Source organism: Apium graveolens, chromosome 3 (assembly GCF_009905375.1).
Source record: "Apium graveolens cultivar Ventura chromosome 3, ASM990537v1, whole genome shotgun sequence".
Lineage (NCBI taxonomy): Eukaryota > Viridiplantae > Streptophyta > Magnoliopsida > Apiales > Apiaceae > Apium > Apium graveolens.
The window spans coordinates 153,215,673-153,287,761 of NC_133649.1; the positions used below are offsets into that span (position 1 = coordinate 153,215,673).

At 36.7% G+C, this 72,089-nt stretch overlaps 3 protein-coding genes and 2 non-coding genes across 5 annotated transcripts; 2 read left to right on the top strand and 3 right to left on the bottom strand.

Moving 5' to 3' along the window:
* Positions 1 to 22,365: 22,365 nt before the first annotated feature.
* On the bottom strand, positions 22,366 to 30,872 carry LOC141712853 (uncharacterized). The gene is made up of 7 exons (XM_074515953.1): positions 30,575 to 30,872; positions 29,832 to 29,858; positions 28,574 to 28,672; positions 27,186 to 27,318; positions 24,340 to 24,646; positions 24,120 to 24,174; positions 22,366 to 22,688 (listed from the first exon to the last, which is right to left on the bottom strand). The coding sequence occupies exons 1-7, from the start codon at positions 30,713 to 30,715 to the stop codon at positions 22,620 to 22,622; spliced, it is 831 nt and encodes a 276-aa protein (XP_074372054.1). The 5' UTR covers positions 30,716 to 30,872; the 3' UTR covers positions 22,366 to 22,619.
* A 3,870-nt stretch (positions 30,873 to 34,742) lies between these two features.
* On the top strand, positions 34,743 to 41,020 carry LOC141712854 (uncharacterized). Its single transcript, XM_074515954.1, has 3 exons — positions 34,743 to 35,207; positions 36,181 to 37,720; positions 39,417 to 41,020. Exons 1-3 carry the CDS (start codon positions 34,862 to 34,864, stop codon positions 40,600 to 40,602), a joined length of 3,072 nt encoding a protein of 1,023 aa, XP_074372055.1. The 5' UTR covers positions 34,743 to 34,861; the 3' UTR covers positions 40,603 to 41,020.
* Positions 41,021 to 41,871: 851 nt separating this feature from the next.
* On the top strand, positions 41,872 to 43,576 carry LOC141714653 (short-chain dehydrogenase ptmH-like). Its single transcript, XM_074518159.1, has one exon. It carries the CDS (start codon positions 41,872 to 41,874, stop codon positions 42,733 to 42,735), a length of 864 nt encoding a protein of 287 aa, XP_074374260.1. The 3' UTR covers positions 42,736 to 43,576.
* Positions 43,577 to 47,867: 4,291 nt separating this feature from the next.
* LOC141716024 (small nucleolar RNA R71) lies at positions 47,868 to 47,974 on the bottom strand. Its single transcript, XR_012572758.1, has one exon. It is a non-coding gene; the product is annotated as a small nucleolar RNA R71 (small nucleolar RNA).
* A 14,963-nt stretch (positions 47,975 to 62,937) lies between these two features.
* Positions 62,938 to 63,044, bottom strand: LOC141716026 (small nucleolar RNA R71). Its single transcript, XR_012572760.1, has one exon. It is a non-coding gene; the product is annotated as a small nucleolar RNA R71 (small nucleolar RNA).
* Between the last annotated feature and the right edge of the window lie 9,045 nt (positions 63,045 to 72,089).

Sequence of the window (72,089 nt, forward strand, 5' to 3'; positions counted from 1 at the left end):
TTGCTCTCTTTTACTTATACACAAAAAGTAACTGTTGTGGACACATGGCAGACATGCATTTAAAAGTAGTGGTAAATACCTTGACACCTGTTATACATAGAGAAGGCAAAAAGTAATGGGCACGGTAAATAAGGAATAGTTACCACCCACTTGCAGTTTTTCAAGGAAAAAACCGTTCCACTTACCTAGATTCCATTAATCAAGGTGAATCAGTTTAATGTAAAATTGAAACCGTTCCCACTAATTCAAATATTTTACTCTGCAATATCAATATTCTGAAAAAAAAACTGTGTGTGAGAATGAGTAATATCAATCAGTTAAGTAAGTACTGATAAAACATTATCAGAACTTAAAGTCAGACACAATTTATACGATCATCAGAATATTTATCAGGATTTATCAATGTGTATCAAAACTTCTCAGAGACAAGATCATAAGACAAAAACAAATTCCATTAATATATCAAAATAATACATTGATGAAATTGAAATTACATCAGAACTTTTACAATCTTGTCCTAAGCTTCTAAATCTAACATCAACAGCCTTAGTCCTAGCTAAGAAGCCTGACAAAGCTGAGGATGAAGAAGAACAGGAAGAAGACGAGATTAAGTCATCTTCCTCTTCCTATCTTCGACAAACAAGATAGCGAGTCGAATGATTCGCTCTTGCTGACGGATAGCTTCCCGCCTTTCCTCCTCCAATCGATCAAGATGAAGCTGGTAGTCCATCTCGAAGAACAGAAGTTGGTTCAGCACCGCCTGTGGGACAGAGCCCCATATCTCTTCAGGAATGGCAGTTACATGCCACTCCTGCTGCCAGTCGGCGTAGCTTAGCTCCATATGAAAATTTTGGTAATTCAAAAACATGTTGAATCGGACCATGATGTTTTTGAAAAAGAATATGAAGTTAAGATTGTGAGAAAAATGGATGGAAAGGGTAATGTGAAGTGGCTGTTTATATAGGCAAGAGAATGCCAGGAGACGCGAAGATATTTAATGCTGACAGATAGAGTTAAGTCTACCTCGTCTCCCTAGACTTGAAAAAGAATAACAGTCATTGGAAAAGGAATGTGCACATGTAACAAGAGTGAACTGTTCAAGGACGAGTGCCATTAGTCCTAACCATAGACTATTAATCTTCCACTTCATCATATTCTAAATTAATCTGAGACTGTTACCAAATTTTACTCACAGATAAGTCAAGTAAAGGGTTAGACTGAAAAATCAGAACTTAGACCTATACCAGAACTTAACAGTCATCAGAACATAATGTCTTAACTCGAACAAGGAATATCTATCTTAGTAAGTTTTCATACAAGTTCTGAGTTATAGTCTTCAGAACTTAATCATCAGAACATATAACTAGAACGTGTCCTCAGAATTTGTGCAAGGTGACACAGTGACTGTTTGTCTAAAAGAACATAGACCACCACAAAAATTTCATCATTCATATGGAGTGATTTGTGTGTGCATTAAGCTAAATAACTAATAAAGAGTAAAGTCTGATTTACTGCAGTACATCTTAAAAATAAGTCATAATTAAAATTTTGCTAAAGAGCTGTCATTATCCTGAAACCTACTGATAAATGAGTTCATGCATGAGTCCACCTCAACTGTTTTTGTGCTAATTTTATGCATCTTTTTAAATTCTATTTTACAGTGGCTTCTCAGTGTAAGTGAGTTACGACTGCTTATCAGAATTTATGCTATTTTCAGAGTATTTCTCCAGTAATCATAGAGTGTGAAAAGTCACCAAGAAAATATTTTGCTTTTCTAATGCATATTTACTTAATACCAGCTATGCACTTGGGTCGTCCCATTCACATTTTTTACTCTAGATCTCAAAGGAGTACCTGATATTATTCTTTGATCCTTTTTCTTCTTCTTTTGATAAGTGAGGTTTATCAGCACTTAGTACATTCAGCAGTTTTACTAGAATCAGAACTTAAACAGATGAGTAGCATTATTCTAATTTGGGACTTAGTAATAAGATGAATAAAGTAAACTAAACTAAGCTCAAGTATCAGAATTTGCTTGTGTCATTAGATTTCCACAGAAATAATTACTTCTTTCATGGGATCATTTGTTTATTGAAGACTAGTAGGTCAGTATCTAGCACAATTATCCTCATAGGATTGAATGATTACTTAAACAGATATATCACTTATTAGAGTTAAGAGATATATATCACACAACAGTCAGTACTTAAAAACATTTATCAATTAAGCACAGAATACACAAAAAGATTAATTCTGTAAATACTGATCATAAAGTCTGATAACATAGAACAAGTTTAAGCAGATTTAGAGAAAGAACCTGAAATCATTCCAAGTTCATTTACCAATCTTGTAAAGGTAGCTTCACACAGTGGTTTTGTGAAGATATCTGCTACTTGTTGATCTGTGGGAACAAAATGCAATTCCACTGTACCTTCATCCACATGTTCCCTGATGAAATGGTACCTGATGCTGATGTGCTTTGTCATAGAGTGTTGAACTGGATTACCTGTCATAGCAATAGCACTTTGATTATCACAGTAAATAGGGATTTTGAAATATGTTAACCCATAATCCAGTAACTGATTCTTCATCCAAAGAATCTGTGCACAGCAGCTTCCTGCAGCAATATACTCTGCTTCTGCAGTTGATGTGGAAATTGACTTTTGTTTCTTGCTATACCAAGAAACCAATCTGCCTCCAAGAAATTGGCAGCTTCCACTTGTGCTTTTCCTGTCAATTTTGCAACCTGCAAAATCTGCATCTGAGTAACCTATTAATTTAAAATCTGATTCTCTAGGATACCATAATCCTAGATCAGCTGTTCCTTTAAGATACTTAAAGATTTTTTTTACAGCTGTTAAGTGAGGTTCTCTTGGATCTGCTTGAAATCTTGCACAAAGACAGGTAGCAAACATGATATCTGGTCTACTAGCAGTTAGATAGAGAAGTGAGCCAATCATACCTCTGTAATCAGTAATATCTACTGAATTACCAGTATCCTTATCCAGTTTTGTTGCAGTGGCCATGGGAGTGGATGCACTTGAACAGTCTTGCATTCCAAATTTCTTCAGCAAGTTTCTGGTGTACTTAGATTGACAAATAAAAGTGCCTTCTTCACTCTGCTTGACTTGAAGACCCAGAAAATAACTAAGTTCTCCCATCATACTCATCTGATATCTTGACTGCATTAGTTTGGCAAACTTTTTGCAAAGTTTGTCATTTGGAGACCCAAAAATGATATCATCAACATAAATCTGGACCAAAATTAAGTCCTTGCCATGGTTGAGATAAAACAGTGTTTTGTCAATAGTTCCTCTGTTGAATCCACTTTCCAGAAGAAACTGAGCTAAAGTCTCATATCATGCTCTAGGAGCTTGCTTAAGTCCATAAAGTGCTTTATCAAGCCTGTAGACATAATCTGAATGTTTGGAATCTACAAAGCCTGGAGGTTGTTCAACATATACTTCCTCCTCCAATTCTCCATTGAGAAAAGCACTTTTCACATCCATTTGAAAGACAGTAAACTTTTTGTGAGCAGCATAAGCCATGAATATCCTTATGGCTTCTAACCTAGCAACTGGTGCAAATGTTTCATCATAGTCAATTCCTTCCTGTTGAGAATATCCTTTTGCAACCAGCCTTGCCTTGTTCCTTACAATTATGCCATCACTGTCAGTTTTGTTTCTGAATACCCATTTTGTACCAACAACAGATCTATTCTTTGGTCTTGGCACTAAGGTCCAGACTTTGTTTCTTTCAAATTCATTCAACTCTTCCTGCATTGCTTGCACCCAATCAGCATCTTGAAGAGCTTCTTCCACTTTCTTTGGCTCAGACTGAGAGAGAAAAGAATTGTAAAGACATTCATTAGAAGTACCTGTTCTAGTTCTGACACCTGCATCAGGATTTCCAATTATCAAATCAGGTGTATGTGATTTTGTCCACTTCCTTGCAGATGGAAGGTTTTCTCTAGAACTGGATGCTCCCCCATGATTCATGCTGTCTTCGTTTTCATTTTCTGATGCTCCCCCTGAAACAATGCTCTCTGAGTTGGATCCTTCAGCATTTAGATTTTCAGCACTGTCAGTACTTGGCTTATCAGAACTTGACGAATCAGAACTTGAAGAGCCAGTTGTGTGTTCTGATGCTTCTTGAGATGTGATAATATCTTGAGTATGCTCCCCCTGCATTGGTGCATCTTCCTTTGACGTAGTCACCACAGTTTCAATAACATCAGAGTTTAATCCATCAGAGTTTACAGTATCAGGACTTAGACTGTCAGGACTTAAGGTATCAGAATATGAATCTTCATTTTCAAATCTCAGCTGATCATGATCAATGCAATCTTCAAGTCCAGTGATCTTCTTGTCATCAAAAGAGATATTGATAGATTCCATGACCACTTTTGTTCTCAAATTATAGACTCTGAAGGCTTTTGTGGAAAGTGGATATCCAACAAAGATTCCCTCATCAGCTTTTAGATCAAGCTTGGATAGCTGTTCAGGATGAGTCTTGAGAACAAAACACTTACATCCAAATACATGAAAGTATTTCAGATTTGGCTTCTTGTTCTTCACCATCTCATATGGTGTTTTTCCATGCTTGTTAATGAGTGTTGCATTTTGAGTAAAACAAGCAGTCTGCACAGCTTCAGCCCAGAAATAGGTTGGAAGCTTTGCTTCTTCAAGCATTGTTCGTGCAGCTTCAATGAGAGTTCTATTCTTCCTTTCAACAACTCCATTTTGCTGTGGAGTTCCAGGAGCAGAAAATTCCTGCTTTATTCCATGATTTTTGCAGAACTCTTCCATTATCAGATTCTTGAATTCAGTGCCATTATCACTCCTCAAAATTTTCACAGAATCTTTGATCAATTTATCCAGATGTTTGACATGATCAATCAGGATAGATGCAGTTTCACTTTTTGTGTGCAAGAAATACACCCATGTGTATCTGGTGAACTCATCTACTATGACCAACGCATATTTCTTCTTTGCAATAGACATGACATTCACTGGACCAAATAGATCAACATGAAGTAGATAATAAGGCTCAAGAATTGATGATTCAGTCTTGCTCTTGAATGAAGATTTTCTTTGTTGGCCTTCTGACATGAGTCACAAAGACCATCAGGAGCAAACACTGATTTTGGCAGTCCTCTCACAAGATCTTTCTTGATCAGTTCATTTATCTTGTTGAAGTTTAAATGAGAGAGTTTCTTGTGCCAATTCCAGCTTTCTTCAATTGAGGCTCTACTCACTAAACAGATTGCAGAACCATTAGAACTTGTTGAAAGCTTAGCTTCATAAATGTTACCATGCCTGAATCCCTTTAGAACAACTTTTCCTTTAGATTTACTAACTATTTCACAATGTTCTGCAAAGAAATCAACATGATAACCTCTGTCACAGATTTGACTTATACTCAGTAAGTTGTGTTTAAGTCCTGAGACCGGAGCTACATCTTTAATGATGACATTCCCAAGATTGATATTGCCATATCCCAAAGTTTTTCCAATGTTGCCATCTCCATAAGAAACACTTGGGCCAGCTTTCTCCACAAAGTCTGATAGTAGGGCCTTATTTCCAGTCATATGTCCTGAACATCCACTGTCCAGAACTAAAATATTTTTCCTGTTGCCCTGCAATCAAAAAGACCACTAATTATTAGTTTTAAGGACCCAGACTTGCTTGGATCCTTTGGCCTTTTTAGGTTTGTTAACATTTGCAGCGGATTTAGCATCAGATTTTATGTTAACAGTTTTCTTATCAGAACTTATACTACCAGACTTTGAATCAGAACTTACACTAGAAGGAACAACAGAAACTTTCTTTAAAGAAGGTTTTATTTGATAATAATCATAGTACAAACTATGATATTCCTTACAAGTATAAATGGAATGCCATAAACTACCACAATGAAAACAAGGATTTTGTGGTTTGTATCTAACAGACTGACTCTTAACTCCTGATTTTGAAGATAAGGAGTTAATATTCTTATTCTTCCTGCAAAAAGAAGCCAGATGGTTAGAACTTCCACAGTTATGACATGCTTTCCTAGGAGCATCAGAAACAGATTTATAGTTATTGCTTTTATTCACACCTTCCTTTCCATTCCTGTTTTTCCTAGGTGATTTTACCTTATTTGCATTCTTAACATCTTTCAGCTTATGCTTAAGCTGCTTCTTTGTCATTAAGCCTATGTTAACTTCAGCTGTCTTTTCCTGTTTTAGTTTGTCAGAAGCTAATTCCTTTTTAACTTCTGATTTCTCATTTTCAGATTTTTCAGTTACAAACTTAACAGGTTTTAACTTCGGCTTTTGCTTATCAACAGGCTTAATTTCTACAGTTCCTTTTTCATTTTTATTTTCTCCATAACCTAAGCCCTCTTTCCAGTTTCCACTGCTTAGCAAATTTTGAGTTGTTTTGCCAGAGTTAGTCCAAGTCCTAATAATCTCTCTCTCCTTTTCTAACTCAGTTTTTAGAGATTCATTCATTTTTAGCACTTCATCCCTAACATAAAAAGCATCATCTCTATCCTTCTGAGTTTGATGGAACATGACTAACTCTTTTTCTAAGAAATCATTTCTTTTCCTAAAAGCAAGATTTTCAGAAGTTAATCTTTCACATGTTAAAGTTTGATCTCTATAACTAACAAACATGGTTTTAAGATATCTTCTCAACTCATTAATATCATCAGTATGAAAAGCATAAGTAGTCTGAGGTACCTTTGTTTCAGCAGCTTCAGAACTGCTCTCAGAACTTGATTTATCAGCATTTGCCATCAATGCATAGTTCTCCTCACTTTCAGAGTCTGAGGTGTCTGTCCAGCTTTTCTGCTTTGTGACAAGAGCTTTGCCTTTGTCACTCTTGGTCTTCTTGCAATCAGGAGATATGTGGCCTTTCTCACCACAATTATAACATTTAACATTGGTGTAATCTCCTCTGTCAGACTTTCCTCCTCTTCCTTCAGATCTTCTGAAATTCTTCTTATCAGAACTTATGCCTTTCCTGGAAAACTTCTTTCCCTTCCTGAACTTCCTGTATGCAATCTTTGTAATTCCTTTCACCATAAGAGCACACAGCTTCATCATCTCCTCATCAGCATCAGTCTCAGGCAAGCTTTCAGAATCTGAGTCATCATCACTCTCAGAACTTGATGACTCAGTATCAGACTTTATGAAAAGAGCTTTACCCTTGTCTTTCTTTGAGGAAGGTACTTTGGGGGATTCCTCTTCAGCCTTGAGAGCAACTGTCCTTGACTTTCCTCCTTTCCTCTTGCTTCTTTGTTCCATCTCAAGTTCATGAGTCTTGAGCATTCCATAGATTTCATCAAGAGTTGTTTCATCAAGATTGTAGTAGTCTCTTATTGTTGTTGCCTTCAAATCCCAGCATTCAGGAAGAGCTAACAGGAATTTTAGGTTGGTATCTTCAAGATCATACTCTTTATCAACCAATGACAAATCATTCAAAAGTTTGACAAATCTATCATATAAATCATTCAATGACTCATTAGATTTTGAGTCAAAATGTTCATACTCTTGAGTGAGTATTGTCTTCTTGTTCTTCTTAACTGTTTCAGTTCCTTGACACCTTGTCTCCAGTGCATCCCATATCTCCTTGGCAGTCTTGCAGTTGATTACCCTGTTTGACATTACATTATCAATGGCACTATGCAGTAAGTGTCGTACCTTGGCATCCTTAGCAATAGATGCTATATCTTCAGCAGTGTAATCACTCTTTTCCTTTGGTACAGTCATTGCTGCTTCACCTGCAACTACAACAGCGAGCTTGGTAGGTTTGTGAGGCCCTTCCTTGATTCTATCAAGATATTCTGGATCTGTTGCTTCCAGAAACATGGTCATCCTTACCTTCCATATGGGATATTCAGATGGTCTCAATATGGGAACTCTAATTGTCTCATATCGACTCTGAATTGATGTCTTTGATGATTCCTCAGTTTTGGTAGGCTTAGTTGGAGTTTCTGTGTCAGACATGATTGTGTTTGGATCTTTAACTGTATGTGTGTTTACAGAAAGCTCTGATACCACTTGTTAGGTCACAATTTCACTGTAGAGGGGGTGAATACAGTGTTTATTACAATCAAATCGAACTTCAAGAACTTAAGTAACAGAAAACAAACTTTATTGAAACAATAAACTCTGTTACAATCTGGAACTGTTATCTCTCAGTGATGAACAAAATATCACGAGAGCTGCTAGGGTTACAGTAAATAATATTCTCGATTATGATAACACTTATAGTGTAAACCCTATGTCTGTGTTTATATATTACACAGTTACAAGATAATCGCTAATTGATATGGAATATAATTCTGCTTCCTAATATATATCAATCAGATATCTTTTATTCCAAGTATTCCATTCTTTATGGAATTCCTTCTTCATGCATATCTCTTCTTATGTTTATCTTGATCTTCTTAACTTTAATCAGTTGCTGTCCTTATCTTATCGTCCTTCAGCACTTAAGTTCTGATATCTATCTCCTGATGTTTATCTCCTGATAACATAAGTACTGATATCCCTTAAGTCCTGATGTCCAGTATAAGTACTGATCAGTTAAGTACTGATTTGTCCTGTTCAAATAAGATCTGAGATCTAAACATAAAACATATTAGCCATGACATTATCAAATATATCTAACAAAAGTACTAATAAAATCTCAGAATATCCATATCAGAACCCCTACATAGTGTGGCATGAAAAGTTTTCTCATTCAGCAAAAACACTATTCATAAGGGTTTCAAAAATTTCCCAAAAATTGGGGTTATTACAGAGGTACTCACCCACCTCCTGTTCTTCTACATGGACTACCATCGCCATCTGGAGCGATTGGAGGAGGAAAGACTGGAAGCTCTCCTCCAGCAAGAGCGAATCATATGACTCGCTATTCTGTTTGTCGAGAGTAGGAAGAAGAAATGATTTATTTTCTTCTTCCTGTTTTTCTTCATCATCAGCCTTGCCCTGCTTCTTGAGCTAGGACAAAGGCTGTTGACGTTAGGTTTAGCAGCTTAGGGAAATCTTGTAAAAGTTCTGATGTAATTTAAATTTCATGAATGTATTCTCTTGATATATTAATGAAATTTGTTTTTTTTAAGATCTTGTCTCTGAGATATTTTGTAATGCATTGATAAATCCTGATAAATATTCATATTCTGCTGACCATATAAATTTTGTATTAAATTAAGTTCTGATTTTACTTTATCAGTACTTGCTCATCTGATTTATTTTGGTCATTTTCACTCAATTTTTTTTTCAGAATATTGGTGTTGCAGTAAAAAAAAATGAATAAGTGGGAACAGTTTCAATTCTGAATTAAAACTGATTTACCTTGTTTGATGGAATAACTGGGTAAGTGGAACGGTTTTTCCTTGAAAAACTGCAAGTGGGTAAGTAATGATTACTGTTTTCCCGTGCCCATTAACTATTCGTTATTACTGCATGTCTGACAGGTGTCCAACGGTTACATTTTTTTTTCAAAAGTATAAGTAAGACAGAGAGAGGATTTTCTAATCTTTTATTCACTTTTATACTTTTTCTCTCTATTTGCTTTTACTCTCTTTCTCCTTCTAACGTTGGTTTTTCATATAGACATTCTATCAAACACCTAACAGGCACTCATAAATCTCGATTAATTTCATGGCACCTAAGGATTTAATCATTGATGGAGCTAAATTTGTTCTAAACAACTATGCTGCAATTCTTGATAATGCTGAAGCTCCGTCTGAATTGCATTTTGTGCAAGATCTTCTTGCACACAGTGAAATCGGGTATGCATTGACCCAACCGTCAGTCTTCTCAAGCCAACAAGTTCTGACATTCTGGAGGACTGGAAACTTTGATAATGGTGGTCAAAATGGTACTCCTAGTATTGTTTTCGAAGTGGGTGATTCTCCATATGCAGTCACTCCTGGTACAATACGCAAGGCTCTACATCTACCAGAAGGATGTACTTTTTCAACTCCAGAGGAATCAGCTCTTCAGGAGTTAATGGCCAGTTTGGGGTATGAACAGAGTTTGGCCAAGCTTGGGCAGTTGAAACAGGCTCATATCAAGAGGGAATGGAGCTTCTTCTTCGACTGCATCACTAAAGCTTTTGGGAACAAGTGTTCAAATTTTGATGTCATCCCTATAATGAGTCAGCACATCGGGTATGCCATCATTAACCAAACTCATTTTGATTTTGCAACTGCTGAAATAGGTTTTATTGGGGATAGGATGACAGAAGATATGAATGTTGTCTACTTTGCTAGATTCTGTCAACTTATATATACTTTTTGTACTGATGAACCTCGACTACCCAGTACCTTAACTCCACCTTTCAAAGTTGCAAAATGTTACTTTAATGACCTGGTAAATGCTGACACTAAGAAACAAGTGGTTAGACCTTTACAGATTCCTCAGTCTGTAAAACAGATCTTAGTAAATGTTGATCCTGAATCCTATAGATCTGTTTATCCTGATGTTCAACTAACAATCACCTCCCAAACACCACAACAACCATCAGAACATACCACTCATACTACTCAACCAACCCTCAGGCAATATCTCAAATCATATCTCACCACTTCACAGAAAGTTCAATCTTCATCCTCAGAACCTAATGTGAAGCCTTCATCTTACAAGCCTAAGAGGACAAAGACTGTTCCTCAAACACCTCAGAAGAGAAGGAGGATTGCTTTGAGAGATGAGTCAGACAGTGAGGAACAGGTTTCTACATCAGAACCTCTTGTCAAAGAAGCTGAGAAAGTGACTTCTCAGAAGGATTCTGGAATTGGGGAATCTAAGCTTCTCAAAAGGCTTAGAAGAATGACTGTTGCTGAAACTCCCAAGGAATCCATATCTTCAAAGAGATACAAGAAACGGAGGGCAAAAAGGCCAATTTCAGATGATGAGGAAGCAACAGCTAAGGAAGGAGATCAGGAATCTCTGATCTCACAAGAACCAGAATCTGCTAAAGCCACTATTTCTCCATCAACTCCAACTCAGGAAGCTGTTACTGAAAATGCCAACACACCATCTGTGTCTCCTAAGACTGTATCTCCTGTTAATACAGGCACAAGTGCTGATATAGATATCCAGACCTTGGTTGTGCCTGAAGTAATTTTCTTAGAAGCTCCAATAGCAACTAATTCATCAACAACACCTGTTACTGATGCTGCTCAAACTCCAGAATTATCTACTATACCTTCTCTGCATCTAGATGTTGATGATCAGAATATAGGTGAGCATTAGGATATGGCTGTTGATCAAAACTTGGAATCAGATCAGCAATTAGAGGATATTGAAGCCTCCATTGCTACTCACACTGTTGTTTTATCAGAAGATACTGATTCTGTAAGTTCTGATGCTGCAAATGTTGGAGATACTGGTGATGCTGCTCCAAATGCAGATGCTGATGAAGCAGGTCCTTCAGAACATGCCCCTCAACAAACTGTTCTTAAATCTGAACTTGTTAAGAAGTTTGTTACAAGAGACGCACCAGTGCCTTGGAGTGAAACTCCTACAGGACAAGAATGGACTAAGGAATGGAACTCAATTACTTGTGTTCCATCTGTAAAGAATCTGGATGAGCACTTGACAAAAGCTGATGAGATGTTAAATACTGATGATTTCAAAACTCAGCTTAGAGTCACTGCATTGAGTACTAAACATCTACAAGGTCTTCATTCTACTACTCATGCAGAGCTACACAAGATTCAGGAAAAATTCATAAAACAGGAATAAATTCAAAAATTGATAAGAAAAAGTTCTTCCAACCTACCTTTGACAGGATTGCTTATATTGAGAAGACTCAAGATACTCAACAAGCTCAGATTGATGATATTCTGAAAAATCAAGCTTCTCAACAATCTCAACTTAATGAAATCCAAGCCTCAGTGGAATTGCTTGTCTCTCTTCTATTACCTACTGATGCCAAAAAGGGGGAGAAAGTAATTAAGTCCAAATACAAAACTGATAAGACACTGAAGGGGAAGGATGATGAAAGGGATGATCAAGGAAACTCTGGAATGGGCAGAGGTCATAGTCGAGGTAGAGGTTTCTCATCAAGAAAAGCTAAAATCACAAGTCACAGGACAAGTTCTGATACTGGAAAAAGAATTAGTTCTGCTACTGGTAAAAGGAAAAGTTCTGATGAACTTTTAGATCTTGATGAAGAAATGTCAAGACAGTTATTTCTTCAGGAAAATCCAGGAATGGACTTGGAGAGTTTAATGGAAGAAGAAGCCAGACTTAAATCAGAGAAAGTCACATCTAAATCTGAAGCTTCTGGGGAAAAGACACTTCCAAAACTCAAAGGCATTGTGATAAAAGAAAGGACAAATACTGAAGCAACATTGGCTAAATCACAACCGCAGATAGATCCAAGATCCAAGGGTAAATAAAAGGTTGGTGAACCTATCAAGGTTTATGTGCCTCCTGAGAATGAAGAAATAAATGATGAAAAGGATGATCTTGCTCTGACTTCAAGAAAAGTTCTTAAAACAACCTCTGACATGGCTCAAGTTGTTCAGAGTCAAGAGACTGTAAGTTATGATATTTTGAAGAAGCAAGTAACCTCTGACACAGCTCAAGTTAACTTGATATCAGAAGATAGATCAAAGAAACTCCTACCAGGATTCACTAAAGCAAAACAAACTCAACCTTTAAAGACTGCTGCAAGTGGTTTTGAAGCAAGAGTAGTTACTGGATAGGAAGCAAGAGATAAAACTGGATTGGGAAGTGCTGATGAAAGAAGAATACATAATACTACCAATGATCCAACTTCCTTGAGTGAACCAGGTATTGGAGCAACTCTTGAGAGATTGAATCAACTGGAATCTGTACAAATGGTTTACCATACCTACTTGAAAGAACACATCTTGTTGTACTTCATGACAGATGGTAGGGTTTATCATATAAGGCAAAATGTCATTTCATTGAAGTATTTTGAAGAATTGGAGCATGTACTATTCTTACTTCAAGTGGATGACAGATTGACAGGAAGTGTTGCAAACTATTTGAAGGATCAGATTCAGAGACAGAAAAGGCTTTATTCTGTTAAGTCTGACAGCACATATGTTCCAAAGTACATAGATCACAAGGGTGATATAGTTGAAATGAAGCTCAACATTGCTAAAATTATAACTACCTTTCTGGGTTACAGGGCTGTGAAATTCAATCTTGAGTCTGATAAGGCATATTTGATCAGACTGGATCAGGATATAAGAAAACCTAAGATTAATGATCTTAGGGCTGCAATCTTTCAAATTGGTGAAGATATTGTAGAGCTTAAAGATGCTAAAAGGAGGATGATTGATGAACTTAGATATGTTGAGAGATGTTTGTTGAAGAACTATCTCAGAACAACTCCTGACATCAGAGAGATCAGAAGATAAAGCCAAGTCAAGATCTACAACTGATTAAATTCTGATATTTGTACAGACTGAAGCTGTTATCAGAAGTTAAATATTGGTAAAGCTTTAAGGACTGTAAGTTGTAGTTATCTAGTCTAATTCTCATGCATTTGTACTTAATGTTTTTGACATCATCAAATATCTATTAAACTTGTATATTATGCTAATTTACAAGTTAGGGGAGATTGTTAGATATAATTGATAATGTCATGGCTAATATGATTTATGTTTAGATCTTACTTAAACAGGATAAATCAGTACTTACTGGAGGTCAGGACTTAAGGATATCAGTACTTATATTATCAGGAGATAATCATCAGAAGATGGATATCAAAACTTAAGTGCTGAAGGACGTTCAGATAAGGATAGTAGTTGATTAAAGGAAAGAAGATCGAGATAAACATAAGAAGAGATATGCATGAAGAAGGAATTCTATGAAGAATAGAATACTTGGAAGAAAAGATATCTGATTGATATATTTTAGGAAGCAGAATTATATTTCATATCAATTAGCGATTATCTTGTAACTGTGTAGTATATAAACACAGACATAGGGTTTATACTATAAGTGTTATCATATTCGAGAAGATTATTCATTGTAACCCTAGCAGCTCTCGTGATATTTATTCATCACTGAGAGGTAACAGTTCCATACTGTAACAGAGTTTATTGTTTCAATAAAGTTTGTTTTCTGTTACTTGAGTTTTTAGAGTTTGATTTGATTGTACTTTATACTGTATTCACCCCCTCTACAGTGTGTGTGACCTAACAAAGGAACCAACTACATCGCTTTCACTGATATTAACCAAGCCCCTGACAGTTTCAAGGGGTTTATGAAATTTTTATCTGAATCTTATGTTGCAGGTGCTTTAACTGCCAACCCAATCCTATACTTGGATGTTCTGCATGAATTCTGGACAGTAGCAGTGGTGAGAACTGTTATGCATGATAACTCTGTATCCTTGGTGATAACTTGCTCAATTGGGGGCCAACAACAGATAGAGTTCAATGAGCAATATGTGAATGCAGCTTTGGGTCTTCCAACTGCAAATCTAGTGGAGGTACCAACACAGGATGAACTAGTTGAGTTCATGGATTTCATCAACTATGGTGGAAGAATTAACATATCAAGCTTGAACAGAACAAACCTGAGGAAGGAATGGTCCTTTGTGTTTGATTCTATAGTAAGGGCCTTCACATGCAGGAAGACAGGATATGACAACATCTCAAGTGTAGTGCAAAAGCTGGTGTTCTCAATAGCCCACAACAGACAATTGAATGTTGGTCTATTGATCCTGGAAGAACTTGCAACGAGGCTCACCATTCCCCAATCTGCTAGAGGTAAGGAAATTTTCTTTCCCGGATTTATTATGTCTACTTTAAATCATAAAGTATCAGACATACATTTGTTGAATGGCATAGACAACACTAAAATAGGCAATTGTAAGCAAGTGTCCAAAATAATATTTAGTTCACTTACTACAAAGAATAAGGTAAATGTGAGTCTGAAAATCACCTTATTCATGATGGAGAGGTTTAAGACTTACCCTTACCCTACGCCTGGCATGAGATCAAATGCTCAATCTAGTACAACTATGATCCTTGAACCTGTGGAAATTCAAATACAAAAAAAAATCAACAGGGGCCTTCCCAAGCTGAGACCACTTCTTCAAAACAAATAGCAGCTAGGAAACCAACCACTTCATCCTCTCAAAAGGATGAAGTGAGTAAAAAGAAGAGAAAGGAGATAACCCTTACTGTAATGAATGAGAGTGGTGAGGAACAAATACCAACTGAGTCACCATTGGTCAGAAAAACAAAGAAGACTAAGAAAACTCAGTTGACCACTCAAGCCACCTCTGTATCCTCCCAAAAGGATGTAATTGTACAAATGGGGTCAAAACAGATTCTACAGACACCCTCTCAACAGGGTGTTTCTATTGAAAAGAGCATTCTCCCCGATGCATCTTGTAATGAGTCTGCACCTGCACTAGATCAAGTTCTAGTGTATGAAAGAATAAATAAGGAAGGCACACACAGTGAGAGCACATCTATTAAAGCTCCCTCATCCAGTCAAGGGGAGCTGCCAACACTCACTCATGATCAAACTCTACTTATCTCTCAAATTTCTTCTTCTCACAATGTGCTTGAATCTAATTCTCAAGTACAACCCCCATTCAAGTGACTCGGTTCAATAAACCTTGCTCACCATCCAGACACCAAATTCAGATGATGAGAGGCTACTAGCTGGGGTAGACCTTGATGACACCATCACAAACATGGTGGATTTATCATTTTTTACTGAAGACCCCATGGAGGTTAAAAATGCACCTTCATATGCAAATCAGTCTTCACAGACTGTTAGGTTTGGGGGTAGTACTCCTGAGGGGGAGCTATCTAAATCCTCTCTAATTCAATTGGAGGTTCCTGTTCCAGGAACAACCCCCTCAAAAATTTAGCAGATATTGCATTAGCAATTGATGCTAGGAGTACAATTTCCACTGATCCTATCATAAAGGAGGCAAGTATAACACATTTAAGTGACAATATGGTGCAAGACACATAAGAGTTTGAAGTTGTTGCAAATGACAGTAGCACAGTCAAATCCCCTCCAATTCAAATGGAGTTTCCCACAACTGGTGAGGAACAACACCCTGTCACAACCATAGTACAAACTGTGAGTTCAACTGTGACTCCTATCACAGGTGTTCCTAGCTCCTCATGAATCCAAAGAACTAAACCCTCAACTTCTCAACCAACTCATCTAGTCTCTAACTGGCTATAGGAAGCAGCACCCCAATCTACTCTTGAAGATTTCAGGATTGATCAGCTAGCAGGACTTGCACAGATCTCTCAACAACTCCTAACCTCAGATATGTCTAACCAGGATTACCAAGCCATAATGCTCTCATATCAAATAGATGTTCAAGAACAACAAGATAAAATTGTTAATGAAGCTGAACAGGATGGCAACTGTGACGCTTGGCTGAACAAGGTCTACAATCTGGAAATGGAGAGTGTTTTAGCTAAATTTAGGGAAGATTGTTTGACTATTTTAGGAAGCAATACTAAAGCCTTAACCCCTACTAAAATATATGATGCAATAAATGAAGTTTCCAAAGCCCACCTCAAAGCTTTCCATCTCTTTGGAAGAGCTCTAGAACTCAGGTTGATTGGTCATGAAGACAGGGTAAGGAAACTGTTAAATGAGAAGATGGATGAGATTATACCCTCTCAAGTCAAGATCACTTCAAGGTTTCAACATTTTGCTGACCAAATGACAAGGCTAGATTTTTCTACTATGGAAAAAGATGTCAAAAATCTATGATAGTCTTTCGTTGCTCTTCATGAAGTGGTTCAACAATAAATAACAAGTTCAAATGACACATAGCTTAAGTTGAACCAGCTTCACCAAAGCAGATATGAGCCTTCTGCACTGCTAATGGAGGGTATCAAACAAGTTGTGGAAGACACATTTGGACCTTCTACTTCATCCAGCTCTCATCAACCTGCCTCTACATCTATAAATCTTCAAATTCAGTCTCTTCAACAACAAGTCTCCAACTTGCAGTCTTCCAATGACTCACTCACAGCTCAAGTGCATGCTCTCACCTCATTGGTGCAGAGTCAACAGACAGATATTCAGACCTTGGTAGAATCCCACAAGCACTTATAAATGCAAAATAATATGGTTTTGGGAGCTATCATGGGCAAGCTTAACATACCTCTGCTTGCACTTCCAGAAGTTGTGAGGCCAGAAATTCCTACTCCCCTTCTCATGCCTGCCAACAAGACTAAGGGGAGATAGAGGCTAGGCTATTAAGATCATCTACTCAAACTGTTCAAGCTGCTGACAAGAGAAAATCTCAAGAAGTTGATATTGGAATGGAGAGGCTAATCAGAGCAGTTGAGGGCCCTAGTCTGAGCAGGGAATTTGATGAGTTGCTCAAGGCTCTCAGGGCTTCTCTAAATAACAATTTCTTCACTTACAAGAAGGCCTTGAACAGGACAATAAACTCTATGAGGGTGATCTTAGTGACAAAGGACAATATTCAGGAAAGAAGAATTGTGGTCAATATAAATGACTCAGGGGTAGACAGGTGTATGCAGGTGTCCCTTAACTATCTTATCTCTAGAAGGGCATCTGAACTGGACATTCTGATAAACAAGGTCAAAAGAGTGATTCATGAACACACTCCCTTGCTAACTAAATTACAGAATGCTCAAGTGGCTGCTTTTCAAGAAGCATATCTACAGCCAAGCAAGGGAGTGACATACATCTGTCCTACCACCAAACATTGCAAACACTTTCAGATCCCTAAGTAATGTGTCATGGCCAATAAAAAGCTAATCATGATTCTGGAGACTGAATTGAAAGTCAAGCAAAATAAGACTGTTGAAGATGAAGAAATGATTAAGCTATTGGGGAGATATTTGAGAAATCCTGAAGCTAAATTGCCTAAAACTCAAATAAATAAGGATAACTTGGATGATGATGAGCAGAAAAAAGATGATCAAAAAAGTTCTGGCTCAAATCCAAGTCAATCCTCTAAGGAAGCTGGATGCAAAGATAAGAAGAAGGAGGATAAAAAGAGAGGTGGGGAGAGAAGGAAAAAGAAAAATGAGGACAGTTCAGGACCACATCAACAAACCCTAAAAATCCAAATTAACCAAGCTCAACCCACTATGCCAACAAACTCAAACACCAAACCACCTCAAACCTCTAAGCTTAAGTATTTATACAAACAGACTGCTAACTCCTTTCTGAAAATACCAATCACCACAAGCCAAACATTTCTCAAGAAAATTACAAACCTACCTTCTGTCAAGCCATCACTCAAAGTTCATTACAAGTCTGTTGGGAGGAAACCAAAGAAAGTTCAAGTTATTGAGAGGGTTATCTGGAATTGTTTCAAGCAAAGTGATTTTCTACCTCTAAACTGGTGCAGCTCAGATGAAGACTACTTTCAACAACTAGCTGAGGAAATAGTCAGAGTTTGGGTTGTAACACTAAGGGAAATAAGAATCTACTATGAGGATGGGTCCTTCACATTTCTTGGAAGCACCTTAATGGACACCTTTTCACCCACATAAATCAAGAGAGTGATAAGCTTACTAAAGGACAAGGACACTGCAACCAGAGCACGAAGATCTGTTTTAGCTGAATGGTTGATTGTAAGGGAGGAAAGGAGAGCAAGAAACAAGTCTAAATATGTGAAGAGGGAGAGGAAGTATGATGAGGAGACAGAAATGTATATTAAAAGATCAGAAGAACTCGAGAAAAAAGGGATGAGCAGAATTTCCAAGAATGGAAGATTTCTAAATGTCAAAGCTGGTACATTCTCGAAGTTTAGGATTGATTTGCTAGATGGTTATCCAAAGCCTGACAGATTCAAACTTGTGGAAGCTCTAAGAGGGACACCAATCATAGAGGAACTTAAAATTCTTGTATATCTAAAAGACCTCATTAGAGAAGAAACAAAAGATACAGTATTTGTCTGATATATGTGTCTATTTAACTCATGAAATCACCTAATATATAAATTTTGTAATTGTGTCAATTTTTATGTATTAGTCTTATTTTCCATTGAAGCTTGGGGTTAGTCTTGTTAACATACATGAATTTGTAATAAGCAATCTTCTCACAAATTGGGGGAGATTGTTGTGCAAGACATGCCTGTACTATAACAAGACTAAGCCAGATTGACAACCCTAAGTAAGTTGTATGGTAATCTATGTTTGCATTGTGTATTGTAGCACTTAAGTCTATAAAAATGTAAATAGACTAGACTGGATATTTTTCTGTAAACAGTCTCAAGCCTATGAATAAGCTCTGGAAGAAGATCATGAAGATCATGCGTCAGGAAAAGTATGAAAAAGCTTGGAGTTGAATAAATCTGTTTTGTGAAAAATATTCTAAGTCAAGAAGTCTACAAGTCACCGATTTTGTGTTATAGAGAAGTCATTCTAAAACTCCAGAATGACTTATCGAGAAGTCAAGAAATGCTACTAGAGAACTCAGAGATATCGACAAGCCAAATTGAAGACATGAAGATTGGAGATATCGATAAGTCATTTCTTTATTAGAGATCTCTGAGATATCGATAAGTCAAAATATCGCTAGAGAACTCTGAGATATCGATAAGTCTATTTATCACTAGAGAACTCGGAGACATCGATAAGCAAAAGTGAAGAAATGAAGATGAGAGATCTTGACAAGCCAAACTCTCTTATAGAGAACTCAGAGACTTCGATAAGTCAAAACAACTATAGAGTGATGAGAGATCTCGATAAGCCAATATACTTATCGAGATGTCAAGTTCTCTATATTCCAAACTGGAGATCTTGAGGTAAAACTCAAAGTACAAAGTGCAGACCAGTTAAATATCCAAGATTATCAATCAACAAACAATCCAATCAATTGGATTGACAAGTCTACAAAAGCAGCTTGAAGAAGTACAAGATCAAAGGCCAAGGTTAACTAACAAAGCAAAGTCACAGACGTGCAAGATTAGCAAAGATACACTAAGCCAGAAATAGAAAGATTTGGTTATCCAAAAGTAGGGTTTAGTACATGTTGTTGCATGCTATGTAAAAACCAGTGTTTGGTGTTCTATAAAGTAAACACTGGATGCTTTGTTTAGTTGTAACAATTAAGATAAAAAATCTTGTATTCTCTCAAGAAAGAAGCTAAGCTCTTTATCAACAAAGAGCCTAGAAATTTTGTAGCAAAATATTCTTAATTTTAATATAAAATTAAGTGAGTTTTGAAAGATCTGTGTTCACTATTTTATCTGTTTAAATTCAGTACTAACACATTTCACTACAAGGTTTTAATTTTACTTTGTTCATCACCATAAACACTTCAAAAAAACAGAAAAACATAAAACACATTCACCCCCCTTTGTGTGTAATTCATTATCTAACAAATCTTTTACATATAACTAGGCATCTTCAAACCAGAGGTGGGTCGAGGCCATGGACAAAGAACTGCATGTTCTTGAAAGTAATAACACTTGGACTATAGTTCCTACACCTTCAAACAAAAAGGTATTTGGTTTGCAAATGGGTATATAAAGTAAAATACTTGGATGGCGGGTCTCTAGATAAGTTCAAAGCCCGTTTCGTTGCTAAGGGGTATACACAGATAGAAGGTTTGGATGATCACAACACATTTTCTCATGTGGCTAAAATGGCTACGGTTCACACAGTTTTAGCCTTAGCTTCAGCCAAACAGTGGGATATTCTTCAATTAGACGTTAATAACGCCTTTTTGGCACGGTGATTTACCAGAGGAAGTCTATATGAAATTGCCCAAAGGTCATCCTCTCTATGGGACTAGTGTTGTATGCCTTCTTAAAAAGTCCATATACTGCCTCAAACATGCCTCACTTCTTTGATTTGAAAAATTGGCTTCTGTTCTTCTTGAACTTGGTTTTACCTAAGTTGTTGCTGATTATTCTATGTTCGTGTATAAAGATCAAGACACCTTTATTGTTACTTTGGTCTACGTTGATGACATCCTTCTTACATGTACTAGCACTGATTTCTCACGTTAAATCAATTTTACATGACACATTCACTATCAAGGACCTAGGTTTAGCCAAGTATTATCTTGGGCTTGAAATACATCGTACAACTGAGGGATTGTATCTTCATCAACACAAGTGTATCCATGATTTGTTGCTTGAAGCTGGTTTAGAGGATGTTAAACCATAGTCTCTTTCTATTGATTCTAATATCAAATTGTCACCATCGGATGGGGTCCTTTTGGATTATCCAACCATTTATCGAAAGTTTGTGGGAAGGCTTGTGTATTTGACATTATCCAGGCCTGATATTTACTTATGCCATACATAGTCTTAGCCAATTTCTCCAATCACCTCGCGTGCCTCACATGATGGAAGTAAAACATGTCTTATGTTATTTAAAGTCTACTCATTTCCAAGGGTTGTTTTATCCTGCTTCATCTATATTACAACTTGAAGCATTCTGTGACAGTGATTGGGGCTCCTGCTTGATTCCTCCGGCATGCTTAAAAGCATCATTGAAATGTGCTTAATGCTCGGTCATTCTCTTATTGTCTGGCATTCTACTAAGCAGAAAGTTGTCTCCAGGTTCACAGCCGAGGCTGAATTACGTGCCATGCAGATACTGCTTGTGAGGTATCCTGGTTTAATCTGCTTTTGTCTGAGTTACAAGTTCCCCAACATTTGCCTGTCATGGTTTACAATAATAATCAGGCAGCACGACATTGATGCTGATCCTATTTTTCATCCAAAGACAAAGCATTTCGCTTTAGATTGTCATTTTGTCCGCGAACATGTGCAATCTCAGCTCATACAACCCCGTTATTTGCCTAGCATTTTGCAACTTGCGGATGTTTTTACTCATTACACAGATTGAATGTCAAACAACCTCTTCAATCTGAGGAGGGCTATTACAGATATGAGAGTCTACTTATATCATTCCATACACTCATCTCTACTTATCAAGTCAAGTCTTCATCTCTGCTTATCAAGTTTCCACATCTCTTATTATAACAGAATCAGTTACATCACTTTGTATATATTAGGTTTTTCATCTCTTTGGTAAAAAAAAGGTTTTCATCTTTATATAACAGATTTGATTCTATTTCATAATGTAGATATTTCATACTTTCGTGAACATTTTATTTAGTGAAATACACATGTTTTGATTGAATGTTTGATTATCAAGAGGGGTGTGGTGGAGATTTTCCCTTAAAGCACTAAACAAAAACAATGTTCAATTCAGTTCTCACCTGCGTCATAATAGCAGCAAGAAACCATAAACGTACAAAAAGAAGCCATGGTCTACCGACGACATATAACAACGGACATTACCCCGTATATATAGTTTCAGAAACGGATTCCTGCATTTGCATTTATTTAAGTTTTATTATTATGTGTTAAAAAGCTGTGAAACTGGCTGTGTCTAAAATTATATCAACCAGTCTATATTTACACAACCAAAATAATTTGAATTTGGAATTACAGTCAATTGTAATGATTATTAGTATGAATTTCTAAATACCAACTCAGTTCATGTTTTTTGGAATGAATTACAAGTTCTTTCTTAAACACATTTTTATACCGTAATAATATTATTTATGAAGAATACAGAAACTACTTTGGTAAGCCTAAAAAATAAAGAACTGTAAACAAGGCCCCCAATGTTTCTTAACGTTAGGCCAGCGCGTTGCACAGTGATTTATATGCATCAGCACAGTTTTTAAATTTCTCTTCTGCTATTGCCTGAAAAATTGCACTCTTCATGTTAGCACTTTAACGAAGAAAAGAGATAAGACAACTTAAGTTTGAAAACAGAACAAAAAGTCAGAAATGTGATCATCAAATCATCAAACGAAAAAGTGGCAGCTAGTCCCAAACACTAGAAAATCTCTAGTATCGCTGTATAGATATTCCTACTATATAGATCACATGTACATTTACACTTTTAAATATTGTTTAAATAAACTAAAGAGACTACATCAAATTTGTTCAGATAAAGTTCAGATAAAGTTCATCAATTTGGTAATATCTACGCATATTATATTTACTGTATCTTTGCAAGCCATTATTTCTCAGAGGCACCAACTTTCAGAAAAAAGAACGAACATGACAACTTAATAAACATTCATTTGTTATTTGTTTATTGTTAGTTACCACGTCTACATTAAGTTTAAGTTCACTGAAATGGCTAGGATATAGAGCTGAGCACCTAAACTACCAATCCTCGAACTAGACCAATCGAACCAGATCCATATCCTAACAATAAAGTTTGAAAAAGTTACAAAATTTAGAATCATCACAAAAGAATCATAAGAACAAATAATTGACAAGGCCCGCCAATTGTAGTAAGGTTAATAGGTACAAAAACTGAAAAAAGACAAAAAAAATTGGAATCTTTACAAACGAAAGGTACTGTTAGCGCCTAATTTTATTTTGGGTATATATAACTTAGATATCCATGACATTTCTACATTGCATATATAGTACGTTGAAACAACAATCTACGTTTCTTCGTGGAAAAACATATTTCGATTAAGACATACGAAACTACCAGGCAATCCAAATTCTAAATTGGCTTTATGCAACCTATTTGTAGGTTAATAACTTTTCCAGTTTCTTTTGGACAAAAAAAGCATCATATCACAAGTTAATTTGACCATTGTTACTTACAATTACTGTCGCCATCATCGCTTACCGGATTCATACAGTTGGAATTGGACTAACAACTCATCCTTCACCAACCAATCAAAACTACTCATTTGTCGCCTTGACTTTGGTTCTACATAGCTTTTCTTTGGTATTGATGAATACTATATGTGCAGTAAAGACGATCAGGTAGATACAGAAGCAATTCTGAAAAACCACCCATGAGTGGACCCCTATTGATCCCTACATCCTACATGAACACTAAGAAACAAACTGGATCACTGGGAGGCGATAAGAGAGTATACTTGGGGGTCTACATTTATGGTTTTGCAAGTGTTTGTGGCGGATAAACTTGATTGTCTTTAGGGGCAGGGCTTATTTTACTCGTGACCTAGAATTTATCGCAAGTACATACCTCCAAGACACATATAGTAATAAAAAATAAGCATGCATCAGGTTGCTTCATCAAATTGAACACCTCAGTAGAGCATACTATACTATTTAGAAGAAAAGAGCTGATGGGAGAACCTGTGTTGGACCTTGATGCTTATCAGGATGCCATTTCAAAGCAGACAAGCGGAAACTGCAAATAAAATTGTAATCAGATATCTCAATCAAGTGTTATGTGATTTAACACGCCAATCGGTATTCATTTCCACTTTCAAAATATTAAGAAATGTATCATAAAACTTTTTGGATAACAATATCTAGATGTTGAAACACAAAAACAAAGAAAAAAAACACTTACGCAGTTTTGACGTCTTCAATTTTCAGAGGACCGGTTATAGGCAGACCAAGTATTGTTCTATCAGAAGATGAACCTGGAAAACATGATTCTTTATCAGAATAGGTTTCATGCGCAGCATCCCATTCTCTATTGCTGTTCGTCCATTGTGAATGTTCTCTCCACTCAAATCCAGATGATGAACTTTGGAAAGAAGGTTCTTTTGCTGACCTGTATGACCAAGTATAGCATCTACACCCAAAATTTGCTTGAAAGAATGTCTCAGAATATCCATCACAATCTTCAAATGGGCTATTTTTTCTATATTGATCTGGCACAACATGTAGGAAGGAAAAAGAATATTAGAATGTTATTATGAAATGGTCTTGATACTCCTAAGTACGTACTCACCTAGTTAGGTGAGCACAGAGGGATTTTAATGTAAATGCAGGGGTTATTTCTGTAATTACATAATTGGATCAAAAAATTAGAACTCTACCATTAAAAATACACTCCGCACTCATATAACTCATCTAAGTACGTACTTAGGGGCATTTTTCTCTTATACTATGACCCTATGACATCATAATCTGTCACTAATCTTCTACTTTAAGTTGCTTTAAGAAGTAGGAAGAAGAGAGACGTATGATCATACAAAAAGGACTATGTATTATAAAAGCATCCAATCATAACAATCAAAACTATATCAAACAAATATATTTTATACCAGCAGATTGACCGATATTCTTTGAGAGTTGTTGGAAACTTAAGAAAAGTCTATTCAGTCCTTTTAGCCCCCATACTATTCTTTCTGGCAGAGTAGGATGGGCTTACCAGAAATAGTAGAGACAATTTTATCACGTTCGTCTCATACCCTATCATAAAAGACTCCTGGCGCCTTTTCCTTAATCAACAAAATTAAATAAAAATGCAACACATGCAAATGGGCCCTTCTGTCTGATCCAACTTTGAGTGAATCCAGATAATGAATTTGTTTGCAAATGTATTATTAGTGTAATGTCTGTTGGTATTAGAGGTACAGGACTGTACATATTCAGTAATAGATCTATCTATCAAGAATCAGGGCAATTTTCATATTTATTCCACTGTAGATATAATATAGACATTGAATCCCATTTCCATTATATATAGCATATTATTAATATGGCACCTGCACTTTTATCTAGTTCAAACACCATGCAGAATTAAGTCTATCCCACATTGTGCTTTAACAAGAATGGAACACTACATGATGACCTAAAGGTTAGAATTTATGTGAAGGTATTTATCAAATTCAGATTATATCTGGTCATTAAACTCTAAAAAGTTGAGCTCATTATACAAGTGCACATGAGTTTTGTAGATGCAAAAACAAAGTACTATTACCCACAAACAAAGGTACTCAAATCGAACTTTAAAGCAGATGGCTACAGTAAACATTCTTAAAGAAACAATTAACAGTCGTTAATATTACTGTTAATAATACTTACAAGACTAAAGAAATTTGACCGGAGTCTTAGTTTGATATTTACAAGTAATCGTAATATGTTAGGCCTGATATTTTACAAGTAATCATGAAATGTTAGGCCTAACTTTAGGTTGTGATGCAGTCAACATTTATAAAAATATTTGATCCGCTTGGCAAAACTGCCCTCTTTCACTAAGACACTGCAAGTAGAGGTGGCCAGTAGTGCGGTCCGGGCGGTCCGGGCCGGGTTTATTACGGGTTTGGCACTCGACATTTAAACACTGAACCGGCCCGGTGTACAAACGAACCGGGCTCGGGCCGGGTTTGAACCGCTAAACAAGAACTCGTAACCGGTCCACGAATATGATCGGGTTGCGGGCTGTGCGGGCTTAGTAGTGCGGTCTATGCGTATACGAGCGGTCCGTGCGGGTTGGCCGCGGGTTGGAAACTTGAAATATTTTGTCTTCTCTTTATAATAGTTTATAATAATTGTAGTCTTGTAGTCTGTAAACAGTTGTGGTGTTATTAATTTATTATAGTAATTTAAATTAGTATATATATAGTAATTACAGTTCGTAATATAGTAATAATAATATTATATCTAATATTTCATAATTATTTTGTTTTTTATAATATTATTATTTTGTTTTTTATAATATAGCAAATAAATATAATATTATTATTTGCTATATGCAGTTGATCAATTTGCTATATAGTAATAATAATATTATATTTAATATTTCATAATTATTTTGTTTTTCCTTAATCACAAATACTAATGCAGTTGATGTAAGCAATTTTGCATGAGTTGTCTCCACTCTCTGACTCGCGGGCTTGTGCGGGTTGTGCGAGCTGTGCGGGTTGGCAGGCGCGTGCAGCTCGCGCGGGTTATGTGCGTGCCGGGTCAGTGCGGGCCGGTCCCGGTTCGTGTTTTCCAATATATGATTCGTAACCGGCTCGATTATTTTTACGAATTGTGCGGGTTTGAACCAGCCCGATTCGGGCCGAATAATTCCGGGCTTCCGTACGAACCGGTCCCGAGCGGGTGGTTCAAACCTGCACGTTTGGCCGGCTCTAACTGCAAGTATGGAACGGCCTTTTTGATGCATTTAATAATATTCAATCTGCGTGTAATCTAAAGTTTGATCAAGTTACACGTATTTGAGTCAAATATTCACCACCGTCAGCCACATTTTCTCTCCAAAGTTAACAAATTGTAAGCAACAAATATAGCATGTGAACAAAGTCAACAGACCCCAATATACATAAAAGAAAGTCGTGAATATTAAAACAGATACTAAACTATATTTTAATAGACAACTGTGTGACTTTATATGAAGTAGTTTGCACAGATTTATAGTAGATGTAAGAAAACAAATCATATATAGACAAAAAAACTAACTCTTCTTCTTGTGGTTATGAGCTTTAGATGCACGAGCATACGACTTTGATTTTCCTTTCTTGTTTGAACTGTTAGACTGATTTCTTTTCTCTAGACCCCGAATGTTTGTACTTTCCACTTTACGATGCACATCCTGAACAAAAGTTAAATGCAGTGTTTTATTAAATAAAAAAGGAGTACCAAAAAGAACCCATTACTGAAAAGGCTTAGTATGATAAGAGATCGACGATAGTGTTTTTTGCTTAATTGATCATTAAGCAGAAGATTTATTACATATATATACAGCTCAAACCTGAACTTCATTAAAACACAGATGAAGCAAGAAGATTGCTTCTAAAGAAAATAACAAGATCTGATTCCAAAATACAGATGAAGCTTAAACATAAACAATGGGGTGCACTAATATTCAATAAGTATCTGCAGTACATAAAATTACCTAGAGTCTGTTTATAATTAAAGCACTCGCATAGAATTAATTTGAGCTAAATAAGTAAGAACACAGCTTAAGTTTCACCGTGGATACGAAAAACAGAAAAAAAAATAGTAAACATTGTGGAGCAAAAGTTCCCCTGTCAAGCAGTTGCTAAATAACTGGAATTTACGCAACCAATTACATAACTAGAATTTACGTAAACTATGGATGTCGGGCGTCCATTACTTTTTGAATGGGCTACCACTATGAAGGATTTTGATGCTTTTCAACCTAAAAAATGTTAGAATGGGGCAGTGTAGGTAAAAAGGATTCATCAAGCCAACCCTGATTAGGATAATGCCTAATATCACATAACCAAAAGTAGTACCAGTGCTTAGTATTGGTATCATCATCAGAAGAGTCGAAAAGGACCATGACTTAAAGTACTTTAAAATAGAGACATGGCATCATTAATGTGCAAGCGAAATTATGTGATATATATTTTACTTTTTTGCATAAATATTGCCTCAAAGCATTTGAGCAAAGAGTAGTGTCTATATAACACCATTGTATCTGCAATTCCAGGCTCAGTGTGTAGGTGAGTTGGTGAGTGAGTATGTCACCCTGATTAGGAATTGAAAGAATATATTATGATCTTTAAAAGTGGCTATGTTTCTCCCCCTGAAATCTTCTCTCTTTTCTTTTCAGATGCTAATACTCGTATTCCTAAGACACCAAAAAAAAATGAACACATGGTAACTCATTTTCCGTGTGAATGTATGCCACAAAATACTCAAAATATTTTTAAGCTGAATTACTGTTACTATGTTAGTACAGAGATTTACATGAATTCGACAACTATGAGAATTCAAGTACAATATACAGAATCATTTTAGACAAAAAGATAACTTGTGACATGGGTTCATAATAAAACATCACATATGATTCTCATCAATTTAATTACAGAACTGCATACCTCAAAAGTTGTTTTGCGGGAACCAGAATGAAAGATTAGATTATTCAGGGCTCTCTTTGCATCAGCACGCTTTTGACGTGTTTCATATCTAATGTACGTCTGATGTATCGTTTCAAAGCCAGAGAAAACTTATCAGAAAGTCTTATAAATGATACACTTATAATAAATAAGGAAGGAAACAATACATCAAGCAACTAAGACATGTGATTTACTAATTCAATGACTCACAAGAATATACTGAAACTTAACTGCGATTTAGAAAATTCACAAGGACAAGAAATTAAATAGTCGCACAACAGTTGAACATGATCAAAAAATTTAAGGAAAGTGTAAACGTCATATCAAACTATCAGAATGTTTAGTTAATAGTTATCTCCTTAATTAAAATGACATTATTAGAAAAAAAAATTATCATATAGTGTATTCTCTGAGAGGAACCACTGGTGAAACAACAAGATGCAATGTAGTACTGATTCTAGCTTCTTAATGGTGTTCAACACACTCATAAGTTTGACCAGAATGTGTTCTTTTGAAAAATTCAAATGAATTATATTTTAAGCTCTTTTAGAGTTTTGAAAAGAATGGAGGAAAAGAGAGCTTTCAGATGCGGAAATTAGGTTACAAAATATTAGATTACGAAATCCACAAAGAAATATATATAATTCATTAACGATGTTTGTTAATGGAGAAAAAGCGGTGGCCAGGAACAATAAAATGGAGGAAGGAGGTATAGAGTACATATTTACCAATTTGACTGGGGTGGAGTGGGAGCTACTCCTCGAAGTAAACAGTTTAGTGTTCCAATAATTTATGAGATGGTCAGTGTAATTAGAAACAAGTACTTCACTGTTGTCTTGTATGTCTATTTTGAGGTGCATTACCATATGTCAAGACAGACCAATATACAGGTGATATGAAGGAGAAAGAAAAGAAACAGCTGAAGTGAATGGCACTTATAAGTCCAATTGTTTAATAAAATGTAATTAAACAGGAGAATTGCAAAAGATTTTACTCAAGTTCTATCAATTGTTCAATAGGTTCTCAATAGTGGCAAAGTTATTGCAAATAATTATAATGAGTACTGGCAGAACTAATCTTTTTTTACTCAAATTCACACCAATAATATTTTACAAATGCAAATATAAATTAACATATAGAACAACTTATTAACCAAATTTACAGGAAAAATTAAACTAAAATCTTGCTGGTGACACAACAATACTAACATAAAAAAATAAGAAATATGCTGCGGATGTACCTTTGAAGGTTGTTGACTATTTGAATCCTGCAAACACATTCAGTTCAGTTTCAGTTCAAAAGGCTATCGATATAATTTGATTATATCTAACATAGACAGCGTATTAATTATACTCAAGCATGTATTAGGAAAATTGCAACCACATTGATCACATCGCTTACAATCTGGAGTATGGTTTGTTAAACCTTCCAAAAGGCCGTGCATTTCACACAATTTAAGACATTGCAGCCATTTATAAGTGAGCATATTATATATTCTCTTGTGGTATATAGGAACTAGTGAATCTTGCTCCAAGCCTCCAGGACGCATCGCAATTGGATGCAGGTAAAAAGGTCCATATTTAAGATATATAGTTAAAAAAAATTAAATATCGGTTAAACTTTACATAATCCTTTGGTACTTTTAAAACAACAATGCAACTGATTATATAATTTCTCAGTTTCCATACAGTCAGATTATGAGTAGCTAGTAATATGTAGTACTAGACTATATATAGTTCTCTGTGCATAAATTACATAAATACAAGAAATTGCATTATCAGACTAATCCTAATTTCAAGAATAAAAAATGAAAAATGGGGATTACAAACAAAGCCCAGAAAGCAGTGAACCAAAAGCATAAAAATGTAAACTTTTAATCATCCAACATTAATAATATCCTATAAAATGAATCATATAAATTAAAAAAAAAAGGCTTCTTTTTTATTAAAGATTACTTGAAAGATAAAAAAGAAAGAATCTTACAGGGTCCCATTTTTTCTTCCATTTCTCACAAGAAAAGGGTGTGGAATGAATAGAAGCAGCAAAGTAGAGAGATGGAGATGGTATGATTGTTGATTCCATCAAAGAATTCTTGAAAAGCAGCATATTTCTCCATCTGGGCATCACTTTATCTCACCACAAAACCCAAAAAGATGTCCAATGAACGCTCACACACCAATTTAGCGAGAATATACCTGGATTGCTGTAATTCGATGCGAGATTTTGTATGTACAATGTGTTTAATATTAGGGGTGATTTGGCAAATCTGAATAATTATTATCTGAATAATTAATATTTCTGAATGATATGATTGATTCAAAAATCTGGATTATGAATAAATAATATCATTTGACAAATATAAATTTTGTACCATCTGAATGTCAATTTTTTCCTAATAAATTAAACAAAGTTAAAAAACAAATTTAGTAATTAAACACCATATTCAAATAACATATGTTCTAACTTCCTTGCAAGAAAATAAATAAATATTAAAACCGTCAAAATCCTTTTATCAAAACATCTAGTTTTTAAAATAAATTTCACTAAAATGCAAAGTTTCAAATTTGGTGAAAGGGGAAATTATGAATGGATCAGGGAGGATTTTTGAGTCGAATGACTCAGCTACATATATTATTCGGTCAGCACAATAAACAAAACTCAAACAACCTGAATGAGAAGTATCGGTCATATATGATGCATTCAGGTCTATTCAGTTATAAACAAATGAGCCCTTAGTGCTTTCGTAATATAATTTTAGCATATAATTTTAGCTGAATTACTGTATATTTCATGAGAACCTCCTCCCAAAAATTGATAAAAATATTTATTTTCTAAAAAAAAATTATTCTGAAAAAAATGATCAATTTTAGTCGACGAAATACTACCGTTAATTATCTCAATTTATATTAAATACTCCAATTAAGTATCCTAATTAATATAAGATACTCTAATTTATATGAAATATTTCAGTACTTGGATATTTCATGTATGTATACTCCACCCACATTTTGAGTATCTCCTATAAATTAAATACTCCACCAATCGAATATTTCATTGACTAAAGTTGACCGACTTTTCATAAATCGGTCATCTTTTTTAACAGAAATTTGACATCTTTTTTAACTTTATATAATAATAGGCTAAATTTGTTTTTCGCCCGCATCATCCGTCCCTTTTTTTGCTTAATTATCCGTCTCATTTTAATCATATACTTAAAAAATTTGTCACATTTGCAATTATTTGACAAAAAACTAAAAATTATTTTTATGTTATTTCAAAAAACTAAAAATTACATATTAAATTAAATTAAATGTATTTTTTGGTTATATATTTGTTTACTATATTTAATTATTAAATAATAATAAATTTCTATCAAAATTTGGTCAATTAGATCGCACACATGTCAAATATGAAAAAAAATTAATAACAAATTAAAAATATATTCCCACTTATTTTAAAAAAAAACTGAAAATTAGAAATTAAAGTAGATTAAATATAAATTTTAGTTTTTTTTACTTTATTCAATTATAAAATATTAATAAATTTCAGTCAAAATTTGATCAATTTAAGCGGCCAAAAGTTAAATGTAACAATTAAAAAGAGACACTAGGGAGTATTAATAATGAGGTACGGTTAAACATCTTTAAAATAATATGGCCGTAACTAATAAAAAATATTATTTTAATGAGATTATTACTTTATCGAAAGTAAAAATATACAATATCCATTATATTGATAAAAAAATATTAATTTAGCGAGATTATTATCTCATCAAAGTTCAACTATAATAGATTTACTTTTTTTCAGAATATGACTTATAAGCTTACACATAAGTCTCATATATAGGGTGAGCAGATGGAACCCGGGATCACATAAAATAAATTCTTAACCACGTGAATTATCCAACTGTGCTAGTATATTTACCTAGTACACTTAGCAGTAATAACGAGGAATAGAATTTTTACATTTTTGCATATCACCTTGACTTGACACGACCATAAAAAAAGTTTTAGGGGACATTTGATTCGTCAAATTCTAAAATCAAAATCAGGTATGAGTTTTAAATGGTAGATAACCCCTTTTGAGAATTCACCGAAACTCCATTTCAGTCAAATTTACTCAGTTTCTCGTCCGAATTTTCGCGAAATATGGCTCGGTTCAATTTGAAATATTAATATGAATACATGTATGTAAAAATATCCATAATACATCTGAACTCAATATTGAAGAAAAAATTGTATACTAACCCATTTGAGAATTCACCGAAAACTCCATTTCCGTCAAATTTCCTCAGTCTCTCGTCCGAATTTCGGGAAATATGGCTCGGTTCAATTTAAAATATCAATATGGATATAAGTATATGAAAATATCCATAATACATTTGTACTCAATATTGGAGGAAAAAACTATGTACTAGGCCCTTTGAGAATTCACCGGAAACTCCATTTCCGTCAAATTGACTCAGTTTCTTGTCTGAATTTCGATAAATATGGCTCGGTTCAAATTAAAATATCAATATGGATACATGTATGTGAAAATATCCATATTACACCCGTACTCAATATTGGAGAAAAAACTGTGTACTAACCCCTTTGAGAATTTAACGAAAACTCCATTTCTGTCAAATTTACTTAGGACCATGGGTAAATATACGAGGACAGTTGGATAGTTCGCGTGGTTCAGAATATATATTCCGTGATCATGGGTTCCATCTGAAAAAAAGGTATTCTGGAAAAAATTCTGGGGTTATTTTAGCTGTCTAGAAAAGCAAACAGGATATGTACATTGAAACCTATCACTAATCAAATGGTAGAGTATATTTGGCCATGTAAAGTGATATTGTCACTTGAGTACACTTGTTATGATGGAATTAACATGTCATGTGCCTAATAGATATTTTTACATATTTTTCGGTTAGATGACAAACTTTTTTGAAAGAAAAAACCTATTGACGCAACTATTGTATTTCAATACAATTTATCTACGTGTATGTAAACCTCACAAATTAAATAAAAACAAAAATATGAGTAAATTTGTTATGTCACAGGAAAAAAATGACTCACGACATACGTATAGACAACATATTATGTTCATGATGTAGAACTAATATGGAAAAATTTAATAATGGTAATGAAGTGTGCATATTAATTGTTAGAGCTATGTACAATTCCTATTAATAACATTTTTTAAATTTAATTAAACATATTGGTAAATATGTCATTTTACACTAATAAATTGGTTCATAAATTTGCTAATTGGCAAACCTATATTAGAGATTAATATATCTTCAATTCCTACTAATAACATATTTTTTAATATTTAATAAACATACTGGTAAATTTGATGTTTCATATTAGCAAATTGACTCATAAATAAATTTGTTAGTAATTGACAAATCCATGTTGGAGTTTAAAACATGATAGTATATAATCCGTTATATATTATAAATTATAATTTTAATATGTTGCTCGTGAGAGTCAAACCTTACACCAGTGATAAGAGTATCAACAACTAAATTTTTAATTTTTAATATAATAGCATAGATAATATACATGGATAAGAGATATAAGAGATTTATTTTTTTAAAAATTGAGTTGCAAACAAACGTGATTTTACAAATATTTTCAAAACATAACACTCATCATCATCGTACTCAATAATATCACATATGGTAGTCGTACGCAGTCTTACCCTCATTCCAAAGAATGAAGATGTCGTTTTCTCGAAAGACCTCCAGTCTGTGTGCACAAATATGTGTGTTCTAAATAAAAAAATGATAAATAATGATATATAAAAGTAAGTAAAAGTAAGCGAGGTAATGCCTCCGCCCATAGTTTTCTTCACACAGGCTTACCTATTCCGTAAAAAATTATCGGTCAAAAATAGTTATCGTACATCCCCAATCTTTCCTTTAAAAATCCGGTTCTAAATTAAATGATTTGAATTTATCACCCACCTAAATTCATATGTTCTACCAAAAAAGTCCCAAATTTGAGGAACCCTGATTTTTGTAATGTAAATTAACTTAATTACGGTTATCTAACAAAAAGTATATCTACAGACACAATCGATTTTCAAAACATAACACTCATTTTTAGAATATTTTTTAAAATAATATAATATGAAAAACCCAAAAAAAGAAGTTGGGAGAAAATAGGTGTGACAGTGGAGTAAAAGAATAGGGTTTAGGTGAGTTCCCGAAACCCCTTTCCTTCCAACTCCTCCAGATCACACATATCTCCGGCGACACAAAACCCCTAAAATTGTACCATGCTCTCCCTCCACATAAGAAACCCCCTTTTCATTTCAACTGGAACCATCTCACTTAACCACACCCACCTCATCCATTTCTCCCACACCTCTTCCTACGCTTCTCGTCGCCACGAAGACGAGAGCCGTCTCGTTCGTGTTTCGGTTTGGTGGGATTTCGAGAATTGCACTTTGCCTAGAGGAAATTATGCCTATACACTTGCTCACTTTATCACTTCTGCTGTTAGGACTAATGGAATTAAAGGTCCTATTTCCATCACGGCTTTCGGTGATGTCATGCAGCTTTCCAGGTCCACTCAGGAGATTTTGTCGTCTACCGGGATTAATATTACTCATGTTCCTAATGGTTGGGTTTTCTTTCGATTCATTCCTGTTTGGTTAACTTTGTAGCATTTCTTGTACTAATACATTCTACGTTTTTTTAAAGCTTCAAGACTTGTTTTTCATTAATTATTTATCTTGATTTATTAGTACATTTTCTCGCTTTTAAATGTAGCTTTTCTTACTGCTAAATGAGACACAAGGCCGATGGGATTTTCGTTTTCGCCATTAGGCTAGGAAGAACTCTATTGGCACAATAGAATAATAGATTACTGTATTTTAAACCTTGATTAATTAATTAACTATTAATTATGCAGTGGAGAATGTCTGAAATTAAGATGTTTAGTTGCAATGATTGTTGTGGATTTGTTGTATATATTCGTTAGCGCAGGGTATGGAACTGGAGTCGTATTGAACATATCTAAGGATTTTTACGCCTGTAGAGTGAAAAACTAACTTGCTACTAGATTTAAATTGATTGATGCTAGCGCTTTTGATATTTGATCTTAAGTTTGACAGACACTCTACTGATAACATAAAACCATTTTAGTGAACGTTCCCATCGAGAACATTTTGGTAGTTGGCTGTGAATTTTGTAATTTTTGAAGTAAGCTTCCAACATGAAGAGTTACCTCTTCTGGTCTGGCTATAAGTATCATATTAAATTTGAAATTTCAAAAGTAAAAGATATTCAATGTAAGTATACAAGTCGCTCTTTTGAATGCGTCCCTATATTGGGGAGGATAAATAGTAATGAAACTGAGTAACGAGTAATGACTCACACACACCACAAACAGGCCCAGAAATGGATTTCTGACAATTTTATGTGTTCTTATGTTGATAGTATTAGCATTAGATGCATAATATTTGCCATGTTAGTGTCTGATTGTTCCATAAAAATGATAGCTTTTTCATCGTTTATATTGTTGCTCTCATCTTAACATCCTCCCTTTAGTTGTTCCTAATTGTTTCAAGGCAATGTTATTCTTGCAATGCAGGTGGAAAGAACAGTGCTGATAGATCTCTACTTGTAGACCTTATGTACTGGGTTTCGCAAAATCCTCCGCCAGCACATCTTTTCTTAATATCCGGTGATAGAGATTTTGCGAACATATTACACCGTTTAAGATTAAGCAACTACAACATATTGCTTTCGAGTCCAAATACTGCACCTGGGGTTCTATGTAGTGCTGCAAGTATCATGTGGCAATGGAATGCTTTGAGTAAAGGGGAGGACCTTAATGGCAAGCACTTCAACCAGCCGCCAGATGGCCCCTATGGTTCGTGGTATGGTCACTACAAGTTGCCTCTTGAGGATCCCTTCGCAGTTACTGAGCAATCTGCATGTTCTCAGCTTGGGGACTCATCTGAATCTGGCTCGGAGGATATGCTTCATCCAGTACCAGAGGAGGTAGTGAAGCAGCTACAACATATATTAAACTCTCACCCTGATGGAATAAATATTACAGATCTGCGACGGGAATTAAATGGTTCTGATGTGATTTTAGATAGAAACTTGTACGGATACCAAAAGTTTTCACGGTTTCTGTCATCAATGCCGCACATTATGAAGATTAAAGATTTGGGTGATGGTCGGTATTCTATAAAGGGGGTTGCCTCCAAATATCTTGCTTTTGCTGACAATAATCAAAGCACAACTTCTAGCCATGTAACTAGTACGGACGACCTAAATCACACTATATCTACGAAGAGTGTAGGTCCAGAAGGGAAGTCATCCGTGCCTTCTCCAAAAGTACAGATGCAAGAGCCTCTTAGGATTCTTAAGAATTTTCCAGAGCCAACCAATCGGTTAGAAGAACCCTTGAAGAATGAGCCAGATCCCTTCTCGGAAAAGGCAGACAGTGCTAAAGTTCTAACAGACCCTCTGGAAAAGTTACCAGCATCACAGAATCATGGTGAAAAGGAATCACTGAATAATGTAGAAATTCCATCAGAGAAAGTGCCTGGCAACCCTTTGGATGATGAGAAAGTTAGAAATGTTGAAGGTACCAACTGCTATCCATTTTCCTCGCAGGAACAGGATCCTGTACCCGAAGTTGGTTTTTTAACAAGGTTCTGGAGAAAATGGATTAGTGCTAGGGATGGTGGTTCGATGCAGAATAATGTCAAAAAAGTAGATGTATGTGCTCCTTCTACCGACAGCCTTATAAAGACAGAAGATGCTGACAGTAATGTTGTAGAGTCATCTGGTGCATGTAATGATCCAGTAGGTGTATTAAAAAATTTGTCATCCAGAGACGAAGAAATTAACGAGAAAATTGTTACTAAGAGCTGTGAAGGTAATGATAGGTCTAGCAAGCGCCCTGGTTTTATGAACCAGATCATTAATTGGTGTAAATTATGGCGTAGCGAGGAGCTAAGCGATCCTATTAAAGTAAACAATGATGATATGAACTTGGTTAGGGATGATAATACTGAAGAAAATCCTATATTTTCAGCGGAATCTTTTTTGAATGAGGTGGTGACATTCATAAATACACCTAAAGGGTCAGATGTGGTTGAGAGGTCAATGACCAGGTAAACACTTGTTTTAGCATAGCTTCCTTAGATTCTACATTTTCCTTCATTTTTTTTCATTGGTTATTGGGAACACATCTCTTATTCATGCCCTTAGCGCCTTGATTGCTGATATGATCTGTTTGTCATCTATATCAAACTTTTCCTTTTTGCTACGAAATATTTGTAGTATGAAATCAATTTTTAAGAATCTTTCCTATTTATATTCGCGTAGTGGGCATTAATTTTATAGGTTGTGCAGATTTACTTTCAATTTCTTTCGATATTGTTTGTGAATTTACTGTCAGCCTGATTGTTGGTTTTCTTAATTTATGTCGGCTTCTAATTTTTTGGGGCAGTTGACCAAAAGACCCTGATAATATATGTACTTAGAAAGTAGGGTTTTATCACATAAAGTTGAAAAGCCTTTTAGGGTCAAATACGCATCAGGTAGTAAGTCTTTGTATATTAGCTTTGCATGTCTTAATAATAGCTGACGATATGCACCACTAGAGCTTCTTTTTATTATTTTTCCTGAGTTTTCTCTACATGCTCCAACATACTGTTGCATTGCAGTTGACAGTTTCATAGATATGAAACAGATAGTATCATTGTTACAGTTAGAAGTAGTAATTTTGAATTGAGCTGGGGTTCTTGAGACTCGAGGGTCATGTGCTGAGTTGACCAGCCCCTTCTGCACAACCAGTAATTTAGGTGCTTGTTCAAAGAGTATCGATTTGACTCAACTTCTTAACGCAGATGATGCTAAATAGCAGAGGCTTGTTCTTTCAATATGAATCAAAAAATAACAGATCATTTGGTTTCTTTTTCCTAAACGTGCGCATGTGTCACACACCTACTTGACAAGGTTTGAACCCTAAACCTCCCTAAAAGGAGGCGAGTGCGATACCTTTAAAACAATATATGTTTGGTAACACAGCCAAAAACTACCGTGTGCATAATCACACAATTTTAGACTTTCATGTGAATATTTTTACTTATTCCACACAGTGTATGTTACTGCTTTCCTTGTATGTAACCTATGTTACCCGGACTCGGGTATGGGTGTCGGACACGGGTTCATATCCAAGTGTCGGACTCGGCAATATTCTGAAAAAATTACATGTTTTTGGCCTAAAATAAGTGTCCAAGTGTCTATACCCATGTCCGAGTGTCAAGTGTCCGACACGGGTACTCGAAGCAAAATGAAGAGTCTGGGTAACTAAGTATGTAACCCCCCTTCCATGCATACTTGTGTTTTCAAATCATTAAATCGAGATATTTTTTTTAAGTGTTCATGGAGATTCAGACCTACCTCTGATTTCTAAAATTCGACTAATTGATAAAATTCTTCTAAAATTACATATTCTCGCACTCAAAAAATCTATTATGGTAGTTGCATCAACAAGATCAGAGTCGGACTATGTTTCAACTGAATTTTGATATCTTCACTCCCATAATGAAGCAAAGCTTCCTGCTTGTCTTTCTCAGTCACCAGGGATAGTTAATTTTAAATACTGTACGGCCAATATATATGACTACTATAATGATAAAAACAGTACTCTTCTACTACATAAATATACAGGCTGATTGCTAAGTTTATTGATTCCTTATTGAGTTTGCATTGATCCTATGTTTCTTGCAGATTTTCATTGCACAGAATTCGAGAGTTATTTTTAATACTGAACTGTTCTTTTTATTTACTTTATTTTTTCAGAGTTGAGATGTCACATAATTTGCAAAAGCAAGGGCCAGCTGCCCTGATAGATCTCACTGAAAGTGATCTAAATCGCCTGGTAGACCTGTTAATCTCTGATAAGAAACTGGTGGAAGAATGCCTCTCTGAAAAGTATCCTTTTAAACTAAATCAGCCAGCCGACAAGGGTTCTTGTAAGGGGTTAAGTTCTATTTTTCTGGATACACATTCACAGCCGGGGTTACAGAGTTGTCAAAAACAGAAACAGAAAGAGTTCCAGAACCTTCCACCTGCAAGGGATTTGTCACCAACAATCCACAAGAACCTCAACAAGTCTAGAAATGAGGTTGTGGCTGACTGCAGAAAGCTTGTGGAGTTCATTGTCACAGAATATCAGCAAGGGTTTAGTATAGGCAGATTTAGTAAAATGTTCTTGGAGAAGTATGGCTATCCGCTGGATGTACACAAATTTAGTTACAACAAATTGGTAAGCTTAATACAGACCATGCCTGGGGTAAAAATAGAGGCTGGTAAGATAATGCCAGCAGCCCCTTTTGATATAGATTTGAATAGTTGTGGCATGGAAGCTGCAGATCCTTCTGTCCAAGAAGTTGATGTTGGTGATGCTAGAAGTAATTTTGGTGCAAATATGTCTGGACCTCCAAAGATGACCAGTCTACTTGATTCCTCGTGGGAGGAACTTGGGCCAATTACATGTACAACTCCTAAGAGACAGAAGATGGGAAGTTCACGAAAGAAAAAGAAAGAAGCTGTTGAACAGGTTAACTATGACTATGAACCAGTATCTGATGTTTACTTATCTGGCTCTGACGAAGAGAACTTATCTTCAAGAGGAGATGGGCGTCATCATTATACAAAAAAAGGAGAAGATAGCTCATTGCTGCAAATCCTTGATTGGTACCAAAAGAAGGAGGATGACGCCAGGAGTAGCAAGGACGGTACAAGGGCAGGACCAGATAAAGGTGATGTGGTGGACAGTTTTTCTGGAAAGGATTCAATATCATCTTTATCCTCAGGCAGTTTAAAGAATAAAGATTATGTAGGAAGCGTTGAACAGAAGTTGAGGCCCTCTAAGAGCTACTCATTTGTATCTGATGAAGTTGTGGATGACAAGGACAAGTTAATTGATGGTATACTGGGTAGCTTGAAGAAGTCTGGGGGTAGGTCAACGGAGTCAGGAGTTTAGACTTAATTGATTGTCTCTGTATGGTGTTGGTTTTCCTCGCTGATTGGCTCCTAGCATGCAACAAAATTTAGGAAATTCGTACTCGAGTTATTTACACAAGAGATGAAACTTCCTGTTCAGGAGTGTCTTTGCGTAGCTACCAACAATTTTTCCAGTATATGTGATATGTATGTCAATTTATAGGTGTAATTTGCATTTGCCTTCACCCAGTCACTTAGTATGATGGTTGCAGGACAAGTGAATTCCGGGTATTAAAAGTGCCGGGTTTTTTTTTTTATTTTATAGGTGCACCGCTAGCAAAAATGGGTAAGTATCACTTGGATACGCCAAGTACTAGATTAACATTCTCTTTTTTTTTTTTGCCAAGTACTAGATTAATATTCTCACTTTCACTTGATAGTGACTAATTTCCTGTCCTCGTCTGAGGGTTAGCCTTGTGCTTAAATGTTATTATTCCAAGAATCAGGAAGGCATGAATCTAGCATATGGTCTTTCGCGTACCAGCCTTATGCTTCAGTTGAGATCTCATTTAAATGTTAACAGATGCATAAGTATGCCATATGGTCTTTTCCGATATTTATTGGTCTGCAGGTCTTAGCATTTCTTAAGGTTAATTATATAGGACTCCTGCTAAGCATGTGGTGCAGTAACACTTGTATGTAGTGGTTTTGATGTCTGCAAACATCACAATAAATATCGGTTAAAGATCCCAGCAAAATATTTGCCTTTGCGAGTGTGCCAAAAGAAATTTCTATTTTTGGTCAATACAGGGTTTGCATGTCCTGCAACTACACAACCTTGTGCATCAGTACGCCTTTCAAAATTCGGAGAAAAGTTTGTTCGTTATTGAAGAACCTCCTAAATAATGATTAAAGACTGTGTACCGAAGTTAACCAATAAGAACTCTACTACTGCATCAACTTGCTCAACATTTACTCTTTGCTTTTTATGGGTTAGTGAAGCCAGGAAAACCTTTAAAAATATTTTAAATTGAGAAGGGTAGAAGCCTACAGGATGGAGCTGAATTAGCAAATTTAAAGACTTATTGCACTGGATTAAACCCAGCTGCTGGCAAGCCGGCTTTCTTGATGTATTCACCCTGAATCATAAAAATATAACAATGAAATATATATTCTAAAGCATATTCTTCACTCTCTTTAGCCTCAACGATATGACCAAGCAGAAACAGAAACATGAAACTCATCTATGTACAGATAAATATATCGTTTTCTTGTGTTTTTCCTCATTCAACATTCTGAAAACATAAACATGAGCGCAGGCAATAAGGTTGTGTTGATCACTGGTTGTGCCAAAGGTGGCATTGGTTATGAATACTGCAAAGCGTTTGCTGCACAGAATTGCACTGTTTTTGCATCCGATATCGCTTCAAGGTTTTCTGACATGTCGGAGCTACAACAACAAGATCAAATCCAAACCCTTGTGCTCGATGTATCTTCTGATGAAAGCGTTGCATTAGCTCTAAAAACTGTCATTTCAAAATGCGGAAAAATTGACATCCTCATCAACAATGCTGGTGTTGGAAGCACCGGTCCTCTGGCTGAGCTTTCGTTAGACGCTGTTCGAAAGGCTTATGAAATTAACACGCTTGGGCAACTTCGTATGGTTCAACATGTAGTACCTTACATGGCAAGGCAACAGAGTGGCCGGATCGTTAACATAGGAAGTGTTGTAGGGAAAGTTCCAACTCCTTGGGCAGGTTCTTATTGTTCTAGTAAGGCTGCAATTCATGCGATGTCAAGTAGCTTACGAGTTGAGTTGAAGCCATTTAGCATTGATGTGATTTTGGTTCTCCCGGGGTCTATAAGGTCAAATCTTGGTAATAACAACACGGCTAAATTGGCAGAGTACGAGTGGAAACTCTACTCAGATTTTAAGGAGGATATTGCTGAGCGAGCTAGGGCGTCGCAAGGTAGCAAGGCCACGGATGCTGCAGTGTTTGCAAGGCATGTGGTGAAGAGAGTTTTGAGCTCTAAACCGCCAAAGGAGATTGTTTTTGGATACATGACTGGTTTGTTTGCGGTGCTATCATGGTCTCCTCTCTGGGTTAGGGATCTTTTCTTCGCCACTAGATTTAATCTGAAAAAGAAGGTAACTCTGAAAAGTAACTTGTGAGTGTTTGTTATGACAGGGAACTATGTTATTTGTGACAGAATATGATACATGTTCTTGCTTATTTGAGCTTGATTAATAATGATGGATAATGTTTCAAAATATTTCCTATCTTGATTGTTCAGGGGAGAAATTTTATGTGTGTATGGGTGTTTTCAAGTGAAATGGTGCACCTTGGTAATGGTATATAATCAATTTTCTTGTGAAAACATGAATATCCAATTCATTTTCAAGTGTACAACATAGATATATGGATCAATCCAAGGGAACTGGTACGCGAATGCATAATTTATTGGAGTACTTAGTCGTCAATATTGTTATATATGCATAAGGTCCAGATACAATTAGTATTAGTTAATACATCCACTCGCTCTGGTAGCCACCACTCGAATTCTGGTGCACACTATAACCCGAACCGCTATACTTGGGTGCACGGTTGCCAAAGTGCTGTTGAGAGTTGGTGCTTCCCCAGTTCCTCACCGTTGGAGGTTGAGCGTAGAGAGCAACAGGCTGCACGACTCTGTGCTGCTGCTGGTAACTAGTAGGGATGGCTTGATTTAGTCCGACATGGCTACTGTAGTGACGATCATTACTAGAATAATAAGTATTGTCATCGTAACCATGCTCTTCTTCCATATTGTAGTTATGCTGCGCCATTGTATAATTTGGGTGATGCGTGGTGTAATTTTGCTGTGCTATTGCAAACTTTGGCTGATGCGTAGTGTAATTTTGTTGCGCCATTGTGTAGTTGTGCTGCTGGTATCCGTATCCGGGCGACAAATCCTCTTCGTATTCGATACCCATATGATGATGTTGATTAAATTGTATCGAGATTCAAGACTCTATATATGATGAGTTTGTTTGTATTTCTTGATGAATTTATATGGCCTTTTATACAACTTGGAACAGAAGGTAGTATTCATGAGTCAAGAGTCAAGAAGAGGACAAGGGGGGTGCAACTGAATCTCATACCTTATCAATTTGGAATCGTTTCTGTAGCACTTTCGGTGCATAATTTTCTACTTTAATTTATTCGGTGGGGGAAACAAACATAATAATAGCCGAGACCCAATAGAGATGAATTGGATTGGAATAAATGCGTGTTGTACACAAATCAAATTCTCGTCAATAGATCGATGGATTTTATTTGTTAGCATAGTAATACATCCGATACGGATATGAACCCGGTAAATCTATTTTTATATACTAGTACATAACACATGCAAAATACGGATCGAGATCAAAATATTAATATTAAAAAATAATTATGAAAATTTATTATAAATATAATTCAAAATTTATAATAAATAAAATTGTACTATTATTGCAATTATTCTTTTGAAATTATATATAGTTTTTATTAGCTCAAATCTTATTATAATAATAAACTCAACGTTATTATGTATCAGTTGTTCAAAAAGATATACCTATCATTTTATATCGAAACTTTAGCCAATGTATTTATTTCAGATTTTAAAAAATTGTTAATAATTTATGGATTTTAAAAGATTTTCGTTGATTTCAATTCTTCGTGGATTTTGATGGAGTTGCAGATTTTGTGGAGTTTTTTAGAAATCCATCAAAATCTCATTTATTTTGAAGAGATTTCAAGATATTAAAAATGTAGTAGTAAATCCATCAAAATCCACAACATTTTTAAATAAAAGAAAATTCACGGACTTTTGAATACTATTAAATTTTAATGGATTTTTTAAAATCCAAATTGAATACCACCAAATTTTGATTGACTTTTTAAAATCTAAATTGAATATACTGAGATTTTAAAAGACTTTTCCAATCCTTATTGAATAACTTCAGATTTTAAAGGATTATTTAAAATCCAAATTGAATACCCCATGATTTCTAAAATCCATAAAAATCTTTCAAAATCTCAATTGAATACACCCCTATAAGTAATTGCATATTAGATTTCTTATAGTTTAACTGGATTTGTATTTCCACATAGTTTATGATCGCTTATTTTTTTTTTAATAAAATATTATTTATGTATGTATAAATTTGTATTTGATGCTAAAATATAATTTTATAAGTATAAATCTAGAAATTAGAATATATATACGATTTTGTTTATATAAAAACAAGATAAATATATGGTATATAAGAATTAAAAGCGAGTAAAATATTACATATAGAATTATAAGTCATATAAAAATTAAAAAAAAATGACATACTTAGAGCTATAATAAGATTTAAAAAGGGATGAAACCAAAAATTCGTTAAACCGAAAAGGGGTGAAACCAAACTAATCCTTAAAAGATGGTTTCTCAAAAGCATGGCTTATAAAATTCAAAAAATGAATAAAAATAATATATATATATATATATATATATATATATATATATATATATATAATGATAAGTCATATATGCGTCAAAAAAGATAAAAAATAATTAACTTAAAGTTATAATATCAATTATAAAAAATGAAATCAATAGATGATGAAATTAAAAAATAAGTAAAATTAAGATATCATTTTAAAAGTGATTTGCTTATTTATAAAGGTTATTAATCCATGAGGTTAGGGGATATTCTCGTTTATCTCGGTTTTGATGTACATTTTCTTTTCTGGTTAGACGGAGAATGGCTAGATAAGGTTTTGAGAACAAGTGTTCATTTTGAAATTTATTTATTTTTCATGTTATTAAGATTATTACAAAAAGTATAAACTTGAGGTACTCGCGTTTCCTAAATACTATATACTTACATCCCCCTTAACAAGGCCTATTTATTACTTCCTCCGTCCCTAATTATATATGTTTATTTTATTTTTTAAAAAATTTAATTGATCAATTTTTAATGTAATATTAAAAATTATTATTTTAAAATTTTAAAGTTATATTTTAAAATAAATTAAATGATACTTTTCATACTATATTTATTTTTATTATTTATATTCAAGGTATAAATATTAAATAAAATTCGATTACAGTTATCGGTTAAAAGTTAAAATATACATCTATTTAGGTGGGAGGGAGTATAATTGGATTGGGAAAAACTCTTAAACAGAGCAACTCAACCGGAAAGAAAGGTACTTTACTTGCTAAAATTTGTTATCTATAGAAACAAATTTTACTTAATTTGCCGTGCACTTTCTTAGGTGGTACATCCCGGTCTTAATAAATTACTCCCTTCGTTTCATCGCGGCATGTAAATTATGAAATAAATATAATTTAGTAAAAAAAATAAAAAATGTCGATAAAATAGTGTAATCAATTAATATTAAATATCTATATTATAATATTATAAGCATAACCCCCTTTATTTGGTAGTTGTTGGTCGGTTTTCCGTACAACTGTTTGGTACGGTAAATAACAACCATCACATCTTATGACAGAAAAATGAAAACCGTTGAATGTAATAATAAAAACTATATTATATTAATATTTAAATTGCTCTCATGGATTTATGGTTCGAATCCCATCAACATCGTACTATATTTTAAACTTTTATATTCTTTAATTTTAACAATTTCTACGGGTTCACGATTCGAGTCATGTGAATAACATATTATATATTATATTATTCATTTTCAGTCAAGTCTCAAATTATGATAAAACATATATTATTATAACTTATTATGTTCAATTTATTTTTCAACTATTGAAAATTTATATTAATATATTAATTATTGTGCAAGACATGTATGTATTATAATAAGACCAAGTCAAATTGACAACTTCTAATATTGAGTTGTATGATAATCTATTTATATATCATGTATTGTATTCCTCGAGTCTGTAAAAGTGTTTAAAAGATTATACTGGGGGATTTTTCTTTGAACAGTTTCAAACTAAGAAATAAACTCTGTAAGAAGATCAAGTCATGATCATGCCTTAGAGAAAAGATGTAGAAGTTTGGAGTTGAATAATGATGTTCTAAGAAAAATGCTCTAAGTCAAGATATCGACAAGTCACAGATCAAGGTATATCGAGAAGTCTAAAATAACTTGTAGAGAAGTCCAAAATGGCTTATAAAGAACTCTCAGAGATATCGACAAGTCAAATAAAGACATAGAGAACTGGAGATATCGACAAGTTATCTCTGCATATAGAGATCTCAAAGATATCGATAAGTTAAATGAAGACGGGGAGAATTGGAGATATCGACAAGTCAATCTCTCATATAAAGATCTCAGAAAATATCGATAAGTCAAATGGTGTATATAGAGATTTCAGAGATATCGACAAGTCACTTCTATATGTAGAGATCTTAGAGATATCGACAAGTCATTTCACACATAGAAAATTGGAGACCTCGACAAGTCATATATAACTATAGAACTCTCAGAGATATCGATAAGTCATTATACTTATCTATATGTCACTTCTTTATAGAACAATTGGAGATCTCGACATATTTCTCAAATTCAGATTGCAGACAAGTTCAAGATTCAAGATTATCAGTCAACAACCAATTCATTCACTGAATTGGAAAGTCTACAAAAGCAGTTTGAAGAATACAAGATCAAGGGCCAAGATTAACTGGACAAAGGATGGTCACATACCTACAAGATTCTGCACAAATTCGCTAACACCCGAAAAGGAAATAGACAAGGTTGATTTAGAAACAATTCATGCATGTGTTTGGAAGCAAGTGATGTGTGTTGAAGGACAACTCTGAATATGTGAGAAAATTTGACTCTAAAATTTTTGAGGCAATTTTTCTGGGATTTTCATCAGAAAGAACTGCATACAAAGTCTGTGTGATTGAACAAAAGAAGATCATGGGAAACACATATGTTACTTTTGATGATGACAAATGTCCAGGTTTAGAATGCCTTGATGAAAATGAAGCTGAAACCCTCAAGTTTGAAAATCACAATATTGATAGTGATCCTGATGATAAAGCTGAAGTCAACAAAAATCACAGAGTTGATGAAGAGTCTAATGAACAAGTGAATCATGAGAATGGAAGCTCATCTCATGAACCTGAATTTGATATCAAAAACTCAGGGGGAGAAAGAGAGGAAGGTTCTGGTTACATTCTGAACTAGCTAAGAACTGAGGGACAAAGCTAAGAACTGGTTACATTCTGAACTAGCTGGGTCCATCACTACGTGGCAAGATCTTGCGCAAAAGTTTTTGGTGAAGTTTTATCCGATGGCAAAGACTGCTGCTATAAGGAGTGCTCTTACTCAGTTTGCGCAGCAACCGACAGAATCTATGTGCGAAGCTTGGGAACGCTACAAGGAAATGTTGAGAAAGTGTCCACATCATGGAATGCCCGATTGGATGGTGATCACTGGTTTCTATAATGGTTTGGGGGCCCAATCTCGGCCCATGCTCGATGCAGCAGCTGGAGGCGCCTTATGGGCCAAAAGCTATACTGAGGCTTATAATCTTATCGAGACTATGGCTGCAAATGAGCATCAAAACCCAACTCAGAGGATGATGCCTGGGAAGGTAGCAAGTATTCTGGAAGTCGATGCAGCCACCGGTATTGCAGCGCAGCTCCAGGCGCTGTCAATGAAGGTTGATTCTCTAGCTACATATGGAGTTAATCAAATAGCTATAGTTTGTGAGCGTTGTGCAGGTTCTCATGCTACGAATCAGTGTTCTCTTGTCAATAAATCTGTTCAGTATGTGAATAATTATCAGCGACAACAGCAACCTGTGCCAGCTACTTATCATCCTAACAACAGAAATCATCCAAATTTCAGCTGGGGTAATAATCAGAATGCTATTCAGCCACCATATCAGCAAGGTGTGAGTAAACAGTTTAATCCACCTGGATTCCAGCAACCACAACAGTATGCTCAAAGGCAATCATATCCTCAACAGGGAAGTGCAGCTGCACCTACTAGTGCTGATTTTGATGAACTTAAGCTGTTATGCAAGAGTCAGGCGGTTGCTATCAAGACCTTGGAAAATCAAATCGGTCAAATAACCAATGCAGTGCTCAATCATCAACCTGGCACACTTCCCAGTGACACGGAAGTACCAGGCAGGAAGGAAGCTAAAGAGCAAGTCAAGGCTATTACCTTAAGGTCTGGGAAAGTTGCTGATGCTGAAAAGGCAAAAGAAGGAGAAGCTGAAGTTAGAGATGAAGAAGCTAAGCAAAAGGAGAAAGCGGCGGAACCAAGGAAGACTACTGTTGAACACACTCTGCCTGAGAGTAATACAGGGGAGAAATAACTCTATCCTCCACCACCTTTCCCTAAGAGATTGCAGCAACAAAAGATGGATAAACAGTTCGGTAAGTTTCTGGAGGTGTTCAAGAAACTTCACATCAATATACCTTTCGCTGAGGCTCTGGAGCAAATGCCTAGTTATGCGAAGTTTATGAAGAGTATTCTTTCAAGAAAGGTGAAACTGGATGACCTTGAGACCGTTGCTCTAACAGAAGAATGTAGCGCTGTTCTGCAACAAAAGTTACCTCCAAAGCTTAAAGATCCAGGTAGCTTCACCATTCCTTGCACCATTGGCAAGTTGTCGTTTGACAAGTGCCTTTGTGATTTGGGAGCAAGCATCAATCTGATGCCATTGTCGATCTTCAAAAAGTTGGATTTGCCTGATCCAAAACCCACATACATGTCTCTGCAATTGGCTGATCATTCTATTACTTACCCAAGGGGCATAGTGGAGGATGTGCTAGTCAGGGTGGATAAGCTCTTCTTTCCTGCAGATTTTGTTATTTTGGATTTTGAGGAAGATGAGAAGATTCCCATAATCTTGGGAAGACCTTTCTTGGCTACTGGTCGTACCTTGATAGATGTGCAGAAAGGTGAACTTACTATGCGGGTACAAGATCAGGATGTGACCTTCAACGTGTTCAAGGCAATGAAATTCCCTACAGAAGATGAAGATTGCTTAAAAGTAGATGTGATTGATTCTGCGGTTACTTCAGAACTCGATCGCATGCTAATGTCTGATGCATTGGAAAAGGCCTTAGTGGGGAATTTTGACAGTGATGATGAAGATGGCAACGAGCAATTACAATATCTGAATGCTTCCCCCTGGAAGCGAAAGCTGGACATGCCGTTTGAATCTCTTGGTACTTCTGACCTAAAGAATGCTGAAGGAAAGCTCAAACCATCAATCGAGGAAGCACCTACCTTGGAGCTCAAGCCATTACCTGAACACTTTAGGTATGCTTTTTTAGGTGATGCATCTACTTTACCTGTTTTTATTGTATCTGACCTTTCAGGTAGTGAGGAAGACAAGCTCTTAAGGATTTTGAGAGAATTCAAATCAGCTATTGGATGAACCATAGCAGACATCAAAGGGATCAGTCCTTCATATTGTATGCATAAGATTCTGCTAGAGGAAGGTAGTAAGCCGACTGTTGAGTAGCAGCGCAGACTTAATCCTATCATGAAGGAGGTAGTGAAGAAAGAAATTCTGAAATGGCTGGATGCAGGCATCATTTATCCTATTTCTGACAGTTCTTGGATGAGCCCCGTACAATGTGTGCCTAAGAAAGGAGGTATTACTGTGGTAGCAAATGAGAAGAACAAGCTCATCCCCACTCGAACAGTAACAGGATGGAGAGTATGCATGGATTATCGAAAGTTGAACAAAGCCACGAGGAAGGATCACTTCCCTCTTCCATTCATTGATCAGATGCTTGACAGGTTGGCTGGTCATGAGTATTATTGTCTTCTGGATGGCTATTCAGGGTATAATCAGATTTGTATTGCACCAGAGGATCAGGAAAAGACTACCTTCACTTGTCCATTTGGCACGTTTGCTTTTCACAGAGTTTCGTTTGGGTTATGTGGCGCCCCGACCACTTTTCAGAGATGTATGATGGCTATAATCTCCGACATGATTGGAAATAATGTCGAGGTGTTCATGGACGATTTCTCCGTCTTTGGACATTCGTATGATGAATGTTTGAATAATCTTTATGCCGTACTTAAAAGGTGCTTGGAAACTAATTTGGTGCTCAATTGGGAGAAATGTCATTTTATGGTGCGTGAAGGCATTATTCTTGGGCATAAGGTCTCTAGCAAGGGTCTTGAGGTGGATAAGGCCAAGGTGGGAGTCATTGAAAATCTTCCACCACCTATTTCTGTGAAAGAAATCCGTAGTTTTCTTGGTCATGCGGGTTTTTATCGGCGGTTCATCAAGGACTTTTCGAAGATATCTAAGCCGTTGTGCAATTTGCTTGAGAAATATGTGCCTTTCAAATTTGATGATGAATGTTTGGCGGCATTCGAGACTCTCAAGAAGAGTTTGATCACTGCACCAGTTATTACAGCACCAGATTGGACAGAGCCATTTGAGATGATGTGTGATGCGAGTGATTATGCGGTAGGTGCAGTTCTGGGGCAGCGCAAGAATAATATCTTTCATGTGGTCTACTATGCGAGTAAGACCTTAAATGGGGCCCAAATGAACTACACCACTACGGAGAAGGAGCTCTTGGCTATAGTCTTTGGTTTCGAGAAATTTCGATCTTATCTGCTTGGGACAAAAGTGACAGTATTCACTGATCATGCGGCCATTTGGTATTTGGTTTCCAAGAAGGATTCGAAGCCGAGACTCATTCGTTGGGTGCTCTTACTTCAGGAATTTGAGTTAGAGATCAATGATCGAAAAGGTACTGAGAATCAAGTAACTGACCATCTCTCTAGGTTGGAGAATCCCGAGTCTACTTCACAAGATAAGACATTGATCAATGAATCTTTTCCGGATGAGCAGTTGTTCGCAGTTCAGGAGGAAGAGCCATGGTTTTGCAGATATTGTAAACTATCTTGTCAGCAATATAATGCCTCCTAATTTGACCTCAGCTCAAAAGAAGAAGTTTCTGCATGAGGTAAAGTGGTATATGTGGGATGAACCATATTTGTTTAGACAGGGAGCTGACCAGATCATCAGGAAATGTATCCCATTCTGTGAGACGGAGGGGATATTACGAGACTGCCACTCCACAATTTATGGTGGACACTATGGTGGTGAGAAGACGGCAGCTCGTATTCTGCAAGCAGGTTTTTTCTGGCCTACTTTGTTTAAGGATGCTCATCAGTTTGTTTTACGGTGTGATCGTTGTCAAAGAGTGGGAAATTTGACGAGAAAGGATGAGATGCCGTTAAATGTGATGCTTGAAGTCGAGGTCTTTGATGTTTGGGGAATCGATTTCATGGGGCCTTTTGTCTCGTCCTACAATAATCAGTACATCTTGCTGGCAGTCGATTATGTCTCAAAATGGGTAGAAGTCAAAGCTCTACCGACAAATGATGCAAAGGCAGTGCTGAATTTTCTTCATAAGCAGATTTTCACAAGATTTGGAACACCTCGGGTAATCATAAGTGATGAAGGGTCGCATTTCTGCAACCGTAAGTTCACTTCTATGATGCAGCGTTATAATGTGAATCATCGAGTTGCTACTGCCTATCATCCGCAAACAAATGGTCAAGCGGAAGTGTCTAACAGAGAGATCAAGTGCATTCTAGAGAAGGTTGTTTGTCCGTCAAGGAAGGATTGGTCTTTAAAGCTCGATGAAGCTGTTTGGGCTTACAGAACAGCATACAAAACTTCACTTGGTATGTCCCCGTTTCAGTTGGTGTACGGTAAGGGATGTCATTTACCTGCGGAGCTTGAGCATAAGGCCTACTGGGCGTTGAAAAAGTTGAACCTGGATTTAGATGCAGCTGGTAAGAAGAGAATGCTTCAGCTTAATGAACTTGATGAATTCCGACTTCAAGCGTACAAGAATAACAAAATGTACAAGGAAAAGGTGAAGAGGTGGCACGATAGGAAGCTACATCCTAAGTTATTCGTGCCGGGGCAACAAGTTCTCTTATTCAACTCCCGTCTCCGACTTTTTCCTGGGAAGTTGAAATCAAGGTGGTTTGGACCTTTTATTGTCAAAACTGTGTTTCCACATGGAGCGGTGGAAATTTTTTAGAATGATCCGGACCAAGCATTCAAGGTTAATGGTCAGCGGTTGAAGCACTACTATGGGGACATGGCAAACCAAGAAGTGGTTAGTGCCATTTTATTGACTACTTGAGAAAGGTATGCAACGTCAAGCTAATGATGAAAAAGAAGCGCTGCGTGGGAGGCAACCCATGATTTGTTGTTACAGGAACCCTTAGAAGTTAATAACCTATCCAAAAACACAAAAAAATCAGAAAAACGGGACTGAATTTTTTTTTTCCAGTGACCCCCTGAGCGCCTGCTCAGCTCTGTTGAGCGAAAGCTGAGCGCCCGCTCAGGGGTCGACTGCCAGAAAATTTTTTTAAGTTCAGAAAAAAATCAAAAAAATCAGAAAAATAAAAAAACCAATTTTAGCCAATAAACCCACAATTTTTTTTCCAAATACCCCATCATTTTATCCCTCAACCCCACTCCTAATCTAGTTTTAACCTAATTCACATCCTATATATACATACACCTATCCTACATATCCCCCACAAACTTTCTACACTCAAACTCTCTCCCAAACACAAATACTCAGTTCTTAAACACTTTTATTCAAGATTCAATGGCACCCAAGAGAGCACGAACTATTGATAGCAGCAGCACAGTCCCTACTGCTGATTCATCGAGGGGTACTGCTGCGAGGCCTCGGTTGAATGACAGAGCTGCGGAGGAGGAGTACACTAGGCTTTTGGGGAAGCCGATTCTGAAGGAGAGAGGGTTTTTGCCATCGGGGAGGGATGGTGAGTTGCTACCTATGATTGCAGAGAAGGGGTGGATAGCTTTTTGTGAGTCGCCCGAAGCAGTGCCGATGAGTGTGGTTCGCGAGTTCTATGCGAATGCGAAGGCCGAGAAGAATGGGTTTTCTGTGGTCCGAAGGCTGACGGTTGATTATCACACAGCGGCGATTCGCCGTGTGATTGGGCAGCGAGAGAGGAAGCCCGAGGAGGAGAACTGGAATGAGAAAACTGCTGAGGATTTCGACTTGGATTTGATTTGTGCTACTCTCTGTAGGCCGGGCACAGTGTGGACCTTCAAGACCGGCACTAATGAGTATCGTCACTTCCCGACGATCGCTATGAACATGTATGCCCGTGCATGGAATGCATTTATTTGTGCTAATATTTTGCCTTCTTCACATGCACATGAGGTCACAGTTGAGAGAGCACAGTTGTTGTGGGGAATTCTTAATGAGGAGTACTATGTGGACCTTGGTGAGTTTATCTACCAAGGAATTCTGAAGTTTTTGAGGGGAGCTAAGCACATGAACATCCCTTATGCATCCACGGTCATGAAGCTTTGCCGAGCAGTGGGAGTGAACTGGCCGGCTCATGAGCAGTTGCAGTTACCGGCCGCTCCGATTGATTCTGGGACTCTGAATGGGATGCAGGAGTGGACCGGTGGTGAGCCCGAGGAGCATGGGCTGGGTTATCGTTTTTCAGGAGGGCGTCCAGCACGAGGTGCTACTATGGCTAGGCCTAGGCATGATGAGGCTGGTTCTTCGAGAGCTCAGGCGGGTGCTGGGATGGCTGATACCCAGTATAGGAGGCTTTCACGGCGGATGGATGCCATGTACAAGACATAGAGCAGGTTTGCTCAAGAGCTCACCCTTGCGTTAGGGACTGCTTTTCGGGGCCTTGGAGCTGATATCTAGTGGCCAGTTTTTGGTGAGGACTCTGCATACCCGCCGCCTGATACTCCACCCACTGAGGGTGATGATGATGATGACTCCGAGTAGGTATACCCTGTGTTCCTTTCTACTACCTTCACCGGGGACAGTGAAGATTTTAAGTTTGGGGGTGGTAGTTAAGGAATATTTTGTGTGTGTCATATAGTTGTATATTCATGATAGTTTAGTTCATATAGTTGCATAATTTTTGTCATATAGTTTTTTTTATTATTTTTTTATTTATGGCTTTATTTGTTTGTCATATCATATAGCTCATGCATATACCATGATCCCTTTTGCGATGATTTATCGACTGATTTGTGATATTGATGCGAGTGTAGTGATAACATTAAAGTGATATGGAGTCGTGTAGGTTGATATGCATGCTAGAAGCACTTGTATTTTCACTAAGTCTTAGAGAATGCTTAAGGCCTAGATTGTTGTTATGATCTGATTGTTTTCGTGGTTAATCTATTTATTATGCTTAGAATTTGATAATAGGTTCTTAGTGATAAAGGCATTAAAAAGAAAAAAATGGAGTAAAAATGGAATTTGTTGCTAGTTGTGGCTAGGCGTCAAATGGCTAGTAGCCGGCTCGCATGCTATGCGAGTAGTCTAGGGTTGAGCAAGATGGAGCGAAACGCACTTGCTCAGAAATTTTGAAAAAAAAAGAAGAAAAAAAAAAAGAGAAGGAAAAAAAATTGTGTTTATACATAATTGATCACGAGTGGGCTCTTTGGTATTCGAGTTATTAAGTTCTTAGGGGACTTTGTGCCTAGTGACCTGAGGCTTTTAGAGTCTGGGATCCGCTAACCTAACGCTCGCTACATGGATACCATTGTATAAGTCTTTTGTGGACCTCACTCATTGCACGGTCAAATAAGCATTGTTGTCGTGAATAAAAAGCATTATTCCGTAATAAGCTCCAGAATTCTTGTAGTGTTATATGTCACTTTGTGCTTAGAATTTTTATTCTTTGTATAATCATGTGATTGCCTTGATGATAGTTGAGTCATAATAACTGGTCTAGTTCCGAAGCATATCTGTTAAGCATCTGCACCCACCACGTTTCTGGCTGTATGTTCGTTTGCATGATTTTATTGATCTTTAGTCGCCTAACTGCAATTGTTGAGATGTTGCAATTTGGTTGGTTTATTCGTAGTAAGGGGGATCGCTGTATTTCATATAGATTATATTCATGCATGTTTTTATTTGTTTTTGAGTCAGTGACGCTTGAGGACAAGCATCGATATAAGTTTGGGGGTGTGATAAGTGGCATTTTATACCACTTAGTGCGTCTTAAAATAGCTTAAATTGGTGCCTTGAAATCAAGTATTTTGTGTATTTGATGCGTTTTTCTAGTGTTTGTGCATTTCAGGGTATTAGTTGCATATCAGAGGAGTAATCATCAAGAATAAGCCTTGGCATGTGTTCACCATTGCGAGAGGAAGGAAAGGGGCAGATTACGGCGAAGAAACGGAGCAAACTCAGGATTTTTCTAGTAGGGTGCTGAGCGCCCGCGTAGGGTCGGGAAAAAAGATAATTTATTTTAAGACTCCTACTTCTATTTGGCTTCCACTTCTATGTAATCTGAGTTTTATGGGACTATTATATAAGTAGATTTAGAGACGTTTCATGAGGAGGATGGTGGTATTAAGCAAGGAGCGAAGGAGATAAGGAAGAAGACCGTTTTAGCACACAACAACGAAGAGGAAGCATATTTTCTTGTGATTCTTATTTCGTTGTAACGTTGGATGCTAGTTTTCTTACTTTGAACTTAATTACTCTTGTGACGTACTCCGATTTAATATAATTAGTTTAGTTATTATTCTCTTGTGTTTGTTTATCATGATTTCATATGAACCCATGATGACGATAAGTGCTATTATGGGCTAATCGTGATCATGGGGTCGTAACGGATTTACTATGGAATTCTTTAGTTAATTGTTTAATACTTTAGTGTGTGATGATTGTATGATATCTAGTATTGGTTGTGCGTATTCGTCTTATGTGCGTCGCGAACATATAAGATAAGGTGTTAATCTCTTGTGAAGCGACGGTGGATCTTGAGATTTAAAACTTGCCATGCTAGCATAGGTTCATGTATGAAGTGCATGATTAGTGGGTAACTCTAACAGTTTTATTTGCCCTGTGTAATCAAAAGGAATAACTTGTGCTTAAAATCGTTATGTTGTCAATTTCTGTAGACATATAGGAACTCAACATAATTGATGCCTATTCAACTTCTATCTTAATTGTGGATGCTTGGTAGAATGATATTAGTACAATGAAAGTTAGCTTTTATCAGTTTCGTGTTATTCAATTAATATCATCAATGTTGCATGCTAAGGTAATAACAATAACTATTGAAGGAAGTAATAATGAAGTTGTGATCTCATGAGTGTTTTAATATTGTTAATTGAAGTGATTAATTAAGTAATTAATTATAGTTAATATTTAGTCAACAATTCTAAGTGTTAGTGTTTTAACATTGAGGAGTAATCATACATTGGTGCGTGAGTTAATTAAATAATAATTAGTCTGAGTCTCTGTGGGAACGAACTAGAATGTATTCTATATTACTTGTGAACGCGTATACTTGCGTGTATTTTTAGCGCGTGTTTCCGCCCTAACAAACAACCACCTAGCTTTGAAGATCCAGAATTTTCAAATTTTGTATACAAGTTACTCAAGGCTCTCTATGGACTAAAACAAGTACCTATAGCTTGGTATGATACACTGTCAGAATTTTTGATTAAACATGGATTCAATAGAGGTACTATTGACAAGACACTCTTCTACAAGAAATATGGTAATGATATGATCCTAGTTCAGATTTATGTGGATGATATTATCTTTGGTTTTACTAATGAATTTTTTTGTCAAAGATTCTCCAAACTTATGCAGAGTGAATATGCAATGAGTATGATGGGGGAATTAAGTTACTTTCTTGGACTTCAAGTCAGTCAAAGAAGTGATGGAATCTTCAACAACCAAACTAAGTGTGTCAAAGATTTATTGGAAAAGTTTGGTATTGTTGATTATTCACCTGAATCTACACCTATGTCTACAACTACAAAGTTGGATGAAGATAAAAAGGGCAAGAGTGTAGATATCTCAAGCTATAGAGGTATGATTGGATCTTTTCTTTACTTAACTGCAAGTAGACCAGACATCATATTTGCAACATTTCTGTGTGCAAGATTTTAAGCCAATCCAAAAGAATCACATTTGATGTCTGTGAGGAGGATTTTCAGATATTTGAAGGGAACTCCAAACTTGGGATTATGGTATCCTAAGGGAACTGGTTTTGAAGCTGTTGGATACACAGATGCAGATTTTGCTGGATGCAGGGTTGACAGAAAGAGTTCTAGTGGAAGCTGTCAGTTTCTTGGACAAAGACTTGTATCCAGGTATAGCAAGAAACAACAATCTGTATCAACTTCCACAGCTGAGGCTGAATACATAGCTGCTGGAAGTTGCTGTGCTCAAGTGCTTTGGATTAGAAATCAACTAATGGGCTATGACCTAGTGTTACACAAAATTCTAATTATGTGTGACAATGCTAATGCTATATCTATTGTGGCTAATCCATTCAATCATTCTAGAACAAAACACTTTGATGCAAGGTACCATTTTATTTGAGAACATGCTGCAAATGGTACAATTGAGCTCATATTTGTTCCGACAGAAAAATAATTTGCTAACATTTTTGCTAAACCTTTGGATGAAGCAACTTTCACTAGACTTGTAGGTAAAATTGGAATGCTTAATTCTTCATCCTAAGGCAAGAACTCAACTAATATATTGCAGCAGATTAATTTCTAATAAATCAAAATTTATTTGATTAATTGGAAATTAACTGAAATATGAATTATAAATATTTCAGAAATCTCTGCATATTTATTTTTTAAAATTCTAAATCTAGCTTGGAATTTTTCAATTATAAGAAAACTGTCTAAATGTTGATTTACATTGTCAATATGTATAATTAGTACAAGGCAGAATCAAAGTGATCAAGAGTTTATAGAGAACTGAGTTCTCGATAAGTCTATTTGACTTATTGACAAGTCATTTGAGACATCTCGAGTGAGTTCTTGACAAGTCAATTTTCTGACTTCTCGAGGGACTTCTCGATAAGCTTTATTATGACTTATCGATAAGTCATTGTAGAGTTCTCTATAAGTGATTAATTCACAGAGTTCTCTACAAGTACAATTTTAGACTTATAAATAACTCAGAACTGAAATAATTTAATTCAATAAATTATTTTGGTAAATTGTTACGTGGCATTTATGTCCACTTATTATGTCCTAAAACGCTTGATTTGATATTTTGTACTCAAGTTATTTGTGTTTTGTAGTGTTTTTGCATTTCAGGCTTATACCAGGAACTCAGGTGAATTGACATTGATTTGATGCTAATTTGGTGTTAGAAAGGTGTCAAGAAGATTGCTAGTGAAAAGACCAACTCAAACCAGCAAGAAAATAAAAAGCAGAATTTTTTCCAGAGAGTCAGTGCGCCCGCGCTGTAGTAGCGGGCGGCCGCGCCCAAAGAGCAGAAACTTAGCACGCCCGCGCTGTTGAATCGCGCGGCCGCGCCATGTAGGGATAAAAGAATCCTGATTCTCTTGTGATTCTGATTGATGCACTTCTACTCTGTATGGGCTGCTATATAAATATAACTCATGATCAGTTTTCATAACAAGACGTACCAGAGCTTATGGAGAAGACGTAAGAAGACCGTAGAGGACAATTCAACCAAGGTGAAGAGAATCTAGTTTATTCTTGTGATTCTTTATTTTGAGTTGTAACTTTGGATGCTAGTTTTCTTATTTTGTGAACCTATACTCTCGTGTTACGTACTTGGTTTATTATTTATTTAGTATAAAGACTACGTTTATTATACCATGCTTTCATCGGAACCCACGTTGATGATGAGTCCCATTATGGGCTAATCGTTGTCATGGGGTTCTAATGGATTTATTTATAGATTTCTTTAACTAATTTATTTCGATGCCTTAGTGTGTGGTGATTGTATGATATCCTAGTATTGGTTGTGCTTATTCATCTTATAAGCGTCGCGAACTTATAAGATAGCGTGTTAATCTCTAATGAAGTGAAAGTGAACTTAGGGGTTTAGAACTTGCCATGCTAGCATAGGTTCATGTATTTGTTATGCATGATTCGTAGGTAATTTTAACCATCTTACTTGCCCTATGTAATCACGATAGATAACTTGTGCATTAAACCGTTATGTTGTCAAATTCTATAAACATATAGGGTCTCAATATAATTGGTGTCTATTCAGCTTCTATCTCTTTTATGGATTTCTGGCTGTATGGTATTCGTACAATGAAAGTTGGCGTTTATCAGTTTCATGTTATCTAATTAATGTCATCACCATTGCATGCTAAGTGTAAAAACCCAAAATTTTGACATCGGTAAAAGACCTTTATGAGTAGTAACCTTGCGGTTTAATAAATTTTTTTGCAAGCACACCATATACGAGTTTTTAATTTAAGATTCCGAGTTGATATTGTGATTATACGTGCCAAATGAGTGTATGTAAACGCTATTGGTTTTCGAAGAAAATGAACTTTGAAAAACGACTGTATCTATGAACCATCAAGGATTACGAGAATCACAATATAATTACAAATTTAAAATCCTACAAATTCAAATCCAAGTACGATACTTCAAAGTGTTAAGGACGTATAAGAAAGGATTTACCCCGCGAACCGCTTACGAAGATTTATTACGAAACGAATAAGCGACCAAGAAAATACGTAAGCGAATGAATAAAAAAACCAAGGCCATGCAAATTCCATGAAAATATAATGAAAATAAATTAGCAATAAATTAATGAAGCTAGCTAATTAAATTAAAAGCTAGTAAAAAACAACTTTCCCTAAAATAAGAATTCTTGTTTTTTAATCATGATATAGCTTGACAATTGGTGTGCACCTTATAAAAAGAAAGGCTTGTTCTATACACCTTATAAATAGACAAAATGCATACAATTTCCACCACATTTCCAAGAAGCAAGCCAAGCGATTCTCTCTCTCTCTCTCTCTCCAAAAATACAATGCTGATTTTCAAGAACACCATGGAGAGAAAAATTGATAACTCATGTTCTACTCATTCAAAAATCACCAAATTTTTACCAAACCTCTTTCATATCATGGGTAAGTCACGCACCAAATTTCATGCCCATACATGAAGTTTTCAATTATATAAAAATATTTGAAGTTGAGGGTGAATAGTAACTCCGGAAATTACTAACTTGTTTTCTTGATTTTCATGAAAGTTTAAGGCTCCTAAAGCTAGACCAAGGCTTCATCAAGGATCTTAGGACTTTATTAATTATTGAAAAGCTTCAAGGAAGGTATGAACATTCATCCAAACTTTGTTTAAGTTTTAAGTTTCAAGAAAAAGAAGGATCTTGGATATAAGTATGGTTTTGATGATTGATTTGATATTATATTGATGTTTAGTTAATTAGTTTTGAGGTTGATTATTGTTGCCTCAAGAACATGATATTAATGAGAGGATTTAGTATTGAAATGATTATTTGATGATTGTTGATGGTGGTATAATGATTTAAGATGTAAACGAAACTCGGATCGTAATCGTAACCTCGTTAAAATGAACAAATCATAACTGAAGTTTCTGCAGAAGTTTCCGAATGTATAAACTATAGTTTTTTAAAATATAACACTTGATTATGATAGAAAATTTTATAAGGATCGTTTAGGTGCTTGAATCGCTTGATTACGATTTACGGATCAAAAGTTATGACCGTTTTAGTAAAAGGGATTTACGCGACAAAACTGCTACAAATTATGAACTTTGTAAATATAAATTATCGACTTAAAAATATTTAAAGATAATTTATTTTAAGACTCCTACTTCTGTTTGGCTTCCACTTCTATGTAATCTAAGTTTTATGGGACTATTATATAAGTAGATTTAGAGACGTTTCACGAGGAGGATGGTGGTATTAAGCAAGGAGCGAAGGAGATAAGGAAGAAGACCGTTTTAGCACACAGCAACGAAGAGGAAGCATATTTTCTTGTGATTCTTATTTCGTGTAACGTTGGATGCTAGTTTTCTTTCTTTGAACTTAATTACTCTTGTGACGTACTCTGATTTAATATAATTAGTTTAGTTATTATTCTCTTGTGTTTGTTTATTATGATTTCATATGAACCCATGATGACGATAAGTGCTTTTATGGGCTAATCGTGATCATGAGGTCGTAACGGATTTACTATGAAATTCTTTAGTTAATTGTTTAATACTTTAGTGTGTGATGATTGTATGATATCTAGTATTGGTTGTGCGTATTCGTCTTTTGTGCGTCGCGAACATATAAGATAGGGTGTTAATCTCTTGTGAAGCGACGGTGGATCTTGAGATTTAGAACTTGCCATGCTAGCATAGGTTCATGTATGAAGTGCATGATTAGTGGGTAACTCTAACAGTTTTATTTGCCCTGTGTAATCAAAAGGAATAACTTGTGCTTAAAATCGTTATGTTGTCAATTTCTGTAGACATATAGGAACTCAACATAATTGATGCCTATTCAACTTCTATCTTAATTGTGGATGCTTGGTAGAATGGTATTAGTACAATGAAAGTTGGCTTTTATCAGTTTCGTGTTATTCGATTAATATCATCACTGTTGCATGCTAAGGTAATAACAATAACTATTGAAGGAAGTAATAATAAAGTTGTGATCTCATGAGTGTTTTAATATTGTTAATTGAAGTGATTAATTAAGTAATTAATTGTAGTTAATATTTAGTCAACAATTCTAAGTGTTAGTGTTTTAACATTGAGGAGTAATCATACATTGGTGCGTGAGTTAATTAAACAATAATTAGTCCGAGTCTCTGTGGGAACGAACTAGAAAGTATTCTATATTACTTGCGAACGCGTATACTTGCGTGTATTTTTAGCGCGTGTTTCCGCCCTAACAAGTTTTTGGCGCCGCTGCCGGGGACTCGGCGTATTTGTTTAGTTTATGTACTTACCATCATTGGTCGTTAGGACTCAGTGATTAGGACGTAGTTGTTACTTATTGTTTCTGGTTGTGTTTCAGGTAGTTAAGCGAGCGTTTATGCAAACTCGTTCTCGTACTCGCAAGAGGACTTTAGATACAGCTGAGGAGATAGACGAAGTTCTTGATATTCCGGAGAAGATAGATTTTGAAGATTCGGATTCAGGAACTGAGCAGAAAGAACCAGTAATCATGGGTGATCGTATTGTTCAGGCTGATCCAGCTCTTATGGACTTTTCTTGGCCTAAAATTGATTACATTCAGTCAAGCATTCTTCATCCGGCTATTCAAGCTAACACCTTTGTAATCAAGCCGGGCACTATTCAGATGGTGCAGAAATCTGTTTCTTTTAGAGGAGCTGCGACTGAAGACCCCAACATGCACATAAGGAATTTTGTCGAGATCTGCAGCACTTTCAAGTATAATGGCGTGACTGATGAGGCTATCAAGCTGAGGCTTTTCCCATTCTCACTGAGGGACAAAGCTAAGGACTAGTTACATTCTGAACCAGCTGGGTCCATCACTACGTGGCAAGATCTTGCGCAAAAGTTTCTGGTGAAGTTTTATCCGATGGCAAAGACTGCTGCTATAAGGAGTGCTCTTACTCAGTTTGCGCAGCAACCGACAGAATCTATGTGCGAAGCTTGGGAACGCTACAAGGAAATGTTGAGAAAGTGTCCACATCATGGAATGCCCGATTGGATGGTGATCACTGGTTTCTATAATGGTTTGGGGGCCCAATCTCGGCCCATGCTCGATGCAGCAGCTGGAGGCGCCTTATGGGCCAAAAGCTATACTGAGGCTTATAATCTTATCGAGACTATGGCTGCAAATGAGCATCAAAACCCAACTCAGAGGATGATGCCTGGGAAGGTAGCAAGTATTCTGGAAGTCGATGCAGCCACCGGTATTGCAGCGCAGCTCCAGGCGCTGTCAATGAAGGTTGATTCTCTAGCTACATATGGAGTTAATCAAATAGCTATAGTTTGTGAGCGTTGTGCAGGTTCTCATGCTATGAATCAGTGTTCTCTTGTCAATAAATCTATTCAGTATGTGAATAATTATCAGCGACAACAGCAACCTGTGCCAGCTACTTTTCATCCTAACAACAGAAATCATCCAAATTTCAGCTGGGTAATAATCAGAATGCTATTCAGCCACCATATCAAAAAGGTGTGAGTAAACAGTTTAATCCACCTGGATTCCAGCAACCACAGCAGTATGCTCAAAGGCAATCATATCCTCAACAGAGAAGTGCAGCTGCACCTACTAGTGCTGATTTTGATGAACTTAAGCTGTTATGCAAGAGTCAGGCGGTTGCTATCAAGACCTTGGAAAATCAAATCGGTCAAATAGCCAATGCAGTGCTCAATCATCAACCTGGCACACTTCCCAGTGACACAGAAGTACCAGGCAGGAAGGAAGCTAAAGAGCAAGTCAAGGCTATTACCTTAAGGTCTGGGAAAGTTGCTGATGCTGAAAAGGCAAAAGAAGGAGAAGCTGAAGTTAGAGATGAAGAAGCTAAGAAAAAGGAGAAAACGGAGGAACCAAGGAAGACTACTGTTGAACACACTCTGCCTGAGAGTAATACAGGGGAGAAATAGCTCTATCCTCCACCACCTTTCCCTAAGAGATTGCAGCAACAAAAGATGGATAAACAGTTCGGTAAGTTTCTGGAGGTGTTTAAGAAACTTCACATCAATATACCTTTCGCTGAGGCTCTGGAGCAAATGCCTAGTTATGCGAAGTTTATGAAGAGTATTCTTTCAAGAAAGGTGAAACTGGATGACCTTGAGACCGTTACTCTAACGGAAGAATGCAGCGCTATTCTGCAATAAAAGTTACCTCCAAAGCTTAAAGATCCAGGTAGCTTCACCATTCCTTGCACCATTGGCAAGTTGTCATTTGACAAGTGCCTTTGTGATTTGGGAGAAAGCATCAATCTGATGCCGTTGTCGATCTTCAAAAAGTTGGATTTGCCTGATCCAAAACCCACATACATGTCTCTGCAATTGGCTGATCGTTCTATTACTTACCCGAGGGGCATAGTGGAGGATGTGCTAGTCAGGGTGGATAAGCTCTTCTTTCCTGTAGATTTTGTTATTTTGGATTTTGAGGAAGATGAGAAGATTCCCATAATCTTGGGAAGACCTTTCTTGGCTACTGGTCGTACCTTGATAGATGTGTAGAAAGGTGAACTTACTATGCGGGTACAAGATCAGGATGTGACCTTCAACGTGTTCAAGGCAATGAAATTCCCTACAGAAGATGAAGATTGCTTAAAAGTAGATGTGATTGATTCTGCGGTTACTTCAGAACTCGATCGCATGCTAATATCTGATGCATTGGAAAAGGCCTTAGTGGGGGATTTTGACAGTGATGATGAAGATGGCAACGAGCAATTACAATATCTGAATGCTTCCCCCTGGAAGCGAAAGCTGGACATGCCGTTTGAATCTCTTGGTACTTCTGACCTAAAGAATGCTGAAGGAAAGCTCAAACCATCAATCGAGGAAGCACCTACCTTGGAGCTCAAGCCATTACCTGGACACTTGAGGTATGCTTTTTTAGGTGATGCATCTACTTTACCTGTTATTATTGTATCTGACCTTTCAGGTAGTGAGGAAGACAAGCTCTTAAGGATTTTGAGAGAATTCAAATCAGCTATTAGATGGACCATAGCAGACATCAAAGGGATTAGTCCTTCATATTGTATGCATAAGATTCTGCTAGAGGAAGGTAGTAAGCCGACTGTTGAGCAGCAGCGCATACTTAATCCTATCATGAAGGAGGTGGTGAAGAAAGAAATTCTAAAATGGCTGGATGCAGGCATCATTTATCCTATTTCTGACAGTTCTTGGGTGAGCCCCGTACAATGTGTGCCTAAGAAAGGAGGTATTACTGTGGTAGCAAATGAGAAGAACGAGCTCATCCCCATTCGAACGGTAACAGGATGGAGAGTATGCATGGATTATCGAAAGTTGAATAAAGCCACGAGGAAGGATCACTTCCCTCTTCTATTCATTGATCAGATGCTTGACAGGTTGGCTGGTCATGATTATTATTGTCTTCTGGATGGCTATTCAGGATATGATCAGATTTGTATTGCACCAGAGGATCAGGAAAAGACTACCTTCACTTGTCCATTTGGCACGTTTGCTTTTCACAGAGTTTCGTTTGGGTTATGTGGCGCCCCGACCACTTTTCAGAGATGTATGATGGCTATATTCTCCGACATGATTGGAAATAATGTCGAGGTGTTCATGGACGACTTCTCCGTCTTTGGACATTCGTATGATGAATGTTTGAATAATCTTTATGCCGTACTTAAAAGGTGCTTGGAAACTAATTTGGTGCTCAATTGGGAGAAATGTCATTTTATGGTGCGTGAAGGCATTATTTTTGGGCATAAGGTCTCTAGCAAGGGTCTTGAGGTGGATAAGGCCAAGGTGGGAGTCATTAAAAATCTTCCACCACCTATTTCTGTGAAAGAAATCCTAGTTTTCTTGGTCATGCGGGTTTTTATCGGCGGTTCATCAAGGACTTTTCGAAGATATCTAAGCCGTTGTGCAATTTGCTTGAGAAATATGTGCCTTTCAAATTTGATGATGAATATTTGGCGGCATTCGAGACTCTCAAGAAGAGTTTGATCACTGCACCAGTTATTACAACACCAGATTGGACAGAGCCATTTGAGATGATGTGTGATGCGAGTGATTATGCGGTAGGTGCAGTTCTGGGGCAGCGCACGAATAATATCTTTTATGTGGTCTACTATGCGAGTAAGACCTTAAATGGGGCCCAAATGAACTACACCACTACGGAGAAGGAGCTCTTGGATATAGTCTTTGGTTTCGAGAAATTTCGATCTTATCTGCTTGGGACAAAAGTGACAGTATTCACTAATCATGCGGCCATTCCGTATTTGGTTTCCAAGAAGGATTCGAAGCCGAGACTCATTCGTTGGGTGCTCTTACTTCAGGAATTTGAGTTACAGATCAAGGATCGAAAAGGTACTGAGAATCAAGTAGCTGACCATCTCTCTAGGTTGGAGAATCCCGAGTCTACTTCACAAGATAAGACATTGATCAATGAATCTTTTCCGGATGAGCAGTTGTTCGCAGTTCAGGAGGAAGAGCCATGGTTTTGCAGATATTGTAAACTATCTTGTCAGCAATATAATGCCTCCTAATTTGACCTCAGCTCAAAAGAAGAAGTTTCTGCATGAGGTGAAGTGGTATATGTGGGATGAACCATATTTGTTTAGACAGGGAGCTGACTAGATCATCAGGAGATGTATCCCATTCTGTGAGACAGAGGGGATATTACAAGACTGCCACTCCACAGTTTATGGTGGACACTATGGTGGTGAGAAGACGGCAGCTCGTATTCTACAAGCAGGTTTTTTCTGGCCTACTTTGTTTAAGGATGCTCATCAGTTTGTTTTACGGTGTGATCGTTGCCAAAGAGTGGGAAATTTGACGAGAAAGGATGAGATGCCGTTAAATGTGATGCTTGAAGTCGAGGTCTTTGATGTTTGGGGAATCGATTTCATGGGGCCTTTTGTCTCGTCCTGCAATAATCAGTACATCTTGCTGGCAGTCGATTATGTCTCAAAATGGGTAGAAGTCAAAGCTCTACCGACAAATGATGCAAAGGCAGTGCTGAATTTTCTTCATAAGCAGATTTTCACAAGGTTTGGAATACCTCGGGTAATCATAAGTGATGAAGGGTCGCATTTCTGCAACCGTAAGTTCACTTCTATGATGCAGCGTTATAATGTGAATCATCGAGTTGCTACTGCCTATCATCCGTAAACAAATGGTCAAGCGGAAGTGTCTAACAGAGAGATCAAGCGCATTCTAGAGAAGGTTGTTTGTCCGTCAAGGAAGGATTGGTCTTTAAAGCTCGATGAAGCTGTTTGGGCTTACAGAACAGCATACAAAACTCCACTTGGTATGTCCCCGTTTCAGTTGGTGTACGGTAAGGGATATCATTTACCTGCGGAGCTTGAGCATAAGGCCTACTGGGCGTTAAAAAAGTTGAACCTGGATTTAGATGCAGCTGATAAGAAGAGAATGCTTCAGCTTAATGAACTTGATGAATTCCGACTTCAAGCATACGAGAATAACAAAATGTACAAGGAAAAGGTGAAGAGGTGGCACGATAGGAAGCTACATCCTAAGTTATTCGTGTCGGGGCAACAAGTTCTCTTATTCAACTCTCGTCTCCGACTTTTTCCTGGGAAGTTGAAATCAAGGTGGTCTGGACCTTTTATTGTCAAAACTGTGTTTCCACATGGAGCGGTGAATTTTTTTTAGAATGATCCGGACCAAGCATTCAAGATTAATGGTCAGCGGTTGAAGCACTACTATGGGGACATGGCAAACCGAGAAGTGGTTAGTGCCATTTTATTGACTACTTGAGAAAGGTACGCAATGTCAAGCTAATGACGAAAAAGAAGCGCTGCGTGGGAGGCAACCCATGATTTGTTGTTACAGGAACCCTTAGAAGTTAATAACCTATCCAAAAACACAAAAAAATCAGAAAAACGGGACTGAATTTTTTTTTTCCAGTGACCCCCTGAGCGCCCGCTCAGCTCTGTTGAGCGACCGCTCAGCAAGCTGAGCGCCCGCTCAGCTTTGCTGAGCGACCGCTCAGGGGTCGACTGCCAGAAATTTTTTTTAAGTTCAGAAAAAAATCAAAAAAATCAGAAAAATAGAAAAACCAATTTTAGCCAATAAACCCACGATTTTTTTTCCTAATACCCCATCATTTTATCCCTCAACCCCACTCCTAATCTAGTTTTAACCTAATTCACATCCTATATATACATACACCTATCCTACATATCCCCTACAAACTTTCTACACTTAAACTCTCTCCCAAACACAAATACTCAGTTCTTAAACACTTTTATTCAAGATTCAATGGCACCCAAGAGAGCACGAACTATTGATAGCAGCAGCACAGTCCCTACTGCTGATTCATCGAGGGGTACTGCTACGAGGCCTCGGTTGAATGACAGAGCTGCGGAGGAGGAGTACACTAGACTTTTGGGGAAGCCGATTCTGAAGGAGAGAGGGTTTTTGCCATCGGGGAGGGATGGTGAGTTGCTACCTATGATTGCAGAGAAGGGGTGGATAGCTTTTTGTGAGTCGCCCGAAGCAGTGCCGATGAGTGTGGTTCGCGAGTTCTATGCGAACGCGAAGGCCGAGAAGAATGGGTTTTCTGTGGTCCGAGGGCTGACGGTTGATTATCACACAGCGACGATTCGCCGTGTGATTGGGCAGCGAGAGAGGAAGCCCGAGGAGGAGAACTGGAATGAGAAGACTGCTGAGGATTTCGACTTGGATTTGATTTGTGCTACTCTCTGTAGGCCGAGCACAGTGTGGACCTTCAAGACCGGCACTAATGAGTATCGTCACTTCCCGGCGATCGCTATGAACATGTATGCCCGTGCATGGAATGCATTTATTTGTGCTAATATTTTGCCTTCTTCACATGCACATGAGGTCACAGTTGAGAGAGCACAGTTGTTGTGGGGAATTCTTAATGAGGAGTACTATGTGGACCTTGGTGAGTTTATCTACCAAGGAATTCTGAAGTTTTTGAGGGGAGCTAAGCACATGAACATCCCTTATGCATCCACGGTCACGAAGCTTTGCCGAGCAGTGGGAGTGAACTGGCCGGCTTATGAGCAGTTGCAGTTACCGACCGCTCCGATTGATTCTGGGACTCTGAATGGGATGCAGGAGTGGACCGGTGGTGAGCCCGAGGAGCATGGGCTGGGTTATCGTCTTCCAGGAGGGCGTCCAGCATGAGGTGCTACTATGGCTAGGCCTAGGCATGATGAGGCTGGTTCTTCGAGAGCTCAGGAGGGTGCTGGAATGGCTGATACCCAGTATAGGAGGCTTTCACGACGGATGGATGCCATGTACGAGACACAGAGCAGGTTTGCTCAGGAGCTCACCCTTGCGTTAGGGACTGCTTTTCGGGGCCTTGGAGCTTATATCCAGTGGCCAGTTTTTGGTGAGGACTCTGCATACCCGCCGCCTGATACTTCACCCACTGAGGGTGATGATGATGATGTCTCCGAGTAGGTATACCCTGTGTTCCTTTCTACTACCTTCACCGGGGACAGTGAAGATTTTAAGTTTGGGGGTGGTAGTTAAGGAATATTTTGTGTGTGTCATATAGTTGCATATTCATGATAGTTTAGTTCATATAGTTGCATAATTTTTGCCATATAGTTTTTTTTATTATTTTTTTATTTATAGCTTTATTTGTTTGTCATATCATATAGCTCATGCATATACCATGATCCCTTTTGCGTTGATTTATCGACCGATTTGTGATATTGATGCGAGTGTAGTGATAGCATTAAAGTGATATGGAGTCGTGTAGGTTGATATGCATGCTAGAAGCACTTGTATTTTCACTAAGTCTTAGAGAATGCTTAAGGCCTAGATTGTTGTTATGATCTGATTGTTTTCGTGGTTAATCTATTTATTATGCTTAGAATTTGATAATAGGTTCTTAGTGATAAAGGTATGAAAAAGAAAAAAAATGGAGTAAAAATGGAATTTGTTACTAGTTGTGGCTAGGCGTCAAATGGCTAGTAGCCGGCTCGCATGCTATGCGAGTAGTCTAGGGTTGAGCAAGATGGAGCGAAACGCACTTGCTCAGAAATTTTGAAAAAAAAAGAAGAAAAAAAATAAAAAAAAGAGAAAGAAAAAAAATTGTGTTTATACATAATTGATCAAGAGTGGGCTCTTTGGTATTCGAGTTATTAAGTTCTTAGGGGACTTTGTGCCTAGTGACCTAAGGCTTTTAGAGTCTGGGATCCGCTAACCTAACGCTCGCTACATGGATACCATTGTATAAGTCTTTTATGGACCTCACTCATTGTACGGTCTAATAAGCATTGTTGTCGTGAATAAAAAGCATGATTCCGTAATAAGCTCCAGAATTCTTGTAGTGTCATATGTCACTTTGTGCTTAGAATTTTTATTCTTTGTATAATCATGTGACTGCCTTGATGATAGTTGAGTCATAATAACTGGTCTAGTTCCGAAGCATATCTGTTAAGCATCTGCACCCACCACGTTTCTGGCTGTATGTTCGTTTGCATGATTTTATTGATCTTTAGTCGCCTAACTGCAATTGTTGAGATGTTGCAATTTGGTTGGTTTATTCGTAGTAAGGGGGATCGCTGTATTTCATATAGATTATATTCATGCATGTTTTTATTTGTTTTTGAGTCAGTGACGCTTGAGGACAAGCATCGATATAAGTTTGGGGGTGTGATAAGTGGCATTTTATACCACTTAGTGCGTCTTAAAATAGCTTAAATTGGTGCCTTGAAATCAAGTATTTTGTGTATTTGATGCGTTTTTCTAGTGTTTGTGCATTTCAGGGTATTAGTTGCATTTCAGAGGAGTAATCATCAAGAATAAGCCTTGGCATGTGTTCACCATTGCGAGAGGAAGGAAAGGGGCAGATTACGGCGAAGAAACGGAGCAAACTCAGGATTTTTCCAGTAGGGTCCTGAGCGCCCGCTCAGCTATGCTGAGCGGCCGCGCAGGGTCGGGAAAAAAGATAATTTATTTTAAGACTCCTACTTCTGTTTGGCTTCCACTTCTATGTAATCTGAGTTTTATGGGACTATTATATAAGTAGATTTAGAGACGTTTCACGAGGAGGATGGTGATATTAAGCAAGGAGCGAAGGAGATAAGGAAGAAGACCGTTTTAGCACACAACAACGAAGAGGAAACATATTTTCTTGTGATTCTTATTTCGTTGTAACGTTGGATGCTAGTTTTCTTACTTTGAACTTAATTACTCTTGTGACGTACTCCGATTTAATATAATTTGTTTAGTTATTATTCTCTTGTGTTTGTTTATCATGATTTCATATGAACCCATGATGACGATAAGTGCTATTATGGGCTAATCGTGATCATGGGGTCGTAACGGATTTACTATGGAATTCTTTAGTTAATTGTTTAATACTTTAGTGTGTGATGATTGTATGATATCTAGTATTGGTTGTGCGTATTCGTCTTATGTGCGTCGCGAACATATAAGATAAGGTGTTAATCTCTTGTGAAGCGACGGTGGATCTTGAGATTTAGAACTTGCCATGCTAGCATAGGTTCATGTATGAAGTGCATGATTAGTGGGTAACTCTAACAGTTTTATTTGCCCCGTGTAATCAAAAGGAATAACTTGTGCTTAAAATCGTTATGTTGTCAATTTCTGTAGACATATAGGAACTCAACATAATTGATGCCTATTCAACTTCTATCTTAATTGTGGATGCTTGGTAGAATGATATTAGTACAATGAAAGTTGGCTTTTATCAGTTTCGTGTTATTCAATTAATATCATTACTGTTGCATGCTAAGGTAATAACAATAACTATTGAAGGAAGTAATAATGAAGTTGTGATCTCATGAGTGTTTTAATATTGTTAATTGAAGTGATTAATTAAGTAATTAATTATAGTTAATATTTAGTCAACAATTCTAAGTGTTAGTGTTTTAACATTGAGGAGTAATCATACATTGGTGCGTGAGTTAATTAAATAATAATTAGTCTGAGTCTCTGTGGGAACGAACTAGAAAGTATTCTATATTACTTGGGAACGCGTATACTTGCGTGTATTTTTAGCGCGTGTTTCCGCCCTAACAAATAACCACCTAGCTTTGAAGATCCAGAATTTTCAAATTT

Bases quoted from the DNA above. Each gene is read 5' to 3' on its own strand.
- LOC141712853 (XM_074515953.1), bottom strand. From the start codon at position 30,715: ATGCCCAGATGGAGAAATATGCTGCTTTTCAAGAATTCTTTGATGGAA. The intron at 27,319-28,573 runs GTATGCAGTTCT...ACTTTTGTTCAG, and splicing joins CCCGCAAAACAACTTTTGAG to GATGTGCATCGTAAAGTGGA. The intron at 24,647-27,185 runs GTTAGTTTTTTT...ATGTTGTGCCAG, and splicing joins TCATAACCACAAGAAGAAGA to ATCAATATAGAAAAAATAGC.
- LOC141712854 (XM_074515954.1), top strand. From the start codon at position 34,862: ATGCTCTCCCTCCACATAAGAAACCCCCTTTTCATTTCAACTGGAACC. The intron at 35,208-36,180 runs GTTGGGTTTTCT...CTTGCAATGCAG, and splicing joins TATTACTCATGTTCCTAATG to GTGGAAAGAACAGTGCTGAT. The intron at 37,721-39,416 runs GTAAACACTTGT...TTATTTTTTCAG, and splicing joins GTTGAGAGGTCAATGACCAG to AGTTGAGATGTCACATAATT.
- LOC141714653 (XM_074518159.1), top strand. From the start codon at position 41,872: ATGAGCGCAGGCAATAAGGTTGTGTTGATCACTGGTTGTGCCAAAGGT.